Source organism: Pleuronectes platessa, chromosome 5, assembly GCF_947347685.1.
Source record: "Pleuronectes platessa chromosome 5, fPlePla1.1, whole genome shotgun sequence".
Lineage (NCBI taxonomy): Eukaryota > Metazoa > Chordata > Actinopteri > Pleuronectiformes > Pleuronectidae > Pleuronectes > Pleuronectes platessa.
In genome coordinates this window covers 10,983,313-11,051,371 of record NC_070630.1, presented here as the reverse complement: position 1 = coordinate 11,051,371, position 68,059 = coordinate 10,983,313, and the positions used below count along the sequence as shown (strand labels likewise).

At 42.7% G+C, this 68,059-nt stretch overlaps 4 protein-coding genes across 6 annotated transcripts; all 4 read left to right on the top strand.

Annotated features, from left to right (window-relative positions):
* The first annotated feature begins 5,250 nt into the window (after positions 1–5,250).
* capn12 (calpain 12) lies at positions 5,251–17,145 on the top strand. The gene is made up of 22 exons (XM_053422951.1): positions 5,251–5,558; positions 6,496–6,565; positions 7,483–7,601; positions 10,329–10,462; positions 10,616–10,787; positions 10,873–10,956; positions 11,889–11,974; positions 12,059–12,136; positions 12,229–12,419; positions 12,515–12,762; positions 12,853–12,864; positions 13,776–13,855; positions 14,193–14,315; positions 14,561–14,597; positions 14,692–14,763; positions 14,872–14,917; positions 15,171–15,232; positions 15,529–15,597; positions 15,906–15,984; positions 16,117–16,233; positions 16,343–16,395; positions 16,496–17,145. The coding sequence occupies exons 1-22, from the start codon at positions 5,355–5,357 to the stop codon at positions 16,520–16,522; spliced, it is 2,163 nt and encodes a 720-aa protein (XP_053278926.1). The 5' UTR covers positions 5,251–5,354; the 3' UTR covers positions 16,523–17,145.
* Positions 17,146–28,536: 11,391 nt separating this feature from the next.
* On the top strand, positions 28,537–35,267 carry fosb (FBJ murine osteosarcoma viral oncogene homolog B). Of its 2 annotated transcripts, XM_053423492.1 has the most exons (6): positions 28,537–28,835; positions 29,160–29,311; positions 30,683–31,066; positions 31,474–31,581; positions 31,943–32,299; positions 32,454–35,267. In XM_053423492.1, the coding sequence occupies exons 1-6, from the start codon at positions 28,775–28,777 to the stop codon at positions 32,517–32,519; spliced, it is 1,128 nt and encodes a 375-aa protein (XP_053279467.1). In that variant the 5' UTR covers positions 28,537–28,774; the 3' UTR covers positions 32,520–35,267. The 2 variants fall into 2 exon arrangements, with proteins under 2 accessions (XP_053279467.1, XP_053279466.1); XM_053423491.1 differs by having other exon boundaries at positions 31,943–35,267.
* Positions 35,268–37,584: 2,317 nt separating this feature from the next.
* On the top strand, positions 37,585–45,622 carry c5h19orf47 (chromosome 5 C19orf47 homolog). Of its 2 annotated transcripts, none has more exons than XM_053423532.1 (8): positions 37,585–37,613; positions 39,035–39,122; positions 39,645–39,759; positions 40,064–40,145; positions 40,788–40,892; positions 41,007–41,081; positions 43,614–43,687; positions 43,770–45,622. In XM_053423532.1, the coding sequence occupies exons 1-8, from the start codon at positions 37,595–37,597 to the stop codon at positions 44,304–44,306; spliced, it is 1,095 nt and encodes a 364-aa protein (XP_053279507.1). In that variant the 5' UTR covers positions 37,585–37,594; the 3' UTR covers positions 44,307–45,622. The 2 variants fall into 2 exon arrangements, with proteins under 2 accessions (XP_053279507.1, XP_053279506.1); XM_053423531.1 differs by having other exon boundaries at positions 41,007–41,156.
* Positions 45,623–47,686: 2,064 nt separating this feature from the next.
* On the top strand, positions 47,687–66,389 carry ttc9b (tetratricopeptide repeat domain 9B). Its single transcript, XM_053423489.1, has 3 exons — positions 47,687–48,137; positions 65,607–65,789; positions 66,295–66,389. The coding sequence occupies exons 1-3, from the start codon at positions 47,687–47,689 to the stop codon at positions 66,387–66,389; spliced, it is 729 nt and encodes a 242-aa protein (XP_053279464.1).
* The last annotated feature ends 1,670 nt before the right edge of the window (positions 66,390–68,059 follow it).

The following is a 68,059-nucleotide window of genomic DNA, read 5'->3' as shown; positions in this document are numbered from 1 at the left end:
GAATAGTTGAGGTGGAGGATTAAATCATCAGTGGGGCCGACTGAGACAGGGATAACAAGAAAAGGAAAGATGCATTCGGGAGCAATCAGACAAACCGCAGGGCTCCCTCTCTGCTCTTTATCCTTGCACGGTTCCCACAATCCCCACCTTCTCTCCCTCGTCCCTCCTCCCGCAACGACCGCAGAGTGAAACCTGAACTGTGGAATTACACCCATCGCACCTCACTCCCACCTCCTCCTCCTCCTCCTCCCTCCACTCGCCCTCCCAACCTCGGACAGTGAGAGTGTGGGAGGACGGGGCGAGAGGCTACACCATCCAAGGCATCCACCCGTCAATCAAGTGGCCCCTCTTTTTGCCATTCAACACCTTTAGATAATGCGATGACAGAGAGACAAGGATGGTTCATTCTTTTATGGGGTGTTATGTTATGTCACTGTTCACTGAGGACACGCTCTGAGTGAGGAGAGTCAGTTGAGTTTGGTCCCAGAATGAGGTAGTGCTGGTGAGAATGGAGGCAGGTTGATGTATAAACAAAGCAGGAGGAAGTTCACTGATTTCTCTTTTTTCACAGCAGGAGACAGAGTGTTCCATCAAACAGGCAGAAATTGTTGCCGGATAATGATGCTGAAAATACATTTCAAAACGAACCTAAATAAGGATCCTCCCCGGAATCAAGGTCCTGGGCTCAGTTTCATCCCAGAGATCAGCTGAGGTCGTCCATTGAAAGATTGCAAAGACGAGGTGTGGCTGACACAGAAAACCACCCATTCTGTATATACCCAAAGAATACAACCTTTCTTTTGTGCAGCAGTTTTACAACACCTCTTCTGTTACTGTTTACAGTATGGCTGTCACATTACTGTCGCAAATCGACAACGTCTTCATGATTTTAGCCAAATGTAGAACTGGTTTGTGAAATTGAACTTCCGCACCTGAAAACACGGGATAAAGAACATATCTAAAGAAAACTCAGTTAGGGGAAAATGGCAAAAGATGCATCCAACTGATCTCTTCAGCTTAAATGTTGTCAAATAGACACACGGGAAAGTGTTTCAATCCGATATCAACTGTATTAATGTATTTATATGATATATAGAGCTTCACTGTCTAAAAGGCTGCATTGCTGTTATCTAATCTCTAATACATGTCTTCACACTGACACTGTACTGTTCACGTACAGAGCTTCAAGCTGAAAATATGATGGAGGACATGAGGCTATCAAACACCTGCCTAAACACAAACTGTTCCTCAAACGTCTGTTTCTCTCTTTGTCTTTCATAAACACACACACACATACACACACAACACACACACACACACACACACACACACACACACACACACGCACGCACACACGCACGCACGCACACACGAAAACATCACTGTTCCTGCACCTGGTGACCCTCCTTGAGAACCCGACACAAACACACCCACAGTTATTCAGTTGCTCAGCTAATTACGTGCACACACACACACACCAACACACACACACACACACACACACACACACACACGGTGCTGAAGTCAGAGGGGCTGCCTGCATAGTATGCATAGTAAGGTCAGAAGGTGGAGTTCGGTCCTGTGACAGGTGAAAATGCTTTCATGTGTTGGCTCCTTGCAGGCCTGAGGGAAGGTGACCTGTGGTCTCCAACTGCCTCAGCCGGAGCCTCCACAATGGCCATATATCCACTGTCGACCTGGTTCTATAACTCTTAATCTCTCCACTTCATCTGTCTCTTGATTTGTTTATCTGCTACAGTGCAATCATTAATTTGTCCTAGAACATTTACCTATAGAGGGAATGTTGTCTCAGTGGACTTTAACGTACATACTTGCTTGACTGGCTTGACAAGGGCAGAAGTGTCATCAGCTTAAATGTGCTTCAAGAGGAAAGGCTAACAGGGCATCCGTCAGTACATACTACTGTTTACTATATGATTTGAGTAGTACTGTTGCAATTACAAGTATAAGCAGCATTTTAATGTTGTAAAGAAGTTGGTTGGCGAGGACCCGATCCTGCTTACTTTATATACTGTTGAGTGATTTTATCTATCGTGACTTCCCATATTTTAAGACCTGATAAATTACTTTGAGTGAAAAATCCTAATCTGCTAAGCAACAGGAGTGAAAAGTACAATACTTGCCTCTGATATGTATTGAATAACATAAGCATAAAGTATCAAACAATCAAAAAAATGCACATGTCAAGTATACGTGGGAATGGTTCTAACCAAGGACCCGAGCAATGTAATTGGGGACTGGTTAATTTGACTGTCTCCAGCCTTTCACTTTGCTGATGTGTGTGAGCGATGCAACAGAAAATGGGCCGGGACAAAGCCGGTTAACCAGCAGGGAGAGTGAGAGGGGCCGGGGGTGTGGGGGGGGGGGGGGGGGGGGGGGGGGTTGCTGCTGCCAGGGTCGTGGGATCAGAGCAGGTCATGGAGGTGTGGGAGTGTCTGCTCGGCCCTCTGACCTTTGTCACTGAGGCTTCCTATAATCCCATCCTCAAAGACCATACGGACATAATGGAGAGCCCATGAATGGAGTTAAATGGTGACCATTAGGTGGATCTGTGTCGCTATTCTTCTTGTTTGTTTAGTCCCGGTCAGTCTCACGTTTTCAGTGTAATCAGGCGTGTGATGGAGGGACGCCTGAAGAGGCCTGGAGTGAGCACGGCAGGACAACAGTTTATAGGCGATGGATATCCACCTAAACTTAATGAAGGACACAACACAAGAAGGCCGTGAAGCATGGGGGGGTGGGGGGTGGCTGGGGGGGTGGGGGGTGGCTGGGGGGGGGTGTCTGACGGTAATTGGCTGTCCACTTCAGACTATCAGAGTCCAGGCCAGAGTTCACAAGTGGTTTACACAGGAGGAGGCCTGAGCACCGCTTCTGAAAACTGTTGAGACCGCTCAGCATCGGTAAAACCACACGTCCTTATGGAAATGAAACATCCACTTCGAGAAATGTTTAATTAAATTTCCAGCAAAAATATTCTGTCAATTGGGTGAGAATATTTTGTTGTGATGAAACTTTAGTACTTAGTGTTGTAAAATAAAAACTTGAAGTATGATTTCTCTTGTCTCAAGAAAATAAATAGATTCTTCCTCCATTTTCTTATTTAAGTGATGGAAAACTTGGAGGAGGCCTCTAAGGGCTAATAAGCTAATATCCATTATAAGTCTTAGTTTTAGAAATTATTTATACATATTTCAGCAATGCCTTATAGAATTATAAAAAATGAAATAAGGACATAAGAATACTTAAGTGGGTTGCCAGGTGTTAACATTTCTGTGGCTGGTTGAGTATAGACAAACAAAACACCTTCAACTCTGCAGCTATAAATGTTAATGAGTAATTATTAAAGGCTGTTTCAGCTTAATTAATACCAACACATTAATTCCCGAAAACTGTTAACAAGATATTGTTATTGTCTATTCTACAACAACAACAAAAAAGCATTTTTGTTGAAAGGTTGTAAAACAGAAAAAACTAAACTGCCTATTTAATCTGTAATCAATTCTCCAGATGTAAACATTAACACATCAATCATGTATTAAATCTTTGTTGTAGGTCAGTGCTGCGGTTCGATGAACTAAAGTGGTACAAAAAAAGTCAGTGCATCCTGCTGGAGGAAGTGAAGTGCTAACCAGATGGGGTTTTCATCTTAAAACCAAAATCTCCTTTTATTGATGTTGTATAACTGGTTTATATAACATTAGTAAATGATTGATTAACATTAATTGTAGAAGGTGCCTTATTCAAAAGTGGTACTAAAACAAGAAGAGTAATTAATAAAGCATATTGCCTGATTTGAGAAAATGAGTCCTCCTCGGAACTTAAGACAAGGAGCAGGACCAGCGCCAATGTGCTCTATAAACACCAGATAAACATGAAACTGGAATGTCAGTGCTGACAGAAAGGCTAAGGTTACTCAGATAACCACTCTTTACAACTGTGATGAGCAGCTGGAACATGCTGGACCTTGAGGTGAGACCACTACTGAAGGATCTGGATTTCTACCGAGGCTGCAGATAATCCGGTCAGAATTTGGCGTCCACAGCATGAATCCATGGATCCAACATGCAGCGGTCCAGACTGGTGATGTTGATGGTGTCAAGCTGTGGTTGTGGCTGTAAGTTGTGATCAAGGTTGATTCATGAACACGACACTGAGTTCTGTTCACTTCAGAGGCCTCCAGTCCCCAGACCCGACTGCAACACAACACCAGATGTGGAAGAACAGGAGATTGGCAGCATAAACGTGCAGATGGCCAAAGTGCAGAAATGATCCAATGCAACATGCACGTCCTGCATCAATTCTGAAATATTTGAGCCAGTTTGAAAGCAGAAGGAAGCCCTGCTCATTATTAAGATGATGTTCCTAATAAAGTCTTCTTTCAATAACTGAGAAATGAGCACATGAATGATTTTTCAGGTCCTCTTTTCTCTCTGTCTGTTTCGAGAGAATCTCATAGTAGGGTAAATCAAAACTGAAGCTGTCATAGTTGAATACATTTCTCATTTCACATTTTCTATAACGAACGAAACTAATAAAAACAGACTATATGTACTTTACTGTAGAAAACTTTGATATTTGCTTTTGTAACATTTCATTTTATAGTCATTTTAAGCCCCTCCAACAGCTGACAAAGTGGGAACCATAATGAAGCCTTTGGACAAATTTAATAAAGAATTTTATTATGCAGATGTTAGAGTGGCATTTATTTCACTTTAAGTTAATGCCACCACAATTTACAGTAAATACCGCTGCATGGAAAATGTGTGGTGATTAGTGGGGCAGTGCATTTAGCTGGAGAAGACTGCCACCTAGCGCCCGGTCCAGGGAACATCTGGTGTAGTTTCAGTGCGAAATATTAAATAAATGTTTTTTGTATTGCTCGATACTCTGCTACGGTAAGTTTCTTCATTTAATGAAATGGTTATTTTTGAGTGATTTTCTGTGACATATAAACACAGATTTCCCACAAGTTAAAACAGGCTACATATTTGTCTTTTGATTGAACTCGCTGCACAGTTGTCCAGTTAAATAACCATTATTATGTTGTTTTTCTTTTCTACCAGCGGCTTCTCTCTGTTTCTCTCCCGCGGCCTGATGATGGATGTTTGCTGGATCACAGAGGCCGCTGGCACCGTGTCATTACCCCGACTCTGGCTCTCCTCGGCCCCCGGCGATCTGCATACCTTTCCGGTCTGGGCATGGCCGGGGAGGCGCTGCGACTCACGGGCGCAGCATGGATGTGGTGGGTGTGTGCGCCTTTCTACTGTATTTAAGGCCCGGACCGCTCCGCAAAGCCAAGTCTGCGTCTGTGTTTGACCGAACCTCCACCCAGCATGGCGACTGATAAATTACCTGCACCTCTGGGCTCCATCGAGAACCCGATCAAGTTTAAGGATCAGGACTTCAGGCGCCTCCTGGAGGAGTGTCTGAAGTCCGGGGAGCTGTTCTCTGATCCGGTCTTCACTGCCGAGCAGGAGTCCATCGGTTTACCCGAAGACCCGGATCCAGTGAAGGCGATCAAGTGGCAGAGACCCAAGGTTTGTCCTCTTAGCGCACTGGCATGTTGTCAACTATACTGCCAGATGTCTTACAGATCTGACCTGTTATACCTGTTATCAATAGTGTGGGTCTTTATTCAGACCGTTGCCATAATAATTCTACAAGCAAACAAATATTTGAATGTCCCCAACACAAAGTCTTATTCAAAGCAAGGTGTCTGCAGGTAAAAGTTTTAACCACTTCCAAGATTTCGAAAATAGAGATTCCTTCACATTGAAGAATGCAGCTGTCATTATTTTCTTGGCAGTGCTGTAGAGATTTCCTCCAGGTGTGGCTCAGGTCTGGTTTAGAGAAATATCCCTCCTGACCAAAGAGCTGACATGATTGTGAGAAAAAGTCACATATCTCACACACCAGGGCAATAAATCTATTTTTCTAATTCATTATATGCACATAATAAAAGTTATGATACTAAAAATTGGCATACCAATGATGAATCATATGGTCTCTGGGGAAAAAAGAGTTAACCAGCTTAAAAAAAGAAAAAAAGGGTCATATCAATTGTGTTAATATAACCATTTCATTTTAATTCGAACCAATTAATTTATTTGTGTTACCAATCATTGTATTTTCTTAAGTTGGTGGAACAATTTTCTTTTTTTCAGTGTCAAACAGTCCGTGGTTACATATTCAAATGTCTCGTTTGTCTGATCAATTCAATTTACACCTGCGTAGCAGAAAATCAACAACGTTTTGCATTTGTGAAGCTGGAATCAGTGGATTTGTCACATTTTTGCTCAAAACAACTCTTATTATTGCAGAATAACCAGTTGTTTCAGTTCTGAGGCACAACATGCAGATACCATGCATTATTCCATAGAAAACCACGGCACTAAGAGACACCCACCCTGACCCTGGCCCAGTTTGTGTTGTTGCAGCATCTTGTGTTCACGTCGTCTCTCTCCCTTTCTGTAGGAAATCAGTGGGAGCGCTGTGTTTGTGGAGGGCACGACTGGGACCACAGATATCTGCCAGGGCCAACTGGGTGAGGACATCATCAGACAAAACTTCCATCCACAGTACAAACATCTGCTTCTCCTGCGCCCTGCCCATCTCTTCTCCCCCAAAGAAGGAGCATTGTCTTAAACTTGTATTTCACAACACCCTGGACGAGTTAAACCCAGAAACATTCCACACTAACGTAGTTCAGATTGTTCCTAGTATTTTATCCTAATAAATAGCAGAACTTGATGTCTGTAAAACACAGCCCCAGGGACCCGACTTCAAATACACAGCGAGGGAGGAGAGAGTAGTGACACTGTGGATCCCAGAGTTAAAATCGACTGGGGGTCTTTGTATCCCATCCAGCCCTGTATTTAACAGCCAGCAGATAATGTTTGAATCTCTGTTGTGGGTCTGGTTCCTATTTGTGTTTGAACTAAAATACTGTTTTCTGCCCAACATGAAACTCCTTCACTCTCTGCTTAGATTCCTGGATATGTCATTAGTCGCATTTTAACATGATGGTGGTGCTGCTCTATGGTGATGACCAATACAAACACAACAACCCCCTCCTCCTCCTCCTCCTCCTCCTCCTCCTTTTCTTCCTCCTTCTCCTCCTCTTCTCGCTTACATTTTCCTCTTATTCTTGTTTTTCTTGTTCTTTGTCTCTCAAGGGTGAATTTTATGACTCTTCCAAACTGCAGGACGTGTTTTTCATGATTTACGCAGTTATAACCAACAGTTGCAGCAACAAAATGAACACCACGAACAGATGTTCTCTGCCAAAGAGGACCGTGCCTCATTACGTGTGTGTGAACATGCACATGTGTGCGTGTGCTCAACCCACGAGAACATCAATCACTTCACATGAAGACAAACTCTTTGATGCAGACTGAAAGACAGTTTTTTTTTTTTTTTGCGTTTCTTCTGTGCCAGTTAATGTTTTCTTTTGTTTGCCAGGCAACTGTTGGCTGCTGGCGGCGCTGTCCTGCCTCACCATGCACCCCAAGCTCTTTGTGAAGGTGGTGCCACCAAACCAAAGCCTGTCTGAACCGTATGCAGGGATCTTCCACTTTACTGTAAGTCCAGGGCTGTTACAACAGGTTGTTATAAAAGTCAAATATCTCACACACCAGGCCAGTAAATCTATTTTCATAATTCATCATATGCACATAATACAAGTTATGATTCTAATAATTGACATATAAATTATGAATTATATGGTCTGTACACTGAAAAAAAGTGTTAACCAGCTTAAAGAAAGGCTGTTGTAACGGGGGGAAGGACTTATTAATGTTATCAGGCTTTCCTGGGGGAATTAATATCATAAATCTTCAGCAATGAAAGTGTTGTGAGAACCGGCTTATAAAAAGGGTTTTAAAAACAAACAAATAATCAACTCTACCTTTAAATTCCATGACTGGCTGTGTAGAGAAGACTGCAAAAACCACATGGAGGGGAAACCCTAACGTGATGCCATCATGCCACAAACTTTCTGACAAAAGTGTCACAATTTTAGCGGCTTGGTTGGAGACTAGAATTTCCAAATGCTCGTGTATGCACTTAATTTATAATGTCGATAATGAGAGAATCAAGGGAGCTCATGGTTTTAAGGTTTTGTTCGATGCAGGTCCCTATTTGCCCGGGGCCCCCAAAAGCCCTTTGAAATGCTCCAGAGGAAGAGCAGATGATTAGATATATACGACACAGAACATCTGCTCATCAAACCCTTCTCCGCTGAGACTGGCAGCTTTATGGCTGCTGTCCAATAAAACCACGACATGCAAGAACTTCCTCATGTTTAGTTTCGGTCTCATCTCTTATCCAAACTTTGTCTGGACACAATACTCCTTATGAAAGAAAAACACTGCTGACATTGAGGTTTTAGTCATTTCCTGCAGCAGTGTTGTAGGACTGTTTGGCCTCGGTGCAGGTATGCACTCTATTCAAGTGTCAGCTGTCATTGAAGTATTAATATTAATTCATATTTAATCAAGCAACCACAAACAATCAACATAGGACTCTTTAGTTTTCGTTATTTGATATTCATTTGCAGAGATGTTTTTTTTCATGCAGGGCTACAAAACATTTTTTGTGAATAACAGAATTTCCGCCAAGGACAAACAATCCTACATATCTCTTTAAGTCCTATAAAATAAAAAGGGGAAGTAGGACAAAGGAAGAACTCTACTGCTGCTAATAGAATCGGCTGCAGATGTTTATGTGGATGTTTGAAATACGTTGCGGTCACATATGATTGGGCCTTTTTTAGAACTTGATATAATAGATAACTTCTGTTCCTGCCTGAACTACGGTTCAGGAAGGAAGGATTTATTAAATAATCCAATTCATATCTGATTTGGCTTCATTCTTTTAGACTCGTCGGTGAAGTGTCTTCATATTTAGCTGTCGTGCCACGGCTCTGCATGAAGGCAGTCGGATCAAACAGGCATAAAACTCGCCCTGGAGTCATCGCTGTCTGAGACAAACCTCATCTTTATCACCTCATTACAGTTACTGTTATGATCTAGAGAGATTTCATCATCCACCGACTCTGAGCTGCTCAGGCCAATAAAATATCATATTATTGGATTTATCAATCGTGTGAAAAGGAGCCGACTCGTCAGGTGCCTCTCACGGTTTCTCCTCGGTGGTTATTCAGCCTCTGAGGTGTCGGCCTCCAGAGGCTGTTAGAGAGAATGTGACATGAGCTAACAAGCTGATCGGAAGGACTGGAAAACTCATTTTGCTCTGTCAGGGTGATGGGAGATCAGTCCAGACATGCAGGTACTGACTCCTCCTGGGGGACACACACACACACACACACACACACACACACACACACACACACACACACACACACACAGCTATGACAGGCCAGTGCAGGCCTGCTCTTGGTCCTTGTTTTTTACACATGGTTACACCCGTAGTTTGACCAGTAAAGAGCTGTGGGAGTGGTTTCATACATTTACCAAACTAAACAGCTGACACCATCCTTTGTTTCCATTCTGTGAACATTTAAATCGTTTTTTAATGTTTTTAGATTATTCTTATTCATGTGCCATGTTACAATATCATACAAATACATACTAGGCAAGTTTGCTGGATCTGTGTATCACTTTTCAACAAGAATGTCACTCAGTAGAGCTCATACCACTGGTAAGGCCCAACAGTTGCCTTCAATCAAGCTGCACCCAAATTCACACGCTCATACAAAGTTGATCCCTTAATAAAGTAGATTAATTTGCATTCAGATAATCCTGTGGCGTTCGAAACAACTCACATCGCTGCACCTCCGCTGCTGAGACACATTTGTATGACTCGGCTCAGAACAGAGGAACAGAGCCTCAAGGTGAAGCTCTGGCATTACACAATCTGCCTTTTCTCTGAGCGACAATCCCCCTGACACTATTGTCACATGTTGTGTTGTCTTGAATCTCATATTCACTTTGTGTTTGACCAGGTAGGTAGGTGGATGGATGGATGGATGGATGAATGGATGGATGGATGGATGGATGGATGGCTGGATGGATGGTTGGATGGATGGCTGGATGGATGGATGGATAGATAGATAGATAGATAGATAGATAGATAGGTAGATAGATAGATAGATAGATAGATAGATAGATAGATAGATAGATAGATAGATAGATAGATAGAAGTAGTGGATTAAAATATAAGTGGATTCATTCCCCTCTGTCTCTGTCTCTCTCTCTCTCTCTGTCTCTCTCTCTCTCTCTCTCTCTCTCTCTCTCTCTCTCTCTCTCTCTCTCTCTCTCTCTCTCTCTCTCTCTCTCTCTCTGTAGTTCTGGCAGTATGGTGAGTGGGTGGAGGTGGTGGTGGATGACAGGCTGCCAGTTCGTGAAGGCCGTCTGCTCTTCAGCTACTCTCACACCCGAAACGAGTTCTGGAGTGCCCTGGTGGAGAAGGCCTACGCCAAGTCAGTTGCCACTACTAACATATGTTCCTGGGCTGTAAAGTCTGAGACCACCCACTGTGTTTCTCTGTCTGTGCGTGTGTGTGTGTGTGTATGTGTGTTGCTACAGTGACAAACGCACGCACCCGAGATAACGTTCTCACCTCTCCCATGCAGGTTAATGGGATCCTATGGGAGCCTGAAGGGGGGCAACATCTCTGAGGGGATGGAGGATTTCACAGGAGGGATCGCGTACACGGTGGACATCTCGTCTCGCACCCCCCGTGTCCTCTGGAGGTCTCTGACAGCGGCCCTGTCCAGAGGCAGCCTGCTCAGCTGTTTCATTCAGGTACAAACACATCACAAAGTGTTCCCACTGAGCGGGCGGACCGTCTTTAGATGATCTGCTGGAGCTTCTGTCTCTGTCTTCACAGGCCTACAGCTACCAGGACATAGGTAAGGTGACAGACGACGGGCTGATAAAGGGACACGCCTACGCCATCACTGACTCCGACAAGGTCAGTATCACTCAACTCTGATTCACCGGATAAAGACTGCCGGTACAAACCTGCCATTGGGCCCCACAAAGATGCTCATTTATTGATGCACTACACTTTGTCCAAATTTAAAAAAAACACACAACAGAAAACTAAGCAGCATGACGTACAGAACAAATTTGTGCCTTATTCTGTCAATGGTTTTTATCCACTAGCTTAATATCTGATACCAAACCAGAACGAGATCACATCAGTCCAATAATTATCTTTACCCCTCCAATAACAAACACGTTTTATTTAACCTTTAAATTGGGAAACGAGGTCAACAGCACAGTAGTGAGAAACTAATCATAACCAACAGTGGGACTAGATATCTGTGTGTTCAGTGTTTACAGTGAGACAGACACAGGTATTCAACTAACCCTTCCATATTTAATCTAATTTAATTGAATCACGTTTTGTGTCATTTAATCTCATTCAATATGATCTAATATAAATTTACAGAAATGTGTTTTAACTTCACTTTATGTTGGCTCATCTCACCCCTGTCTAATGTAATTTAATTAAATAATATTTTATATCATCTAATGTGATTCAATTTAATTCCATTGCATCTTCACATTCTCACCTAATTCCATTCAATAAAATCTGACTGACAAGAACATCCTTTTTCCTTTCAGTATTTTATCTCATATCTTTGAAATTCATGAGAATAAAAAACCTACATACTGAAGAAGTTATGCAGTTTAAACTAATGTCACCTCAATGTCATCTTATTTAGTCCATTTAAATGTAATGGAGATGTAATCTGTTCTAATCTAATCTAGTTTTCTCTCGTCTCATCTCATCTTGTTTAGTCTCGTTTTGTCTCATTACCTCTCGTCTAATCTTGTCTCACTCACTCAGACTCTTACTCACACGTTACTTTACTTGACTGCCTCTTGGCCTTTCAGGTGAAAAATGCCTTGGATGAAGTTTTGTTGCTGAGGCTGAGGAACCCCTGGGGATTTGTGGAGTATCGTGGACCCTGGAGCGACAAGTGAGGAAGCTTCCTGTTTGCTCACTCACACACTCACAGATAACAGAGGCTCCACCGATGCTGAGTTTCTCTCTGTGACCTCAGGGCTAAAGAGTGGGACGCTGTGGACAAAGCAGAGAAGCAGCGTATCGATCTGAAAAAGAGAGAAGACGGAGAGTTCTGGTAAGTGGCAGAAAGTAAAACACACCGGTTACCAGCACCATACAAACTCTCACTAACAGGAACCCTCCCTATGACTGTCCCCCTGTCATCAGGATCAGTGCTGAGGACTTCTGCCGCCTCTTCAACATCGTGGAGCTCTGCAGCTTGAATCCTGACTCTCTTGACATGGCCAACGCACCTGCCTCTCCATCTACGCCTGCATCCCAGGCTTCCTGGAACATCAGCGAACATGAAGGATTCTGGGTACCGGGGAGCTCTGCTGGCGGCAGCCGCAGATACCCCCGTATGTTTAAAGCTTCAAATATGAACAACTGTGCATTCAAGCTGTACCTGGATCATCCCTGTGATCAAACCCCTGCTGTGTTATTTCCCTCTCAGAGACATTTTGGAAGAATCCTCAGTTCCAGTTGATTCTCAGAGAGCAGGACCAGCCCGAGGAGGAAGAAGAGGAAGAGGACGAGGAGGATGAAGATGACGAGGTGGAGGTGACCCCGGAGGAGAAGAAAAGGGCGGAGAAGCAGAAGCAGAAAGCCAAACAGTGCACGGTGCTGGTGGAGCTGCTGCAGAAGAATCGCAGGCAGAGGGATAAAGTCAACTTCCTCTACGTAGCTTTCCACATCTACAAAGTCAGATACTATCCATTCATTCAGCACGATGGAGCCCAGCCATTTTATTTTATTGATAAACTCATATGTTTCTCTGTATTTCTCTTGCAGGTTCCTGATGAGGTTAGTAAACATGTTCAAAGCATCCAAAATACAGATTTTGAGTCTGAGACATATTCCCACCACACATTGTGACTGCAGCCAGCCGCACCACAAAGCTTCCTGTTGCAGATTGTTGTTGTATCCCAAAAATACACAATGCCTTTATATTCTTAAAAACGTTATAGAGGAGAAACATCATATGAGACTTTATGATACAAACCCTGATTAGCAGTTTAATTATTTTGTGTTAATAAAGTAATATTGAAATACAGACTGGTTATGGTACACTGGAAGAAAACATCGAACAAATAGATTAAAAATATTTGTTGTTGTAAGTAATGGTTGTCTACAAGACACACATCAGAAACAAAACCAAACTAATGTCTGGTAAATATTGTGTTAACATTTTTACTTTATATTTAATTACACTGTAACTCTTACTCGTTAATGTATAAAGAAAGAGAGAACAGACACGGTATATATCACAGCCCACGTACATTATCATTACTGTGTTATTTCAATCTCATGTTGCAGTTTCACTCATTAAAAAACATTATTACTTTGTGTAGGAGAAGATACACTATATATAAAAGAGAGGCAGTTAATTACAGCCATACTAGAAGGACTAATTATGACTGTGTGTATCATAATAAATAAATGGTTCTATAGTTTTGAAGATTTGTTCGTACCTGACACATTCATCAAACAACAAAAAAATATTTGTGTTGATTTCCCAGTGGGTGTAAGGTGTATGTGCTGTGACATGATGTGTGACTGTTTCCTCTCTTCTTACAAAATAAATACATTGCTGATCAAAGTCCTTTCTTCCGCTGCACCTACATTTAAGTACCAGTTGAAACCAGTGAGTATTTAATTTGCATCTGATTCATACAATCAACTTGTGTTACTGAGATTTCCATATTCCCGGACAGCTCCAGGGTGTGTGTCTGGGCCGTGACTTCTTCTTGAAAAATCGCCCTGTGGGACGATCTGGGAAATATCAGGCTCAGAGGTAGAGACAACTGATTATTAGTTTATATTTCGAACTTTGTCATATTTTTCTAATTTATTTTTATGTAAAACCTGCTGTTACATCGTGTAGTGAGAGAATTTAAATACAATCAAATAAAACTCTATTATCTAAAGCCCCTTCAAAATATGACAAAAATGCAAACAGGTATCACAACAGAGACAGATCATAACCATTCTGAACAGTAGACTTTATTGCACATGGTTCTGATGGTGGCAGCTGTTAAACACTGAATCGGATATTGTCCATATATCCACACATATTGGGCCGAATGTTCTCAGTTGATATTTCAATATATCTCATTAACCTTGTCCCACAGGGGTGTGTGGAGGAAGCTGCATCTGGACCCGGGAAACTACATCATCGTGGGATCCACCTATCGACCCAACAAGCCCGGAGATTTCTTTGTCCGCATTTTCTCCAAGACTGGAAACACTCTGGGGTGAGATGCTGGAAATTTATTGAGATCCTAAAACAATCGAACTTGTGGCAAGTTATGATATGCATGAACTCAAGCATGGGACTTAGGTGTAGTATTTCCAATTTATGGGATTTGTAATACACTTAATCCTAATGTATCAATATCAAACATTATTTATAGCTTTTTATTTATTTGTCATTCAAACTGTTGAAAGGTAAAATTTAGAAGATCATCGCTAACGATCTGATGTGGTGTTTTTACTGCAGGACTCAGGACTTCACCTGCTCCTCTGGCTTCCTCCCGGTGAGTTCAGCTTTGGTCTGTACATAAAAACACCTGAAAATCATAGACGACCAAAACACATGTAGTTTGTTTACGCTTTGTTTGTGCTGATCAGGTTATGGCGACTCCAGTCACTCCTCAGGATCACAGCAGAGTTAAGAAGACTTTTGATGAGGAGGCCGGACCTGTAAGAAATCCTCATCCTCAGCTTCATCTGCTTATCAAATAAAAGTTGGAGTTTGACGCGTTTGCTTAAACAATCAAGTGTGATTTTTTTTTCTGTCTTTCCCCGCAGGATGACAGACTGAACGCAAAGATGTTCATGAAAATGTTGAACTCAGGTGAGAATAACTTTTTTTTTGCTGCGATACTTGTAGTGGCCACTAGATGGGATCAAAGTAGTGATATGTTAGTGTGGAAGTGGTCCAGCTTCTCAGAGGTCAGCAGTCTAGACAGAGGCTCACAGCTGCAGTCTGGAGTGAGCGGAGTTTGGTTAAGTAATGAAAGTGACTACACTTGTCCTCACCTTCAACTTTCCTCAGATGAATCTAATTTAGCCCAATGTTCTCTCTCTCCTCATCAATCTCCTTGCAGCTCTCGACAGAGATTACCATCTGCCCCTGGAGACGTGCAGACAGCTCATCTTTGGAGAGGACGTATCCTTCTGTCTCACACTCCAGATTCCCTGTACTTCCTTACAACCCAGGCTCAACTTTGACTGTTCAACATATATATATATATATATATATTGAGCTTGGAGTTTTAACGAGTTTTTGATGCGTTAAAGTTACAGCTCTTGCTGGTAAAAATGTGATTGACCTTGACCAGCAAGATTCACATCTTTGACCCAGTTCAGTCCCAGGGTTGAGTCATCATGTCGCCAAACTGTTTACTGTTAAAATTCTTCTGTCTGTCCTCTGTCCTGTTGAGACATCCCTAACTCTGAGTGCAGACTAAAGGAAGCTCCCGTCTCAGCCGGGAACAAGCAGAGACCCTGCTGTCCAGTGTGCACAAACTGCAGGTACAGCACAGTGTGTGTTTATGTGTGTGTGTTTGTGCGTGCGTGCGTGCATGGGCACATGTCTGTCTTTAGTTATAAGGGCCAATTTTGGATCAATACCATCACTGTGAGGACATCGTGACATTATGAGGACATTTTGTCTGGTCCTCGCTAATTGGGGTTAGAATTAGGTGTAGGGTTAGTTAGGCATGTAGTTGTGATGGTTAAGGTTAGGGTAAGGGGCTAGGGAATGCATGATGTCAATGAGTCTCCCTGGGTGTGTGTGTGTGTGTCATTATTACTTCTTCTAATCCCGCTCTCTCCTTCAGTCCATCTTTTTCCAGTTTGATGTGGACTCTTCTGGGACAATGAGCCCCTTTGAGCTCACCTCAGCTCTGGAAGCTGTCGGTATGGACACATGCGCACACACTCACACATACATACACACACACACACACACACACACACACACACACACACACACACACACACACACTCACACACACACTTCACACCTTTGTTCACGTCTGTTTTTTCCAGGAATGCAGTGTGATGGAAAGGTAATTCAGCTGCTGTCGGAGCGCTTTGCGTCCGGAGAGCTTCACATGCCCTTCCACAGTTTTGTGTCATGTTTCACCAGACTACGCAAGCTCTTTGGTAACACACACACACACACAAATCTTTTTATATCTCTTATGATACAATTATGATTACTGAGTCTTTGTGAAGACACTGGATGAAGTCATTTCCTTCCTCTTCCCCTCAGCTCTGTATGATTCACAGACCAGTGAGGAGGTGAAAAACAAAGGGATCAATGCTGTGAGTATCTGGTGACATATGATCTATAATGTTCACAGTGACTTTGATCTGAACCAGTTTTTGACTTCACGCTCCCTGTCCATCTGCCGTCCCTCTATAGTGGCTCATGCAGTTTGTGATGCTGTGAAGATGCTTCATGAAGACGTCTCCCCACAGTCACTGAAGGCTGTTGTTTACAAAACAGAAACAAATTACACAAGACTGCAAAACTGTTCTTTGATATGTTCCTTAGTACAATTATGGCTAGGATAGTTTATGCTTTGCTGCCTTTTGATCTAGCTTCATCTTTCAACTATTCTCATACATCTGGCTATAGTCTTGATTTAAAATGTAGAGTTCTTTCTGGAGGCCATTAGGAGCCTGGCTCAGGGGCCCATGGGCCAGAGCCTCTGTTGAAGAGTAGACTGTATATAAAGATGGACGACATGACGGCTACACCACTTGACAGTCCAGCAACCCACTGTCTCATAACCCATCTATGCAGAGTATGTAGCCCCATCATTTAAATGTATGTATTCTATTGTAATACTATTATATAAGTACTCATTACATATACTATCATATTGTAATAAACTGTCAAAATAGTAAGTCAAATAATAGTATCACATTATTACATATAAGTTTACAGCTGTCTTAACTCTCTTTGCCGTCTTTCAATAGCATTGATGATCAAATAAAAGAAAGTGCTTTGACATTGCTTTGAACACCTGAATATAATCCACACTATTAAACCAACTCCTAAAGCAATCATCATATTCTCAAGTTTCTCTTTTTTGGTAAAAGAAAGTGTTTAATGCTTCAGCTGAGAATAGAAAATGTGTTTCTAAAACTTCTAATAAAATGACACATATCTGCAATTATACAACTGAAGAAAAATTACTTCTGGCCCAACAGTTTACTCATCGGTACACGCATGATCAGACCCTGGGTAATAACTGAGCGAACGCCTGCACTCATTGACAGACACACACACACTCAGTGAGTAGCTGCTGCCTGCCCCACTGAGGGTGTGAGGGTGATGTCTCAGCAGCGTTACACGCACCATCTCTATTCTTATCACATTGACGCCATGTACAGCGTCAACACACAATCGCCCCCTCCTCCACTACGTTCCCTCACTCCCTCCATCCATCCCTCATTCTTTCTACCCCCTCCTGTTCTCTCTATAAACTGAGTCTCACAATCCTCAACCTCATTCTCCCTGTGACACACCGGTTGACACACACACACACACACACACACATACACAAATGTCCTTTCTACATGTTTCTATTAATACGACTTTGCTCACAAACTACTTCCTGTTCATCGTTAGGTGAGTACACACAGGTTGCCCTCGGCAACTGTTCATCTACATTGTGATGGAGAGAGGAGAGCGAGACCGGAAGGACCACAGAGAGTGATTCTCATGGCTCCTCTTAGTGTGGGGCCCTGTTGAATACCAGTGCACAGGGAGGTTTCATTCTTTTCACCAGTATCCCAAAAACCAACCAGTATTCTAAAGATACCTCTTTCAACTATACCAAAGATTCCCAGGTGCAAACCTCTAAAAGGTAAATATTTGTATATTTAAGTAGCAGCATTACTCTAGATACAAGAACCTCATCTCTCCTGAGGGCCCCTCCTCTCCCCTGCCTGTGAGAGCCTTGAGGGCCCCTTACTGTGTTGTTTTGTTTTATTAAACACATTTACCACCTAGTTCTTACCTGAAGGTCTCAAACTATAGTGAAACTTTGGTTAAGTCCCTCAGTTGTTAAGTGCTTATTATTGGTAAGCATTACAGCTTTGCAATGATAGAGAAGTGGGGAAGGGGTTAGCTGACATGCAGTAAATGGTTCACCAGCCTGGAGTTGAACCAGCAACATGCTGCTTGAGAGCATATATAAATGAAAATGCAACAAAGAGAATAATAAGCTCAGTATTAAAAGCCCTATCTAAAGCAAGATTTACTGTAACTGTGTCCTCTTCCTCAAACTGACTCTTTATTTCCTCTTTTCTCTCTCTCTGTTATTCTTTTCTTTAACAGCAGCTGTGCTCATCCTTCCACCTGCTCCCCTCCCTCCCCTCCCCTCCCTCCCCTCCCCTCCCTCCCGCCCCTCGAGTCGTCCTGCGGGATGCGAGGATGCTCTGACAGGCTTGGCGTCTGTTCTTGGAGATGCTGGTATTTTTGTGCCACAGTGGCGGGGGCTGGTCCAGGAATAGTGCCGAGTTGTAGTGTGCACTGTGGAGGTGGGACCTGGGGAGGGCTGCAATGATTTGAAGAGCGCCGAGATTTTGAGCCATTGTATAGACAGGAGGGAGACATGGGAGGATTGCGTACGTTGGCTCCCTGGCAGTAAATTTAGCCCCCTCACGAATTCATTTCATGAGCAGCACTATCTCTGTCGTCAGAGCTGGGATATTTAAAGAGTGTGTGCTGGCAAGGGATGCAGGGTGTATTTATCGAGCGTGTTTATTTACAAGTCGTGAGGAAGGATGGCTGATCATTTGAGATGCCATGGGCGGCGTCTGCATCCACAGCCAAGCACCTCTTCCCTCTGCTCTCTGCCCCTAATAATGTTGCTGCTATTTTCTTTTCTTGGTGGCAGATTGTTACAGAAATAATGCAGGGATGCAACGCCTCACTGAAACTTCAACTTTCACTTCTGGTCCAACTTTATGGCATGAATATACTTGAGGTGATTAAACAGCAACTAAAGACATTTCAGGTTTCTGTTTATCCGCTTTGTGAAAAACGATAGACTGTTTTGTTCAGGATGGAACAGTATGTGGGGGGATGCTTTTCTTCATAACCCTATTAAGAATCATTCCCTGAATTTGCTTTACAAAGCTTTATATTTAGTTTCAAATCAGAACCTCACTGTTTTGATTGTCTCTCTCCCGGCTGGACATTGTGGAGCATTCATTTACAACAGGGACAAATATGTCCCTCAGTTGGTAGAGACCAAAAACTAAAATAGACCACTCATAGATATTAGTTCTTTTTTTGGCAATGTTAAAGAAGGTGAAGCCATGTTGTGGCTGCCAAACGTTTAAATCTTTTCTTTTCTCTCACTATCAGCGGCCATTTCTGTGATTCGCTGCCACCCTCCTCCTTCCCAGTCACCTCCGGTCTCCATATTCAGAGTACACTCATTTCATTCAGATCCTCAAGATTCTCCAGATCCCACCAACCACAACCAGTGTGTAGACCCTTCCTATAATACAAACGGCCCCAAACTATTAAAACCTTGATGGCATCACAAGGGGTCTAAGCGTTTTGTTCTGCATGGCAATACATTTGGTACATTTTTCAATTGAAGTCACCCCTAATTGAGGGAAATGTACATTACACTTGTAGTAAACTGTCTGGGAGAATTTGAAGTTGAAGTTTTACAAGTGAGAAATATCTCAGCAGTAGTGGGAACAGTTTTTAAATCATTAATTCCTGTCAGAATTATAATATTAGACTTGATACATAACTGCAATTAAAAAAAAAGGGATTTAAAGCCTTGATTTTGAGGCGGTGGATAGACACCGAAGGAGGGACAGAAATCAGTGTGAGAGAGAAGGGGAGAGACATGTGGGAGTCGAACCAGGGACCAGCTGCTGAAAGTGTATGCGCCCGTTATTTCTCTCTGGCGTGTATGAATGACATGTAGCACGCGCGGTAGAGGAGGACGGAGGCAGCGGGGGTTAATCAATCTGTCGGAGGGAAGGTGATTTCAAAGATTGCCAACAACTGATTCAGATGATGAGAAGCGGATGCACACAAGTGTCAGAGAGAGGGAGGATGCAGAGAGAGGAAATGAGGTGAGTGGCACAGAAGCTAAAAGAAAAGGGTGAGGAGTGAAGGAGCAGCGAGTGGGCACAGATGACCAGAGAGGTGACGGGGAGTCTTGGGCACATGCAAGATTGTGTCCTCCTGATATGTCTAACAAACACACACCAACACGCAAAAACACACACAGTCCTCTCTTCTAACCCCCATATTTTTTCCTCTCTCTCTTTTCATTGGATCTCACCCTCTCCCCGTCCCTCGTCCTCACCCACTCACTCCCTTTGTTCCTATCCCTCTTACCGGTCCCTGAAAAACTAGAGCATTCCTTATGTAAGGAGGAGAGAAGAAGTGTGTGTGTGTGTGGGGGGGGGGGGGGGGGGGGGGGGGGGTGGCATGAGCAGAGGAAAAGGTTGAAACAAAGCCTTCTGGGTAGAGAAGAGCAAAGAGAGAGAGTGAGTAGGGGGAATAATGAAATTGGCACCCGCACTTCTTATCTACTTCATCATCATCCAGGTGGAAGGAGCATTTTTAAATCTACTTAGATGACGGTTGAAACACAGCACAACCCAGCCTTGAAGTGCAGTTCATTTCAGGATGTGTGTATTAGTATCATATTTCATACCGCTTGTGCTCCAGAGAGTAAGAATACAAGTGAAACAGCCACTGTGGTGTTTAAATATTGACGTTTCAGCTCTGATGGTTCGTTCAGGTTTTTACAGGTTGAACAATGTGGCCTGAAGCTCTTTTACTCGTGAGACTATGCAAAGACATAAAGTGGAAAGTCACTTTGATCTTTAGGTTACTGTTTCGGGAGTTAAGCCTTGGAAAAAAAAACTGTCCCATGTACACAGACTCTAGTGTTTGAACATTTCTCCAGTAGACTGCACATTTCTGGTTTTCTCTCATTACTTGAGTATTTTCATGCTAAGAAACGTTATACTTCGGTTTCACCAAATTTCCAGCTGAAATATTGCATTTTTTACTTGGCTACATTAGAGAGACAAATTTACTTTACTGATTCAAATATTCGTATATCATGCATGATTGTTGATTATACGAAAATAGTTTAGACAAGTTAGCTTTTTTCTTTCAGTATTGAAACATTTGCTTAAGGCAACGTTGAAATACTCACAATTCCACTTGTGTTAGGTGAATAATGTAGGAGCTGGTGTTATATGTAACAGTACCACTATTTCTCAATGCGTCATCGAATGAAGCTGTCCGAAGTATGTGTGTGTGTGTTTGTATGCATGTGTGTGTGTGTGTGTGTGAATGGGTGTATGAGACATACATTGTTAAGAGCTTTGAGAGGCCCACGGAGAAGAAAAGTGCTACAGTATATAAAAAGCAGTCCATTTACCGTGTGACATTTCACATAGTACAATTCAGAAAAGCTCAAGTGCGGGTGATAAAAATGAACAATGGATATATTCCATTTGGCTGCGTCAGTTTCTGTGATGATAATTGAATGTACTGTTGTAGCAGTAATAGGTTTAGACCTATAAAGTGTTCTAATGCAGTCTAATAGGACCACTCTGTAACACCCCCCCCCCCCCCATGAAGGTTATGATTGATGGATTTGATTCATTGCCTTCTTTCATTGATCTAAATGTGATAAAATAATAGAAACACCATAAGAGTCAATGAAAAACTCATATGTCAAAGCCTCAACACTGTGTCTTACTAAATATACAGAGTTACTTTCAACCTCTGATCTCATCCTCTTTCTCTCTGCCTCCCGCTCATGTCCTCTTTCTGGCACTTCCCCTCCCTGACTGGCAGCGAGCCTATTGAAAGTAGACTAGGATTGACGCGCTGCTTGTGTCTGAGTCACAGAGAGCTATGCAACACTAAAGCCCACTGATTGCATTTAACTTTAGGCATCCGACTCCCATGCAGTGCAAGATACAGCGGGGCCATCTACTCGGCTTTTTGCAGCACAGTGCTGACGTTCATGGTTGCACTTACGGCAGGGAAGAGAGTGCCAATTGTTCTGACGCTGTGGATAATTGGAAAGATGATTTAGTGATGACCTCACAAATGCTAAAATGAGAATATCCTACTTTTGGTTGCACACATGTGGGTTTAGGATGAGACGGAACAAACAGAATAATGCCTAAACTAGAATTACCATCCTGCGGTTGGATGCCTCTGCCAACCAGTGCAGTTTCAGTCTACATAATTTTTTCCCAGTCATATGAGGTAACTCTTACCATTTACCTAAGTTTGAAGAAATTCCCTACAGGCAAACTTGAGATGTTATGTTCAAGATGACGGAAACATTCTTTTGATTTCCACCATGACCTTGGCCTGTGACCACCTAAATCTAAAATCCGGGAGTCCAAGTAAACGCTTGTGCCAAGTTTGGGGAAATTCTCTCAAGTTTTTTTTTTAAGTATTTTCACAGGAATGGGATGACCAGATGGACAAACCCAGAACATGAGGCCTCTGGCCACAAGCTGTTGCCGGCGTGGAGGGTAGAAGCATAAGAAGCCGGATTCCACTCTGCAAGAGACAATGTGAGAAGGCTTTGTCTCAGATGAGCCAACAATTGAGGCTTTGACGCATGCACATCTGAATGCTTTCTACACAGATCACAGTAAATGATTGCTGTGCGTGTGTGCCTGGTAGGTTTCTGTAAACACACAAGCTCGTTATTTGACAAGAGAGCCAGAAGGATTACGCCACATAAATACGGGTACATTAACATCAACAGGGCACAAGCAGAGGTGCAGTGAAGCTGTGTGCTGAGGCAGGGAACGAGAAAAACTGGAAAGTCACAAGTGTAAACAGTGTAACCGGCTCCTTACAGTCAATGTGACTAAAAGGGTCATGGAGTTTGTTTGACTATCCTACTGAGGGATCCTGTGGAGTCTGGGGAAGATCTGTCCACCTGGAAGAAGAATCCGATGTTGAGAGTGAAATCTCAATTTATTTATGAATTTATCCAAGTTAGAAACCAAATGTTTGATTACAAGTTCTGGTGAGTGACTAAAAGAATAAGCTAACATTTAAAGCATTTGTTGAACCTTCCACTGTCTTATTTGTTTCTTTAAAAAAAAAAATCTCAATAACTGCTTCGCCTGAGTTATTACAATTTCAGGCATTATTCACTGTTCACATGTTATATGGATTTTTAAATGTGTTAAAGGTAAGTGTACCAAGTTAAAGCCTAAGAAATCATCTTCACATCCTGACAGCCATCAATAAATAAAGATGAAATTGGAGAAGAAATCAGTGGCCCACCAGGACTTTTATTAAACATGACCTATCATTTCATTGGGTACGAATTAAATGATTGGTGGGTGTACCTGTCTGTCATTGACCAAGCTGCCTGTGCGTGACCAAAGACGCTAATCAAAATTTAGTGAGCGAGTCACAGTAAAGTCGGCCTCTAGCAGTTGTCAGGCAGTGTGTGTCCATGTGTTTTGGTAGCATAGCTTTGACGAGAGGGCCGATGGGAGGGATGTATCGGTTGCCTTTTTCAAAGTGTAGCTTTTCCAGGATTACCAACCCTACCTTTATTTTTATTTATTTTTCTACATACATGTCTATCAAGTACCAGGAACCTGCTACTCTGTTTGTCTGCATTGTCCCTATCAAATAAAGAAATACAGAAAATAAATAAAGAAAACATGAACTGCAGACAGCGAGCTTCTTTTATTTCCCTCAGAAACAACCCTCAGTTTTACTTTCTGATGTCTTTTACGGCTCTCGCAACTGTTAGTAACTTGTAGCTTGATTGATGGCTGTCTGGTTTTATGAGTATGCTGATTGTGTGTTTGTCTCACTATGAATCTTGGTACTTCATGATTAAATAAACTTGATAATGAGTTGCTGAGGTTGTCTGGGCTCATCCTTTAGGACAAGATGATGCTGTGTATATTCACAACATAAGGTGGCAGCTAATATGTGGGTATCTGGTCTGGCTGTCTCTCAGGCACCTGAGGGTTCAGGTTTGCATAACTTGCTTAGTGAACTGCTCTGTGGTTAAATGTGAGCAAAAAGGCACCAGAAGATGAACAGTTGAATCCTGATTTGACTCACAAGGACAACCCAACAATCTTGCGTTAAACATAATGTCAAATTTAACTGAAAACCAAACTAATTCAACCTACTAAAGTAAGAAACACGAATCAGATACTCAGGTCGCGTGTCTAAATCAGACGAGGAGCACTACAGGGAATCAGGGGCAGTTGAAGGATGATCCTCTTTTATTTTATTTTATTTCTTAGCTCCTCTCCTGGTCTGTGGTTCAGCTACAAAACACAGAGTCGACAGAAAGACAGAAAGCTGAAGAAAGTGCTCTCTGACCTGAATAAAGAAAACTGAAAGCTTGTTTAACAACTCTGCATTCCTGTATTTTTCAACTACATGAACTGAGGCAAAAACAGGGCAGGCACATAATAATGTGAAAAAAGGACATTATTACTCTGGTTGACACAGTTCCTACAAACTGAACATTCTCAAGCTGAAGGGCTACTGTAAAAAAAAAAGAAGCAGGGGATGTCCTAAGTTCAAAAGTTTATGGCTCAATCTTGTCTGAACCATTAATAAAAGTAGAACTCCTGTTTTAATTTCAACTGAACTACGTCAGTTAATACTCGGTACACAAGCCATGTTTACATAGGATTACAGGAAGGCCTTCAACTTTGCAAAGAAAGACTTAGGGGATTTGGAAAAGAATAGATGTGTTATTATTAAATGTTTACAGGGGGAGACCTACCCCCCCCCCCCCCTCCCACATTATAGAACATGTAGCAATAAAACCTCAGGGATTTCTAGCCGGCGGCTGGCCTGAAAGTCGAGTCAAGCATAGCGTTGTTATAAACAAACCTTAGACTCAGTTTCAGTTTTGGCTGTCGGAATAAGAGCAGCTCAGACAGAAAACTGCAGACAAAGGCCAAAGGAAAACTGTTGAGTGGCTGAGGGAAAAACTATGGTATGAGGGTAACAGACATTTTGGTTGGCTGGGGAGAGCAGAGCGATCAGATTTCTCTCAGCGAGGTGGGGAAAGCCTGGGAGTTATGCAATGTTGTTGGGCTGGGGAGCCAGAAGGGGTGTAAACAAAACGACTGTGAGGTGGGACCGACTGAACCGTTGCTTGGTAACAAATATTTTGGGCAGGCGAAGCAGGCAAACACAGCCCGCCTTCCAAAAGGAAACAGGGGCTGGCCTCATGAGCACAGAGCAAGTTAGTGGCTTCCCGAAAGTATGCTAAGAGACAGGGGGAAGCAAAACAAAGCACATCAGCGGCCTGAGACGACACTGCATCTGTTTTTTTTTACCGGGCTGGAGTCTAAACCACCACAAGTTGTAAACAAACAAACTTTCGAGGAATGTTACAGTTTAGAGACAGGAATGCAGTCTGATGTAAAGTTTCATACTGCTGTTTATCCACTTTCTAAATGTAGCCGTGGCTATATGAGAGATTTAGACACAGATTTATTATTTTCAACAAGCTTTAACAAGCAGAAGTATGCACAACTTTAAATTCAGACCTATTTTACAACTTTCAAATTAAAATGATAGGTTGAGTCTCAGAAAATGTAACAGCATCAACTTTGATTATTGAATAGTCATGTTAGTAATTTTTTGTCAACAATCACCAACATTTTCTGATTCCAGCATTAAAATTAAGGATTTTCTGCCTTTTCTTTTGAACACCAAATACTTGTGGTTGTTGCATTAGACATGTTCTAAAAGTTACTTAGAACTGTGGGAATTGTGTGCCAGCTACTTTTCACTATTTGCTATTATTGTGTGATATATTTACATAAAATAATAAGCATATTAAGTGATAATATAAATAGCTGATAGTTACGACATAACTACACTTCATAAAATGTGTTGTTTCTATTTGATACTCTTTAAGTTCATTATTGTTTTATTGTTTTATGTATTTGACTGTCAAGGATTCCCTGAAAAATATGTTATCCTTACGAAGTAAAGAACATTTAATTAAAATAAATCCAATGCAAGACAACCTGCAGAATTAAAAACTGATCACCTTTTCTATAAAGTATCAGCTGCTGTTGCCACTTGTCCGTGGAGAGAAGGGCTCATTTAATCGTGTTGTCTGACGATGAATCTGTTTATTACACAATAAAAAAAAGGCTTTCCATTGTTCCATTAGATTCCTACACGTTTACAACGCGACGACAAACACCCAAACGCACTCCTGTGTGTGCCGTGCGCCGCAGTTTACAGGCGCCGACCAGGAAGTAACACAACGAAAGTCAACAACGTCAAATGAACTTTCCCCTTAATCTGCCTGACGTTACAACCCGCGAGACAATGTCCGCTGACGGTCTGACCTGCGCTAGATGACACAACAATCGTCGCTGTCACACAATCGGAGTTCGTCCTGTTCTCCGCACAGAAGGAATCCGGAAGTCACGTGGTGTCTCACACTCAGAGCCGGTTACCACAGAAACCGGTTGCTAGGCGGCATAACAAAAAAGAACCAAATTGATACGTGCTTACGTCAGAGGCGACGGCGTATCCATGGCGACGAAACGCTACACACACACACGCATCAGACCCGCGGTTGGAGCACGTGGTCCCGGCCGACATAGCTTGTATACTGTTAAAAAGTGAAACATAAATTATGTTGTCAACGACTTTCATTACCTTTATAGCTTAAAAGGTCATTATTAGTTTATAGTTACTTATACTATTTGCACTATTTCTAACAGAAAATAAGTTTTTGCACATTTGTTTTTATTTAGAAACATTTCATTTCATACGAACCACTACAGTGAAAGGTGGAATACAATGTACATACTGTTTATGGATATATTTTTTTAATTCTATTGCCTTTTTATATTCGTTTATTCTCTTGTCTACCTCATTCTGACTTACAGCTGAATGTCCCTGGTGTGTGGATCAATAAAGTTGTATCTTATCTACTCTTATCCTATCTTATCTTATTGTCTCTTCTCTTCTCTTCTCTTCTCTTCTCTTCTCTTCTCTTCTCTTCTCTTCTCTTATCATATCATATCATATCATATCATATCTTATCTTATCTTATCTTATCTTATCTTATCTTATCATATCTTAGTTATCTTCGGGTTAACTTGCCCACACACCGTCAAGTCATGCTGTTATCGACTGAGTTGTCCGCCTTTCACCTCAACAATCCCCCTCATCGTGGGCAACTTGCCTCGGCCGGAGCTGTTAGTCATCCCGGTGGTTCAGCGCGGCACCGCGCCGGTAACGGGAGCCCGGTTGGGACACCGCGTCCTCCGTGGATCCTCGACTGTGACGTCGCCGCAGCGCTGACTAATAGTTATCTGCAGCCCTTTCTCTTGTCGCCCGGGCCATGTCACACGTGTGGCTGTCAAGTCTTTACACAGCAGCATGCCCGCCCCGTGACACATTGCTTGACATCACAACCCCCCAAAAAAGAAGAAAGCGTAGGCTCCGTTATATCGCTTTTCTCCCCAAAAAGTGAACCTCCCACCTGCCACATTCCCACGGGTGTCCGCCTGTAGGCATGTATAATAGTGAATCACTTTCTGCTCGGTGATGTTTGCGGTGACAGGCGCTGATTGCCGTCACTGCTGCCCACTGTGTCCATGTCACAGTCACACTTCTGTTCACCAATCTACGTTTTTATTTATTTATAATGTTTCTGCTGAATTAGGGTTGTTGTTGTTGTTTTTTGCTGAGTGCTGCCTACACGCACATCCATATGTATGCAGCCAATCTGCTGTAGATCTACACTCGCCACTGAGCCTGACGTCAGGTTCAGTTCACACATGGATGAGAAGGATTCTTTCCTCCTAGTAGAGGATTCCCCAGGGCGTGTCCTGAGAAGCTTCTCGGAAGGATTTCCCTCGCATGCCTGAAGGGATTCCTAAACAGGCCATTGAGTCCACAGATGTATAGACCCGTCGGTGTTGTATTTCTTCTGACGTTTTCCACACGATATAGGCTGGATGGTGTTTACACATGAGAGCCCAGAGGATATTATCTTTTCTGTTTATTTAAGCTAAAACACAGAAAACGAAACAACGCAACAACACTCCCCAAATATTTGCTTACATAGAACTGGGGATATTATAGGAATATCACAATGTAATGACGTGTCCATCACCCCCAACAATATTCCAAACAATAAGTAGACACTTTCCATATTTATCAGTCTGTAGTTTCTTGAAATTTCCTCTCAGAAATAGTCAGACAGTGAGAAACATCTCGTGCCTGTGATAGTATAAAAAAAAACACGTCTATTATTATCCGTCAGCGAGTTGAGCTGCTGCTCCGCTTCACTGGGAGAGGGAATCCCTCAACGTCACCAAGGATACCAAACACAACAGCAACGTACAAATATGGACATGTACGTCATCAGCGGAACTCCGAGGCGGGGCGAAGACTCTAGAAATGCCTTGTTTGTACTCAGGAGGATGGTTCATTCATAAGACAAGGTCTGCTACCGTGCGCCGTAATACTACTTCTCGTCCTCCGGACTTTATGGATTTGTAATCGGATGTCTGAGGAGCGGATCAAGGGGAGCGCAGCGAGGAGTTTAGAGCCGAACGAGCGGACTTCTTATCGGACTCGACCGGGACACTTTCCCCACGAAACGCGGGGAAAACTGGATTAAGCTTCTTCATGCAACTTTTTTGGAGAGAAACCAAGAGCACCTCAGCGGGAAATAACAAGACCAGTACCGGTGAGTCTGTGATGACTTTATGTTGATAAGCAAAGAAAAGTACCGCTCCGTTGGAGTAGGTCAGAAACATGTGTCCACCGCTGCCCGGCAGTCTGGTGATATGACGTAAAGACATCTCACAATATACATGTAACACCGGTGCGCTTTTACGCATGAAACGTGTATTATGGCAGATCTCCATGATCCACATTTCTATGCAGACGCTGTTGGAAGCATTGTCCAACTTTTACAATACTTAGTTAACAGCGCGGCCGATGATATCAGCCACTTGCACCTTGAGCAACATATCTGTGTCTGACGTGGAGGTCTCTTCTGTGACTGCAGGTCCCGCGTTCTCTCCGAGTCCCTGCGGGGCGATGTACCAAGGGTTCCCCGGCGACCCCGACAGCGGATCCCCAGGAAGCTCGTCCCCATCTATAGAGTGCCTTTCCTCCGTGGACTCCTTCGGCAGCCCGCCGACCACCAGTGCTCCGCAGGTATGTAACGGGACTTTAAATGAAACATAACGCATGGAACCTATACCAGAAAACATCCTGTTTAAGCATAAAGTAGGCCAATACCATAAAATAGGCTAAATTGGGCACGTGTTTTCTCTAACATATTTCCAGTTAACCTAAAAAAAATATCTGCATTCCATTGTCATATATGCTGTGTGTGTTATTTTTAAAAAGTGAAGTTTGTTTTACTATTATTAGGCACGGTTTTATAGGTGGTCGTTCATTTCAGGATTTTTTAAATGTCATATAGAGATCTGAGATTTGCAGGATGAAAAAATACAAAACGCTGACATCGAACAATATATGACTCAGACCCGCATAGGACTCGATCTTTATTCCTGGTGGAGGCTGGTGTTGTTAGGAAGCCATTCAACTTGTATAACCGGGTTGCTGTAGTCAGATATAAAGTTCCATGGGTCCAGCGCTGGCTCGGTGTGTGTTCTCCTGAGTGTGCTGCCCCCGGTAGCCCCCGGTAGCCCCCGGTAGCCCCGGTAGTCCCGTTGACAACGTGCTCGGTCCGCAGAACGGATGACAGCGCTCTGGAACCCTCATACGTAAGCGCCGGAGCCCCGCCCCCTCCTTCCACGCGCTCCACTCTCCTCGCGCAGACCTCGCCGTGACGTACGTGCTCGTTCTATTTTGGACTGCTACGTTGCGTTGCCAAGGGGAACACCGGGGGTGTGACGGCGGAGGAGGAAGGAGGAGGGGAAAGTCTCCGTCCGAGAGAACCGATTGGTCGAGGCGTCCCCTCGCAGAGCTGCCTGTCATGTTCTCTCCACTCTTTTGTATGAATATTAATGACAGTGTTCTCCTCAGGTCTAAAATTAAACCAAAAAGATTAAAAAAAAGCAGATTTGGCCAATAATTAATCCTAGAGTGACGTATCAAAAACTTACACAATTATAAAACTACAGCCACTCCCCCCTCCTCATTGCCCCTTTCCTCTTATCACATAGTTCATACACTTGTCTGAAACCACAATTTGTATTATTTTAGTTATATAAAGTTGCATTACACTTACATTAAGTTAAAGACAACAACTTATTTTAAGTCCCCATATTTAGCTATATCTATAAATATATATGCATATATAAGTTAATATTTCACAACGACTGTCACTAGTTATAAATACTATTACCTTTTTAAATATATATATAATTTGTTCAGGCTATGTGCCACATATATTTCCTAAAAAATGTAAATCGCCCCTTTCCCAAAGTAAATCAGATCTTGACAGTAATAAAATGTCAACAAGGCCTCCATTTATTCCTGCATCTGTTTCATTAAGCAGTAGTTTTAAGTTTTATGTGCTGTATTGAACTTACAGATTTTCTATATTGTTTTCATCAGGAGTGTGTGTCAGCAGGAGCTGGCTTGAGCATTGCGGGCAGCGGGCCAGGAACCAGTGTCGGAGTGGAGATGCCCGGCTCATTTGTGCCAACCGTCACCGCCATCACCACCAGTCAGGACCTGCAGTGGATGGTGCAGCCAACCCTCGTCTCTTCCCAGGCCTCTGGACAAAGTGGGTCCACTGGCACCACAACCATGACCCAGCCAGTGTCACTTGTTGACCCATATGATATGCCAGGCCCCAGTTACTCCTTGAGGTCTGGATTCACTCCCCCGAGTTCAGAAACTCCGGGCCCAGCCCCGGGCCCTATGCGCCAGTCTCGAGCCCGCACCCGCCGTGCTCGTGAGGAGTCTGTGAGTGACGATGGAGATGTTGGTGTGTTTGTAAGTGTGTGTGTTGCATGTTTGTTTGTTGACCCTCACATGTGACACATGCAGCATATAGGTTTAGCCTTTACATGAGTACATAAGAAATATGAGCTGACTAATATTGACTGTACTGTTGAGCAGTGGTGTGCACAAAACTTGTAGGGGCATGGATAATTCACAAAAAGGCACCTCCTACATAATTCTATGCAATGTACGAAATTTGTTACTTATTGGCTGATAAAATGTATTGCTAATATGCAAGGGGAAAAGTTAAAATTTTGTTTTTATAAGGCCACAGCTGTCATGGTCCCACTGATCCCATCAAGAGTCTTATCCATTGCTGCTTGGACAATTTAAAAATATTTACGCGAACAAAGGTAAAACTTTAAATCTAATCAAATGTATTTTTCTCGTCATCCTAGCTAACACCTGAGGAGGAGGAGAAGAGGCGTGTTCGTCGAGAGAGAAACAAGATGGCCGCTGCCAAGTGCAGAAACCGCCGACGAGAGCTCACAGACAGACTGCAGTCGGTGAGCTTGTTTTAGCTGCCACCCTTAGTAATGATCATAATTACATAATTGACGTTACCTCATATAGCATTGTGTGCTAATATGTATGTATAAGAGAGTGAATTGAGCTAATGCGGTGTTAAGCTAAAGTCGGACTATTGTACCTACAATATTTATAGTCTTATTAATAAGCTCTTATATGAGCCACCCTACAGAATTGCAGGCTGAGGAAGTTATTTCTACAAACATTAAAGTAGAAGTTTGATGGAGCTAACAATGCTATCTTCCCTCTTTGTCCTGCAATTCCTCTTCCCACCTCTACCCATTTCACCCATCTGTGTCTTGCCCCCTTGTTTCTATCATTCTCTGTACCTGCCCACAGGAGACGGACATTCTGGAGGAGGAGAAGGCTGAGCTGGAGGCCGAGATTTCTGAGTTGCAGAAGGAGAAGGAGCGCCTAGAGTTTGTCCTGGTGGCCCACCAGCCCACCTGTAAGATCCAATACCAGGTCCAGCATCCACAGGGCCCAGCGCAACTCCCTCCGGTCCAGGCCCAGCTCCCTCCCCAGGACTTGCAACCTTCTGTCTCCATTGTGGGCTTGGATATGAAGGAAGACTCTTTCTTTCTGCCTCCTGCCTACACACCCCATCCGGCCTCCACACAGTCCCAGCCGCCGGTGCAGCAGCAGCATCTTCAGCAGCAACTTCAGCAGCAACTTCAGCAAGGGATAATGCAGGAGGTAGAGTTTTCTAGTTCTTTCTATGGCTCGAGTGAGCCAGTACCTGGTGGGCCGTGCCTTATGGCCAGCGACGGTGGTGGTGGTAACCCTGACGATGCCGCCATTGGCCGCTACAACACCTCATACACATCTTCATTTGTGTTCACCTACCCAGAGGGAGCCTGCGGGGTCAGTGCCAACCAGAGGAACAGCAGTAGCGAGCAGTCATCTGATTCCCTGAACTCGCCTTCGCTGCTGGCGCTCTGACTGACCGACAGACACATGCGCACACATATCAACACGCAGATACATTGTACTCCCTGGAAGTAGAGGCTGAGGCCAGTAGATGCACAGTGCCAATCAGTCTCACAGATTAAGAAAAAAGAAGCAGACATTTGTATCTGAAGGGGTTAAAGTTTACCCAATCTGAAATACATTCCAAAAAAGAGCCATTCAAACCCTTAACATTGAGCTTGAACATTGAATAAATTCTGGTTTTGTATTATCAGAATTCCTGCAACTGGACGAGAGAAGTGAATAAAAACCATGTCCAAGTTGCCACTTTTACGTGCTCTGAATTAACATTATAACACACGACAAATACTCTGAATCTTCACCATAATTTCACTTTACAGTGCAACACGCACCAGAGCCCCCACCTCGTTCCCTCTGTCGGTCGCCCCCTTTCCAGTGCTCTTGCTCTCATCCTTTTCCATAACTTTCCCCCTTCTGCTCTTGCTGAATGTATTTGTGCAAATCTGAGAGACGGAACAAGGACACCTGGTTCCGGGTCTTTTCTGTGGGAGACTGCTGAACGCTGGCTTACCTCTAACCCTTCATCTGCTCGACATCCCTCCGCTTCTTCACATGCAGCTTGGACTTGGCACGTTGGGGATCTGAATATCACAGGCTCTGCTAAATCTTGTGTTTTCTTCCTTTGATTTAAAAAAAAAAAAAAGTACTTCTGTCATCTGCCTACCTGCCATGCGAACCATCTCTACCCATTTCTGTTTTTTCCTATTCTTTCTCTGTGTTTCTCCCTCTCCCTGAAGTCTTCATCCCCCGAGAGCCCGAAGACCCCTTCCAACCCCTGGGACCTTGAGTGAATGACGGCCTAACTAACACGCCCCTTAGCACCCTCTCATACAAGGATTTGGACACGTACACAGACAGAAGAACCTTTATCTTCTATCTCTGATCTTCACAGCGCAGCAGCAGCTAATTTTCTAGCACACGCACACAGACAACAAAATTGGAGAACCCAAAATGCGAGATGGATGCCGCTGTCCTCTGCTGAGCCATTTTTACAAGATGAAGATAATACTCATCTGATGTTCTGAGGCAGATTAAAAGTAGGTGGAGAGAGATTTTAACAGGAGTGGAGGACGGAAGTCCAAGCAACCTGGACAGACTCAAATGGAGAGGTGACGGATAACTATCGATTTTCGGAACCAAATGTTGAAAACAAAGAATGAGCCAAATTCTTTAAAAAAAAGAAGCTAAAATAGGAAAGAAAACATAGCATGCTCTTGCCAACCGTGTGGGACGGTGCCCTCAGTAAAACACACCTCCATACCGCAGGGCTTCATCACCCTGGGCATACATGTGCACATGCACACCATCCAAGTCTCTGAACTGAAGATACAGACGTTTTGTTGCATCGCACCAGCTCAGAGTTTTGCTGAGAATTTTGGAGTGATTCAGACAACCTCTAAGCATTGGGCTCGGTGGTCTCTGTACCCCCCCGGTTCTCTCAGTGGAGACGAGCTGGGGGTGCGTTTATTGTGAGTGCGACCACTCGGAGGCACCTGGCCCGTTTATTTCTTTCTTTATTGAGGTTGATGTGGTGAGAGAGCACAAAGCAAGACCCGGGAACAAACAAGGATTTAAAAAAAAAAAAACATGGGCCGATCGTTGTGGAGTGAGGGTCCTTTCTTTGCCTGTGAATTTGTAAAATTTGTTTTTCCTGTATGTTCAAGTGAGAACTGTTATATATTTGAATGTTAATGTATGTTTGTGTGTTTAATTGTTTTCCAATGACCTCTGCTTTCTCTCGTACTGTTGCCTTTCCATGTTTTTTTTTATTTTTTATATTTTTGGGACCAAGAGGTTTCCTTGTTACTGTTACTATTATTATTACATTATAACTATTGTTTCATTATTTTATTATATTTTCATTTGGCAACTTCAGAGGCATGTTGTGCACTACAAAAAAAAATTATAAGTCTATATGCATATACATATATACAGGTAACATGTATATATAAGTGTATGTACCATGATTGTAAAGTATGAATGTCTGCAGAGCTAAATGGGATATTTTTGTCATCAAAGAAGAGAAAGAAAAAATATTGCGGAGGTTTAGTTTTAAAAAGAATATTTTTCTAAAGGAACAGACAAAACTATATTAGATTTAAAGAGCTGCCCTGCCCTTTAACATAAAGCACGATGTCACTGCCTCTATCAGTGTGTATTTATGTTTTATAAACAATATAAAGCACTATCCAGTAAGATTAAATGTACCTTTATGATTCTGATGTTAGAAGGTTGTGGTAACATCTGTTGTTTGTTTGATTTTCTCTGTGAGGTCTGTCCTAAACCTACTGACACCTTGATGCCACTTGACCCTTAGCAGATACAAAACGAGGGGAAAAAATCTGTGTGACTGTCAATACACATTAAACGTGTTCAGACTACAGCGTGGTGACTAACCTGTTTCATTTACAGACAAAGTATTTCATACCCAGTATGCATTTCTGTCCAGTATAAACATATCACTCATTAACACTGTTGTTTCCTATCTGAAAAGTGTGTTTTGAAGGATAACTGCAGGTTTAGCCTTGATATGAACATTATCATGTTAAAGTTTTTCCATCATTGTACTCAAGCAAATGTGTTGCCTAATCAAGTATAAAAAAAACCGAATTGTGATTGTATTTGCTGGATAAGAAATCTTATTTTTAATAAATAAACAGTTTATTTAAGGCAATTATCAGATCAATCGTATGAATTTTGGCTCTTGGTGCAGAAAACGGGCAGACCTCATTATTTAAAATGTTGAATAACGACTGTGTGTCTATACAGATGTAGAAGATGCCTTTTGATTTGTCTCAAAATGCAAATGTGATGAGAATATGTCCTGGTTTGAGGATAACCATTAGACATATTTAAGAGTTCTCATGTATATAGGTTTTTATGGTGCTAAATATAGTATACTCTTATGACAAGGCAGTTTCAAGTTGTACGATCGAAGGTCACACATTGTTGTTGCAGAGGCTTTAATGCTGCTCGTCTCATTGGGAGGTATTATTCTGAAAGGAAGCCAGTGGCACAGTGGACTCCTTGCAGCTGAAGCTCTGAGAGCACAGAAATTATTGTTATAGTTTCATATTAATTGACTGCTACGTCTTTAAGTGTGATAAGACAGATCTCGGAGGCCACTTTTGCTGTACCTGCTCTCCACACTTACAGTTACTCCCCCTGATCACCAGACAACATGTGAGACTCTTTAATTTAATTCCTTTGCCTTAGATTTAATTGAAGTGGTCTGAAATTGTTTTTTTTAATTTTATTTTTACAATGTTTCAATTACATCTGAATTGGCTTAGTAATTAGACAAGATGACAAAAAGGTTTAAGACATAGAAACTGCCTGAACTTACCTGTACTGTACAATTTCTACGTGTCAACTGAACCAGAGCTTTCTTATTTTTCTATGATGAGGTGAATGTTGCTTTATATTTCAAATTTTCCACAAGTCCCATATATGGTCTAATTTCATTCTCTCCTGGGTATGACATGCAATACTTATTGTCCTCTTGGATAAACATAATGTAGCAACTCATGCAGTGCTCAAACTGACTGCTACTATGTGTCAAGTGTGATGATGTATTGCTTTAATTAACAGTTTATGTCACAATATTAATACTGATTGCAATATTTAATTTTGAGACAATATCCATTAAGACATTGTATTACAATTTAATACGTTATTGATGACCAGCAAGGTTTTCTCCAATTCAAAAAGTCATTGTTTTGGTATTATGAACCACAACTTTAATCAGTGTTTAATATTTTTTTTGCAAACATTTACATTATCTTTATTTCTCTGGGATCAGAGGTTGCAATTGTGTCATATTTGGAAACATCTGATGTGATATATTTTGAGATTAGAGGACATGACAAGTATGAGGAAACTTGTCTTTGATTGCAGATGTCATTTACAATTATGATGAAGGTGCTCTGATATACAAACCCCCTATTTTTCCAGTGCATAAGATTTCACTCTAAAGTACTGTTCACCTATTTCTATAATTTCATTTTCAGTTGTTTACACTCCTGACAAGACCAAAGTCTACATGATATCTTTACCATGTCACTCTTGTCAATCCCTGCCCTCTGATCTATCCATATTCCAGCTTCTGGGCATTTTTGAAGTCCTGTAAAAGTTCACATAAATTTTTTTTTCTCACAGTTTCTAGAATGGAAATGCTGGGTGAGCTCTGTCCTTTAATGATGGTTTGACCAAATGCTATTTCTTTCCAATTTGTGAACAAATTACATAAATAAATGTATTACAAGGTAAATGTCTCGCTTTTGAAATGCTTGACCTTCACTGAGCTCTTTGACCAATGCATTGTTTTTTGCACGTGTATATAAAAAATATAGTTACCACATTACTGGAGCTTTGCATGGGCCAGAGGCGCGATAATGTGTTTGTATGAACATTTGTTGTTGTTATAATCTGCTGATTATTTTCTCGAGATGTGGTTACGTCCATACAATGTTAGAAAATATTCATAGTGCTTCTCACAGAAATCCAGGTGATGTCTCACATATCTTGTTTTGTCAAAGTAACAATTCGATTTACAAATGTACAAAACAGAAAGAAAAAAAAATGTGTCATCAAATTGATGACGTTGTTTTGTTAATTTAGCAGTTGAGCTCTCTCTGCCCTCATACTTCTGGCTGGAATAAAAGCTCCCCAGGGTTGGTGGCTAATAGTGATAAATATATACAACACTAATATAAATATAAATGTATTTATATACAAATATAAATACTGACAAACTTAATACAACCAAGTAGTAATTAATAAACCCCTCACGTTTTAGGGATGAAGGTCAGTACTGGGTAGTGTTACTGGTTTGAGTTCCAGTAAGACCAGTGGGAATGAAGTGGCAATGAAGTGATTCACCCACCTCCACTCAGGTTGGTCTGTGTCGCTCTCTAGCGTCGCCACATAAAACCACCACTGCTGCTGATGGCTCTGGCGGAAGTTGCGTCACCGAGGGAGCGGATACAGTTCGTCTGCAACATGGCGTCCGTGACAACAGGTGAGAGCATAAAGGTCCCAGATATCCGAGCTTTCCTCGAGACAACCATGTCCCCAGGTCGATGTTTCACACTCGCATGTTGTCTTGGAGTGAATTTGGGAAACTGCCACGAGTCTTTTCGGAGGATTCAGCTTTGCAGTGGGCGCCGACAGCGTCTTTTCATTCATGGCTGATGCTAATGCTAAGACGATGCTAATGCTAACACAAGCGGGGCTAACACATCGCCTCCTTTAACTTTTATCAGTTTAGTTTAGTTTAAAGAGAGACGTGTTAAATCTATTGTTGCCTAGTTTAACGTTCAACTTGGTTTAAACCGCTAACATGATGTTGTGCTAACAATGAGCTAACTGGCACTGCCTTTATCACATCGAAACCGGCTTATATTCACAGTCATGACTCTGGTGTTAGCATTTTAAATATGGAGCTACAACTATTTTCTCAGTTTTCGAAACCCTCACATTGTAGTTTGTGGAAACAGGAAATAAAATGAATGAATGAATGTCTGTCGCTCGCCTGGAGGAAGAATCACTGCCGTTTACAAAACCTTTTAATAGAAATCCCTCCGCTATCGTTTGAATAGCTGAAGCCATTAATAGCTCACTATATTAGATGAGTGATTAGTTGTCAGACAAACCACACACATCCTTTTTGATCATCAAGCTATTGATCGGGTTGTTTCCCAAGCTACAATACCCCCAGTTGACTATTTTCTGCCCCAGAGATAATGAATTTCTGCTCTTATCTGTTTAAAATCGTAGACATAGTGACACTAAATATCAGAGACAAGACATCGCATCACTAAACGGTGCTTTAGTCACTGTGTGAATTGTCTCGGTGTAACTGGGCTCATGAGTCTTTGTTTTGGCAGCTGTTCACTGTGCTCTCTGTCTGAAGTCTCATCATTTGTGATATAAATAACCTGCAGCTGGCTGTGGTCAGCATGTGTTAGAGCTCAACAAGCTGCCGTCTCCTCAGGTTTACATCTCCCTCTGGTCTCTCTACCACTGGACAGCAGTCTACAGTGTCACTGAGATCCACAGTTGACACTTTCACCTTTTTTTTTATAGTGTCAACAGCTAACTGTTACCATGGTCACAATTGATCAGAAATATTCGGACAATTTTGTTCAATTACGTAAAAAAATGAAAAGAGGATGTTTCATATTTGTTTCAGCCTCTTGAATGTGTATATTCTGCTTTTCGTTGTTTCCATCATTGTGAACACTCTTAAGTTTTGGACACAAACTAAACAAGCATGCTGAAGATACATTTATGGAGTTGGGGATTACTGACACAATAGACTAAGCATGATTAATATGATAAATAAAATGTATGTTGTTACAGGATTTGACCTTGTCTTTGAGTTCTGGCTTCAGATCCTTCTAGTACTATTGTTAAAATCACCTCTTTTTCTCTTTTTAGCCACCTCGGAGTGGATTCAGTTTTTTAAGGATGCAGGGATCCCAGCCGGTCTGGCTGTTACCTATGCAGTCTCCTTTGTGGACAACAGGTAACCTAAACCCTCTGTTTCACAGGCCTGATGGAGAACACTGAGGCTGTCTGCAGATTGTTTTCAAGCTTACAAATCTTAAACATCCTGTCTTGTCTGCTGTATATAATGTTGGTGGAGAAATATTGGCAATGGTTTTCTGCTAAAAATGTCTCCCAAACGTAACACACCTCAAAAATATAAGTGGGATTGTCGCATTAGTAAAACAATTTGCTCCCGGAGGCTGTTCAGCCCTTTTCTGTAGAGCTTTAGTCTAATCATTAGATCTGAAGTTAACCCATTGTCTCATCACATCATTAACAAATAGGTTTTATATTAGTTAGAAATTAGTTTGTAATAAATTGTCTGTACCTTACATTGTACCTAGACCTAATGTTTATTTTACATAAAATGGTATTAAAGAATCTTAAACATTTAACTTGAACCTTACACAAACCTTTCCACACCCAAACCCGCTACTGTGTACATAACCACTTTATCATCTCCATCACGTTTGCTTTCCAATTGTTTGTGTCACTGCAGAATCCAGAAGAACATGCTTATGGACCTCAATAAAGATATTATGATGGACCTCGGTATAACGGTCATTGGTGATATCATTGCCATTCTTAAACATGCCAAGCAGGTGTACCGGCAGGTGAGATCACACATAATGTTGTCATGCACTTGAATTTGGAAAATGTGCAAGTTATAAACATAAGTTGCTCAAAAACTGTCCCCAGCTGTAAACACAGATGTCCTGTTAAATGGTGATGTTCATACAGTTTATTACTGATCTGATACTGTAGCAGAGTGTTTAAACATTCTTCAAAGTTATCTTTCAAGAAATATATAAATGCAAAATGAGGAATTTTATAACGACGGGATGGATCAATTTCATTGTCTACTTGTAAATGACATTTGCACGTTTAACATAAGTCTCTTGTCCTCTCGGTCTTCAGGACATGTGCAAGATGGCCACAGAAGCCATCTCCTCAGGACAGTCAAATGTTAAAGCTGAGCTCAGAAGAACAGCCAATAGTCGTAAGTAACATAAAGTAATGTAAAGTAATGTTACCTTTCTTGTAGTATTCGGTGGTTTGTGATTAATATCTGCTCTAACTTTAATTTATTCACCCTCAGCTTTTCCACATGCTCATATAAATAATCTATAATAAAAGTGGATTTATGTTAGCGGCCTGTCTTAGTCTCACGCTTAAATATAGAGCAAGATCAGAATAGTCCGAGGCAAAATACTTTAGTATTTCTGCTACAAAGCTTTACACAGCAGTATGACCCAAAAATCCGCCCAGCCAGAAGGAAATTGAATCATCAGTTGTATCATGGTGTCGTATGTCTGCAGTAATTAAGCAGGTGAAGGTTAATCACTTCTGCCACCTGCCATGACTCAGAACAGGAGTATGTGGGGGATATTGAGCATAGAAATTAGTTTCCATGGTACAATTTCCTGTGAAATAGATTTTCAATATTTTTTCCCCAACTTGAGTTGACATTATCAATTTGTGTGTTTATGCATTTGACTCCCTATAAAGAGACAAACTACTGTTTTTCATATGCTTAAGTTAATGTTCCTGTTCACTGATGTCAGCCATTTGAACTTAACAAACACACGTAATGTCAGTTAGTCACAAAGCGTCCTCTAAAGAATTTCCGACCTTTTCTCAGCTGCCACTCGTATGATTGCTAACGCTTTGAGCAGCGACTCCCCGCCAGCCACCCCGGCCCGACGACCTGACAACCGCCTCTCTGTGACGGTGTCCAACAAAGCAGGTAGACATCGACCCTCAAACCCCGTCATACCTATATCTCCTGTCCCTCTGGTGCCACAAGTCCTTTTTGTTTACCTCTGTTCAATCCCTGTGTACTTTCCACTATGTTTGTCAGTTATAAGTCAGCCTGCCGACGAGGGGAACAGTTTAGCAGCAGTGAAGCGCCGGCGAGTGACAGCTGAGATGGAAGGCAAGTACATCATCAACATGCCCAAAGGCACCACGCCTCGTACACGCCGCATCCTGGCCCAGCACGGCAAGAAAGGTAGGCCAGACCCAGTGGCCTTGCCGACAGCTCGCTCAAATGGGGCTGATTCTCACTGCAGCTAATCAATACTAAACGTTTTCATGGAGCTCTGTCATACTCAACCTGAATAAGGTGATTCTTGGTTGACAAACTGAACTTGTTTAACCTTCATTGATCTCTCTCATAAATTAATCCCTTGTCCTACTAACACCACCAACTCCACCAATTCATTCTCTTTGTCTAAAGCCATTTGCAGACATGGCCTACGGGTAAAACCTGGAAAATTGGCTACGGAGTTTACCCAGAGTTTGTCTTTCACACAAGCACAACACAGCAGGAGGTTCTCTGCACAAACGTATATTCACAACAACATAAAATCCTCCATATTATTAAGCAGAAGGCAGAGGCAGGAAGTGACGTATTAACTCCTTTGCGGAGATCACGTGATTTTGCTTACAGCAACCCGACATTGTCGTCAGCTTTTATCCCCACAAATTCAACCGGCACATCGTTTTTGCGACTTTCGTGTGTTAAGGCCAATGTATGCTTCTCCGTTTTGACGGACACGGACAGATAGGACCGCCCTCTCCAACGTGGAACGCCCTCTCCGTGCCTCTCCGCGGCTCCTCGCAGAGCTTTTCGTGCAGCTCTCATTTTTTCTAACTACACGTCGAAATGGCGGACAGCCCACGGATAGCACTTGGCTGTGATTGGTCCGCTAACGCCAGCATTTCGGAATGGAAACTTCCTGTTCCATTCCCTACATCACAATAAACCAAAATCACAACTACGACTCTATGATTAATGTGACAAGTGTGTTAAGCCAGCGGCGTTGTCCGGCTGATGGTGGCTGGTTAGAGCACTTACGGCATGTGTGTACGGTCACATACGGTTATAACGAACTTTGATAACGGGGGTAGCGGGCTAGCCACCATGCTAACTGCGGTGGGAACAGCGCAAAAACCCGCTGACTTTAATCCCAGGGCTCATGACACTGTTTCTCAAACACCGTCAGGTTAGAAGCAAACACTTGGTAGTAGTTAGTATCGGGTGTCCCTGCTGATTGTGTGTGGAAGCTGGGGGGAGCTAGCTGCCTCCGTGTAGCTTCAAGCTGTTGCAGCTGTTGAATTAGCAACGCAGTTTGGAAACAAGACCGGGGAACCGCTGCGCTAAGACACGATAACAAAAGCATTTTGACCCGCTGGGTGTCACTTTATTCAGCAAAAACTGTCGCGTCATCAACATCCTTTTTCTGTTAACTGCCATCGTTCACTGTGTGTGAGGAGCCGGGAGGACTTAAATAAACCAGCGTGGACTTCTTCTATATACCTCATGAGGTAGGCTTCTCTAAGCTCGACTTCCGTGGCGCCATCTACTGTTCTGGCGGTGAATTGTTTTCACAACAAAAAGGCTCGTAGAACTATAAATCAAAAAGGGTCCGTCCGATCCGTCCGTCCATCAGTCCGCAGCGGACTCGGAGAAGCATACTGAGTTCTTTAGAAGCATCATCAACCCCCCACTCGCCCCCAATCCAGCGGGGGATCCCCTGCTGTGTTTACACATTGATTTCTCCTGAATTTCTACAGACCTTTTACTTGGAGGCCAGGCGGGTGAAGTTCGTAGAGCGTCTCACTTGGACAATTGCGTTCACACGTGCACCTCCAGAGAAAATACGAAGAAGCTGCAGAGTCAACTGCATGCCTGAAAGCAGCTAAACTGTGCTTGTGTTTCCATTGTCTCACATCATGTTGATTTTACCCTAAACTCTCCAGTTATTTCTTTTTTCCCATGGCATGAATTCCCCTAACACTTAAAGCTGTTCATGTTTATGACAGGGTTGGCTTCTGTCACTCAGTATTTAAAAAACATTTTCTTTTTATCATTGGAAACCAACAGCAGCAGAAACTTGGACCTCTGGTTATAATAATTTATATATTTATAAAATAAAAGCCAATGTTTGCATTGACAAGATTCCGTGTCAGCGACAGGTGTTAGGAGAAATCTAATAATATTTGCATAAATATAATGCAGATCTTTCATATGATACCTACTTGTTTTTCATGACTACCATTTTGTCAGGTCAGAATTTTGAAAACTTGCTAAAAGCTGTGACATAGGATTGTGGAAATATATCAGTATTGTGAAACTTGTGACTAAAGCATCTAACCGTCATCTTCAATACATTTACATTCAGTTTTAATAACATCTTTTTTTAAACATGTTAAATGTTGAAGTAAAAGATTTTTCACACTGCAGCACTCAGAAGTTTGGTCATCAAATACTGCTGCTGAGGCACAGAAGTAGCATTGATATGTTTTACTTGTATATTCTGGTATAATCAAGATTATTGGGATTACATTTTTCTAGCTAGTTATTTGTCCTTCTCTAATGATTTCAAAACACAAACCAAACCATTGCTGTCATATTCGATTTTCTATAATAACTCTCGTTGCCTTTTGCTTTTTTCGTTAAAAGGTTTGAAACGCACGTCTGTATTTGCGAGACTTGGGGATGAATCCAAAGCAGAAGCACCAACAAGCAATAACAAGGTGAGACCTGTCAGTGATCCTCATTATTTCATTGTGTGTTTTAAAGATGAGGTCTGTGCTCTTAATGCTCGTGTTTTTGCAGCCCACTGGTGTGTTCAGTCGTCTGGACCAAGCGGCCAAAGTAGAAGTCCTGCCGAGGGCAGGGAAGATGTATGTAGACGAGCAGGATGACAGTGATGGAGAGGGCTCTGTACTTCAGTACGCTGGCGTCCTCAAGGGACCCCCTCCCTCCAAGAAGAGGCAGCCAACCGCGAAACCTGCCCCGACCACCCTGCGGCGTCTGGGAGGAAAATTCAAACCATCTCCCACTGACCCTCCAACTCCCTCCTCTTCTTCCCCTAACGGCCTACCTCCTGCCAAAATCAGTGTGCTTAAGAGACTGGGCAAGCTCCCTGCCACAACCAAGCCCACGCCGGCCGACACACAGGACAACAGAGTGACCAGCACCAAGCCCAGAACCCTGGAGAGGCTGACCATAGCGAGCCCCAAAGTCAGCAGCAGCACTGGGACCACAGCAGGAGGAGCAGTGGGAGGAGGAGGAGGAGCTGAGTCCTTGGGGGCCCGCATGGACATTCAGGCTGTAAGTGTTTTTAGGAGACTGGGCAATAAGAATACTTAAGAAAACATATACAGACTCTTTCTACCTTTCCTTTATAGAATTTGTATCCCCACGTTTTTGCATTTATCCTGGGATCATGCAGGACTGCAGATTTCTATTAACTTGAGTGTTTTTTTTTTCAAAGTGCGTGGATAAGTTAAATGACGTTAAGGTTTCTCTTCGATAAAAAAAATATAGTTTGTTTTATTTACATTTGAGTCATGCTGCCATTGGAAAATCACCTTTGTCCACTGTCCACGCTTTTAATTTAAGAACTCAATGTTTGTGTTACATTGCTCTTGTATGTATATCTTACTATATTTGTGAGCTAAAGGCATGAGCATGAGTCAGCCAAGCTGCCATAATGGTGTTTTTTTTTTTACCCTGTAACTCCATATGTAAGGATGCTGCTGCCTCACTTCCCTGTTCTGAGATTTGATCTTAAATGAAAACTATTGAGTAGCTGAAAAAAAAATTGCTTGTCCCTCATGATGAATTCTGTGATCATTGAGTTTAGCCTTGTATTCACCTGAACGTGAAATGTTTTTAGAAAAACAATATTAAGTTAAAAAACACAGGATAGCAACCATAAATAATATCAGCCATGGGGTGATGATGAAATTCATCTTTTCTTGCTACCTTCACCTCAGAACTGCCTCCTGCATAATGTTTTAAAAGTAGAAAATATGTAGATGAAATGCCGCAGAGCTTAGGCCCTTGACTTGTGAGCAGAAAAGAAAATCCAAATGGCTACACAGAGCGACCTCTTCGAACACAGCACACCTCGTTCTCTTCTTCCTCTTCGATTTGTGGAGTAGAAGTTCTCACCTTGGAGCTGAAGATACCCAAGTCAACTTTTCTACCCCTGTAAGGAACTCTTTCTAATACCTCCAACCTGATAGCTGGATCACTAGAATATTGTTTATTTTTTAAATGCAATGTATGAACTTGTTAGATCATGTTGATTTCACACAGGACAGACCCTGTTCTGCGGCTTATTTTTCTATGTACATGTTCTTGTGTCCATGTAAAGAAACTCGGAGATGCCATCAGGCCTGATGTCGAAGACGGGGCCATTGCACTGCAGTTCCAGTTGGTAGTTCACCCCACCCGCTATGCCTCATTAACACGTGTGTACTGTTTGGTCCTTCAGATTCGCACCAGAACTTTGTGACACTTGTTAATATTTTAAAATCACTTTTAAGAATTTGTATTGTTTTAAGGAACAATGTAAAACACCATGAGTTACTCGTTTTTAAATGACATTGAAGGGGAAAAAAGTTCTACTTGGGAAAAATGTGCTTGGAAAATAAAGGAGGAAAATGGTCCAAACCTGATGGGTGTTCTCTTCATGATCTCAGTGAGTATGGTCTTATCAGTACAAAAGGGTTAACGTCTTTACATTAAGAGACACGGAAGGTATAACACCAAGCAGGACATGGTGTGTCACTCCAGGACTTAAAGGGAAGGTGAGCTAGGGCTTTCATGTCATTTATGATCAAAACGTAACTCAAGTCAGCTCTAATGTGTTGTCACAAGCCTGGATATGTGAGAAGAGGATGGGTGGAGATGTGTATTTAGCTGTTTGGCTGCTCTCCAACAACTATGAACTAGTTCAGAATTTAAATTGTGAACTATGAACGTGAACTATTAATGTTTACTTGTATGAACTGAACTTTGAACTAGTTCATGAGAGTAGTGAACTTGCACAACAGTGTTTGTTACTATGTGCAAGTGTAGGGCTGAAACAATCAGTTCAGTGATTGGTCAATTGACTGCTGTCAACAACATCACAGTTCTTACTTCTCAGGTGAGAGGAATGAGATGATCTGTCGTTTTCAAAGGCAAAGAGATTCTTAATAATTTAGATTTTTCTCCCAGTAACTTAGAGTTTTTGCTCTATATTTGGGAGAGAAACCAACATTGAGCTCCTGTTATTTCAGGAGAATTGTGACTGTCATTTATCACTATTTTCATTCATTTACAACCCCGTGTTAAACATTATATTAAAGGGATAGTTCACCCAAACATTTAAATGCACTCATTACCTACTCACCACTAGTTTCACGAGTTTCAGGGGTAAACAGTGTTGTAGGAGAATCCAATACAATTTTAACTGTTCACTAATTCTTCAGATGAAAAGAAACAACAGAGAAAAAACATGAAATGCCTCCATACTGCACCTGTGGAGACCAAAATGTCTGTAAACCCCAAATTCGATTAAAAATTATATCATTTATACCATGTTTTGTCCCGGAAGTGGTTCTGGAGGAGAATAACAGACATTTGGGTTAAAACCATGGTGTAAATGACCTCGTTTCAAATCGAGTTTGGGGTTAAAGACACTTTGATGACACCAAAGGAGCAGTATGGAGGCATTCCATGTTTTTTTTTACATTTGAAGAATCAGTCACCATTTACTTTAATTGTATTTGATTTGGCTGCAATGCTGTTTACCCCTGAAACTCCAGAAGGTTTACTTCACCCACCCCTCAATTGTCATCCTAGTGAGTTAAACTGGGTGTAATTGACACTCTGTCCTCTTGAGGACGCTCTCTCCTCCTGCTCTTGTCCCTGCAGCCTCCTGCTGTCTGTGTCCATCATCAGCCGACGACCTCCTCAGCTCAACTCATCTGATCGGATGTTTATAATGTGAACATCAGCTGAACTCAGAGCTCAGTCAAAGTCTGACTCTTTTTTACTGTTGCGAAGAGGACTCAATTACAAACAGTGGGAGTGACGTCATCTTGAGGTTATTCAGTTTAACTACAGAATTTTTTATTTTTTTTAAATGTAGTGAATATAAATGGAATATATCACTGAGGAGGAATCTGTTTCATGGGCTAATAAATGTATAAATATTTGTATTTATGTGACCAAAAGTATAACTTTATAATCCACCAGTTTGTTTACTTTTAATGGATTATGGATTGACGTGTTTTTTTTCCAATCCTTTATTCCTGCGTGTGTTTTTATTGTCGTGTTTTCGCGATGTAAAATGTGGACTGCAGCAACGCCTCACGACTTCTCTTTTTTCCCCCACAATGCTTTGCAGTCGGGGGGAGGGGGGTTGTGTGTGTGGTGCTGATGCTGCGCGTGCCTCGGAGGCTGCCGCTGCCATAGAAATCCACCGAGCATCCCTGCGCGAGACGACCAGCGCGAGCACTGTCAGTGTTTTCCTTCTTCCTCCTTCACGGTTAAAAACCTGATGATGAGGAGACTCGGGATGTTCCTGTCAGACCTTCAGACCTTGTTTACCTGTTTATAACCACAAAGATCCCTCACTTTTATTTCATCATCCTTCGGAGAGCACACGCTTCGGACCGGATCTGTGATTCCGAGGCTCGTCGTTTCCCCGGTACCTGCCCCGCCGTGCTCGCCGCTCCGTCCCTCCATACTTTATGCACAGCACGCTGCTCCCGTCGTCCCCGAAGAAACACACCTTCGTGCCCGAGCACCATGGTCCGCTCCAGGCGCTTTCACTGAGAGACATGGAGGCGAAGCAGCACCAGATCAAGAGCCTGAAGAGCTACCCGGAGACCGGCGGCCGGAGCCTGGCAGCAGCCGCCGCCGCCGCGGGGGGAGCCGGCTCGGCTGAGATGGAGATGGAGGCGAAGATCCAGAAAGCCATCGACTTCAAGGCGGAGGGTCACCGCTGCTACAAGGAGAAGAAATTCCGGGAGGCGATAGGCAAGTACCACCGGGCGCTGCTGCAGCTGAAGGGGGTGCACGTCGCCGACGGGACGACGGGCTCCGAGGTCAACCTGCTGAGCCAAGCCACCTCCAAGATGACCGAGGAGCAGCGGAGATCCGTGGAGATCACCGAGATCGAGTGCTACGACAGCCTGACAGGTGAGCCGCATACCCGGTGTTTACCCCCCCACCATAAAAAACCCCACCTCTGGAGCCCTGGTGCTGCTGACACGGTCGTTCGTTCCGGTTCACCGGGTTCACGGCCCGTTCCTGCAGGTGCCGGAGCTCGGAGGCAGGTGGAACAACCCTGGTGTTGATCTGAGAGAGACGCAGAGTTGGACCACAGTGTTTCTTTGTGCTGCAGGTTTCCTGTGGGGAGATGTTGCCTCGTCTGACCACATTAGAGCAGTATGTGCCCTGTAGTGAGGCCATTTGCGTGACATTAGAAAAATGTCACATTAAATTCACACATCTTATGTTTTCCATGCCTCTTCCAGTCTCTCCCACAGCCTCTCAACTGGTTTCCTTCACGCACACCGCTGCCTTTTCCAGTCATTTAAGTGAACGCTTTGCCCACCGCTGTGCAAGTTTGAGACAAAGAAAATACACAATAAATAAAATGAATACCCACAGGGACCAAAGTGTAAGGCAATGTGACATCTATATATTTCCATCATGTCTGAGCCAAGCCTTTTGTGCTGTAGCATCAGCAGCCAAAAAAGGGTGATGTAAGGTTGTGTCTGATGGCCCCCCCTCTGCAGACACTCTGTGTTAGAAAAGATTTACTTTACTCTTCTAGCACTGTTGAACATCTCTTGTCAGTGCCCAAGTCAATCTTTAATTGTGATTGGATTCTGAATAGAACGGTGGCCCTGAAGTGCAAATCACAACAATGAATCACAAACCCCGTTCTTGATTTGACCTACTAAAGATTCTCATTTGACCAACTACAAAAATCTTTGAAAAAGCTATAAAACCTCCCGCTGTAGTGTTTGCCTGAAGCCTCCTGTAAAGGGTTGAACGACTAATCGATTAATCAACTGATAGTTTGATTTGAACCACCAAAATCTAACATCAGGTGTCGTATTAGTGTTGGAAAATCCTTCAGTTTTTCAGTAAACTGCAGCGCTGCAGCTAACAAACAAAGTATTTATTATTATCAGTAGGTTGGACAATTATTTTCTCAATCGATTTAGTGCTCAGTGTCATTAAGTGGAACAAATCTTTATTTCCCGAAGCCCAAGTTATCAACATCCTGTTCTATCTATCAGAAACAAAAATATGTTGTGTTCACTGTTGCAGAAAATTGGGCGAAACAGCAAATAAGCAAATTTTCTTATTGGAAAAACATCTTCCGAGGTCAAGAATTAACATTTATGTTTATGATATCATGACACAGGGTGAAGGTAATAAGAACTGTTGTTTATCTTAGAAATGCTTCACCACGTTTCTCTTTATTGCTTGTAGAGTACAATGTCAGAGCTGGAGAAAAGTAATCACATTATTTACGTACTGTTCATCATAATGGGGGCTCAAGCTTAATTTTCACTCAACATCACAAGTATTTCAGGGTAATCCGAGAGAAATGTGTAATTACGTTTGTCATGTTGATGATTTAAACCACAAGGGAGTGTATTTACTGTAGTAATAAATACAGATGTTATTGTTGTAGTTATTATAAAACTGATCTACTAAGCTGTAAAATTTGAATCATGGCCATAGTGTGAGCTCAGATCGTGATGTACGATTGCATCCAGAGGGAGATGATGATGATGATGATGACGATGATGATGATGATGATGATGATGATGACAAGGAAGAAGAATGGCGAACGCAGGCACTACAGTAGTTATATGCCACACCAGTACCGATGTGAACGAGATGTTTGGGTCAGGATTGGGCACGGCGGGGGCAGTAGTGATGTTGTGTCTCGGGCTGATGTGCCCGGCGCTGCCCGGTCAGCCTGCCACGATGCATCGGAGGCCGCCTCGTTCTGTGCAGCAGTTCTGGGCCCGTCTGAAGCCTGCAGGGAGGCCACTGTCGCGTGAAGGAAGGATGGGGGAGGGAAGGCGAACAAATGGGGGGGGAAGGGGGACTGAAATAAGGGAGAGAAAGGAAGGGAATTAGGGAAGGAAGAGGAAGGAGGGAGCAGATATAGTAAAAAAAAAAGAAAAAGAAAAAGGCCAGAGCAGAGAAATAAGTCAGAGTGGTATTGGAGGAAAAACCAGCATGGAGGAGAAGAGAGGAGAGCAGCCGTGGGGGAGGAGGGGGAGGATGGGGAGGAGGGGACCGCTAGCACGCGACAGGGGGCCATATTTACCATGGCAACCATGACTGGGCCATTTCCCTGCTGTTGTATTATTACGGCTCATACCCGCCGCTCGCTGCTGCTGCTTCCAGCAAGAGCGTGTGCACATACACACTCACACACATGTACACACACAAAGAAACCTCACCTAAACCTGACCTTACACTGACTGGGCTCACACGGACGACAGTGTTACGTGAGCCTTTTCTCCTCTGGGACCATTATAGGCTATAGATGAATGTCGATTTGGTTCTCTGAGTATTTACGGTGTAAGTGGGAGTGACTCTGCAAACACTGGCAGGGTAAACATTCTAAACAGTATTTGAACAGGTAGCATTGGAGCTCTATGGCAAGAAGGAATTATATATCAGGCTGTGATCACACAGGTAACACTCATTAGAGTAAGAGAATACATTAGATTGTGGGTTTGAGTCTTTTCATTATGTCAGTAAGAAAAATATGGAAAGCCTTTTCTAACTGTGAGAACTCAACTTTTTAAATCGTCTTCAGGTTGTTGGTCAGGTCACCGTGTTGTGACCAAACTAATTCAAAGATATTTTAGTTTACAGCGTTTGAGCCCAAATTAATAATACAACTAAAACTTTACTGAATCTCAAATATATATAAATACAATAAACTAAAAAAAAATAAACAAAATCAGTATCAGATTGATTATGATCTTATATTGTCTGATGGACAAGAATCTAAACATGTAAATTCTAAAATCCTTTTCACAGCATTGAATTTCTTTTGAGAATTCTAGCAATTAGTTCAACCAAAGCACAATAACAACATTTAACTCACTGTGACAGATAAACTCTTGTGTTTTACCTTAATACTTGATTAGATACACTAAATGTAACCTGTTATTTAACTAGGAAGTCTAATTAAGATCAAGGTCTCTTCAACAAAATACAGATAAAAGTATCATAATATTATGTATTTACAGTAAATGATGCTGTGATAATCTCCCATTCCATCTCCCCATATCTTTATTAGTTTTTCTGAATCCACTTCCCTCCCAATAGACATGTTATATCATATTCAAAGGCCGTTAATATTTAAAGAAGTATTAAAGAGACTGTTTAGACATGTAAGATGATCATGTTAATAAATGATCACACAGTGTTCAGTCACTGTCGGGCTGGTGTGTTGTGATCCAGCTGCAGGTCTTTGTTGTGCGACTCCACCTGGTTACCCAGAGTTTGCAGAGTGCTTATGAGTGAGGAGCTGCCGTTTGATTGGTCGATTGCCTGTGGCTCTGACGTATGTGGGGAGAGCAACACGCAGCATCACACAAAAACACACGTGAGATTAGGTGTGTTGGAATGGGAGTTGCCCTCAGTGCTGTTCTTTAAGTACCCCTTGCTGATTGTGCATTGTGGTGTGCGCACTTGTGTGTTTTCTTTTCATCTTGACTGCGTTGTGATGATGAAGATTTTTCTTTTGTTTGCTTTGTAGTGGGCGACGTCATACGTAAGGTTACAAGTACTATGCCTAAATACAACTTTGAGGTATTGGCAAATTATAACTGTCGTTGTTCAGTATTTTCTGAGATTATATTAACAAAATTGATAAACAATCACTTAAGAAAGTCGTCTTATTCAGGAATTGTTTGTTGCAGTCCCGTATTTAACTATAGCCACCAACAACCTCAATAGTAAAACAAACTTACACTTGATAATGATCCATTCATGTTTTGTACCATTTGTCTTCATTATGTGCGAATTAAGTACATTTAACTGAGAGTATCTTTATATTAGTATTGATTATGCACGACTTCCTCCAAAATGTGGATGAGCCTTTTCAATGTAAGCTGAGAACCAATATGAAAGAAGGATGAGAGCAGAACAGAGAGAAGGATGGAAACAGAGAAAATATAAGTTTTTAATATAAAGTAGGGAAGTTGATGTGAGAAATAGAGAAATAAGTACTGGGACAAACATTACCATCACCTGATTGTGTCAAACAGAGAGATGATGAATGTCCTATTTTTTAGCCTTGTTATAGAGACACTCCGAGTCTGTGTCCCTGCAAGGCTGTATCTAAATGGGTTACACCACCACCACCACCGACTGCGTCTGTTGCAGCTCACTGTGTTGCAACATGTTGGCCAGAGGCAGACTCCCTGCCTGTCCGCCTCACCCATCCACCCACCATCACCAGCACACACACACAGAAATAACAGATGATACTGTGGTTTGCTTTGCTCTTTTTCTTGGTATCGATCGCGAGGCAGCACTCTGGACTCCAGCAACAGCACTTTCCTAAACCTGCACATTCAGACAGATCCACACTAAGCAGTTTAGAATCTGTACAGTGTGCAGGGAATAAGAAAAGCCAGCGGGATGTTGTGATTCTGCTCATTTTGATCTCTGCCGGAAATCTCACTTTGTTCCTCCTGACTCGCTCAGTGAATGAGTCATAAGTCGTGGCCTTGGGACAGACACAGCAGGAGGGGATGAGTGCTACTGTTCGTTTTGTGACATCGTCCACCTTTCTATTCAGCTGCTGCTGCTCCACTCGCCTTAAGGATGATGATGATCCAGCAATTTCCTCCTACTCATGGCTGTGACAAAACATTTTAAAGGCTCAGTTCGTAGAATTCAGTGAGATCTGTTGGTGAAGTTGCATGTTGCAGCTCAGTACTCCTCACCTCACCCTCCCTTTCCAAACACGAAAGAGAACCTGTGGTTGCCTTCAGTCGTCATAAAAACTCAAAGGGTGTTACGTTTGTCCAGTTTGGGCTACTGTACATAAAAACATGGCGGCCTCCATAGAGAGGACCCGCTCCAGATGTAATACAGCGTATTTAAGTATAAAGGGCTCATTCTAGGGTAAAGACAACTATGATTCGTACAATTTAGATGAAACACGAGTGAAAACATTAGTTTTTAGCTTCTTTTTGTTTTACAATGTTCACCAGTTAGTCGCTAACTGTCTGTGCCACGAAAGCAGTCTGAGAAACATCAAAAACACTGACCTGAAAAACACTAAAATGCACTTTAGAGCTGATCAGACCTGTAGAGTCAGGCGGGGGTTACCCTAACCCTAACCCTGCCTGTAACCCTAACCCTGACCCTGATTCCTAACCCTAACCCTGCCTGTAACCCTAACTCTGTCTTCACTTACCTTGTATCCTGCCAGGAGGTGAAAGGATCCTGCCATTCCACCTTGGAGATACTTGTAAATGGTAAATGGTCTGCATGTATATAGCGCTTGTCTTGATGACCACTCAAAGCACTTTACAGTACAGACATTCAGACACACATTCATACTCTGTATCTATAGGCAGCACTTTTTCTCAGAGAACGGCACAGTGGGCAGGGTCAAGAACAAATCCAGACCTAATCCTAACCCTTACCTATCCCTACACCATCCAGACCTAACCTTTACCTAGCCCCAACCCAATCAATAAGCAAATGAACCCATTCATTTGGAATCTATTGCCAGCGAAGATAAGACAAGTAAATACTTATTGTTCTTTTACTGGTCAGCTGAAGACATGACATATTGATAATTCTGTGCTATGTCCCATATGTTTTGCTGTTACTTATAGTAACATACATTGTACCTGTCTCAATATTAGTCTGTAAAAATTGCTTGTATTTCCATTTTTACTGTCAAGGGACAACAGATGACAAATAGCCCGTTGAGCTAACTGGCTCATTTATTTGTCATTTTCTGTTGATTAATGAGCGTTGTCGCTGTCAAATAATAAAATAAATGAAAGTGAAATCTGTTACCTTACCCCTGGGTTCTCCACGTATCAAATGATCAAATAAGTCTGTGCCTGCTCCGACTGAACACCAGCGGGTGTTTCAACCCAACCCTCACCCTGGTAGCATTCATGATGGATAACAAGATGTAATTGTTTCCTAACCTGTTTAGTGACTTTTATTTTGCCCTGAACGCAGCAACAATATCGTTATTATCCATCTCTGTCCAATGTTATTGCAAAATCAAATCATTCTGAGTTGCCTCATAGTGTAAGTCCTCATCTGAATGTGTTTATGTCCTGACACGTGTCCTGCATTGAGTCACAGCGACATCTGACTGAGGCCATCAATGAATTTATGAACCGTGACATACAATTACAGCCTCTAAATGGACATTTAATGAGCCTGTGGTCGACATCAACATCTGCTATCGATGGCCCTTCTTTTGTCGTAGAACCACCATGACTGACGCTCCACCTCCTCGAACATTTACCACATCACAACCTTGAAGCCCGGTCGTGCTTCAGATAGAAGCTGCTGAGCCGGCATCGGAAAAACATCGTCGGCATGTAACACCACAGGCTGAGCGATTTCACCAGTCCACATTCACCCAATCCTGGTGAACAGTCACTCACAATAGCACAACAGAAAAAAACTCCCTTTCATCTCCTGCCAGCTCCTTCCCCAGGGGAGGTGGTGGAGCAGTGCATGAGAGGAGATAAGGGAAGAAGGGGAGCGTGGGGAGGAAAGGAGATGGGCAGAAGGATGTGAGATAGAGGGGTTACGACGGGGAGACGGCCGGGTTTAATAAGCAGCTGGGAAAGGAAGTTGGTTTGTGGGGAAGAAACGCACTGAGCAGTGTCGGAGGAAGAGATGCCATGTGAGGGTGAGACGGAGGATGGGGGGAGGTTTGGTTTCTGTCCTCCCCCTCTGTGCATGCATGGCTGCCGTTGGTGGGGTGGAGACGTTGTGTGCCAGAGCTGCAGATGGCGTGGCGTTGCTGTTGGGGGTACGACTGGCACTCCCTCTACTGTACCACTCACACTGTACTGACCTCACAATACCAGCCCTCTGAATTACCTCACCGCCGAGAGAGAGGGGGAGAGCTCTGGAGGATGGGGGAAGGGGTGAGTCGGTAGAGAAGATGCATAGGCTGAAATGGGGGGAGGGAATAAAACCGAGGGAGCGAGAGAGACCGGACAGAACTCTTAAATATGAGGGGATTATATGACAGAGGAGGGAGGGTACGGCTGTAAAGGGGAGTGACAAGGAGGGAACGAGAGGAGGGAACTGCTTGTCGCTATGACCTCTAAGTGTTTAAAGGGGGGGGGGGGGGGGGCTCTCAGAGCTATATTTTTTGGTTTTTCTTCTATTGTGGAGGAGACAATGTTGAGGAATCAATTCGGGACCACATGGATTTATATCCCAGCCCTGACAGGCCCAGATAACTCCCGTCATAACAGTAAATGAGATTCAGTCATCTGTCAGGAAGAAAGGGAGGAGAGGCGACAGACAGGGAGACAGAGAGAGGACGAGAGGGAGACAGTCCAAGAAAATCAAAAGCCCTATTTTGTTTTACTATAACACATAATAGCATTTGTATTAAAGCGCTATATTGTTCCCAAATGTGCTCCATTACTTGTTTCAATCCATAAAAAGAGGCCAGTAGAGCAGAACAATAAGAAAACATAGAGCTAACACAAGAGTCAACAGAGACCGTAACACTGTAAATAAACAACATTAGAGCTTTAAGCTAAATGCTGATGTCAGGTTGCTATACCATCATAGTGACAACCCTAACATGTTTAAGCAGGTTCAGTATTTGATGTGTTCACTGAATTAGTTTCCACTGTTAACAAGCTAACAAACTACAATGTTCACCAAAATATTGTTCTGTTTATTTGTAAAATATTACAGATTTTAGCTTTTTCATAACAGGAATAGTGATTGTGCTTGTGAGATAAAAAGAAGAAGAAAGTGCCAAAGAAAATAAAAATGACAAGACTATCAAACACATCATGTTAATTGGTATCGAGGTCAGATTCTTTAATAACTATCATCCTCTATAATTGCTACAAAGGATAACAGGATAAACGAGGCAACAAGGTAGAATAACATCTCATCATAAAGTTCGGGATCGAGGAGTTCTGACAAAGTTGTTCTAAGCCTTTCAGGATGTATAGATTTTCGGAACTACAAAAAAATCTATTAAACTGCTAAGATACCGAACCAGGTTAATAAACGTTGATATGCTGACTGCAAAATAATGAAGAACTGAAAGTGTCCGTCAAGGCTTCTTTTAGTCTGCAGTTGAAAGTCGAGAGAATTCTGTGACAGATGCCCTTTCCTGAGAGAGAGAGAGAGAGAGAGAGAGCGAGAGCGAGAGCGAGGGGAAGTCTGATGGAGAAATGCAGAATATTCGTCTTCCATAAGCCAGATCAGTAATGCGAATTTGCTGAAGCTATTTGGGCATATCTAACACCCCCGCGCTCCAGCGGACAGAGCCCACTAAACCAATTGGCTATTTATATTTATCCGTACAGCTCCGTGCTGATAAAATGCCATGTTGGTCACTGCCCCTCACTCCACTCGCTCGGCCTGAATCGGAATGTCTCATTACATGTCCTGCCGGGGGTTGAAGGTGAAAACTCGTCCTTGTCCTTGAGGGAAAGGTAAAGGTTAGGATGAGGGTGAACATCAGCCGAGAAGATTTATTAGATTTGATCTTCGCTGGTGCTGTTTCACATTTTGAAAAGAAACTAAGCAAGGTTTGAAATTTTAATTTGAAATGTAAAGTGATAATTGAAATGCTGAATTCTATTTTAACAATGGATTAAATGAATACTTGTATATAAAAAAAGTGTCACTTGTTGTGATGAACCAACAGAAAATGATCAGTGCAGTTCCCCTCTGCTTTTGTTGAATTTGTTGAATTTTCATATTTTTTTTATCTCCACAGCTCTTCCAAAATTAAAATTACAACTGCGTGGATAGCAACACAATTTATGTTTTGGTTTTACAGCCCACAAATTATTGTTCACACCTACCACGGTGGTGGAGGGAGAATATTGATGCATCTAGCAGAATAAATGTTTATGACTTGGAAATGTATCAAGTCAGCAGAAACACAACTTTTAAAAACTTGTGCTTCTTCGTATAAGCTAACAACTTTCTAATGATTTGTGTGCTCACGGTTTGTTTGCACAAGCAAGTTATTCAAAAGCTGTTGAGAGGAGGTATTTTTAGTTATTGTACAGGTCAATATTGATATGCATTTATTGCTTAGTTGTTTCGATCACGCTCAGGTTCACGTTCTCTGCTACTGGATGCTCTCCATACTGTGTGTGTCGTTCAGCCTTCAGAAGTTTTATAAACAGCACTGGCTGCCAACACATGGCTGTGGCCGTTTCAGAGACGATGAAATCTCATTCTTTAGCCATTCATTTGCTTCAGGTTAGTGGGAAGCTCTTCAAGCTCGCAGATTAAGGCTGACTCCATGAAATTCTGAGCCAAACCATTTGGCAGCACTTACTGTAGACCCGTCCAAACACCCCCCATCTTTCTTATTGCTGCTATAACGCACAGAGCATAGTCATCAAATCCATTTACATACAGTAGATTATCCACAGACAGAAGTGGATCAATATGAGCAAACACAACCTTAATTCTACTTGACAATATTTGACTTTAGTGTGTGTGTGTTCAGGCTTTAGAAGCAATTGTCTCTGACAGCAGCAGAGGACAGCAGCCAATGATCTGCTGAGCTGAAGGCCCGAGTCTGCCTAGTGTCCAAAACTGACATCCCCAATCACATAATGGCCTAGCTAAGGGCCACAACATAATGATATCCCGATAGAAGTCTCTCTTAAGATTTATTAAACTTCACTTATCTACTATTTGAATGTCTGTTTTTACTCAGGAGAATTAGATAAAAGTACTGGTTCCTCAATTGTCCCAGAGGCGCTTAAGGATATTACATAAATACACCAGTTGTAATAATATAATCATAACTTTGTGAACTGCTCTTCATTTCCTTTTGAGTCCTGAAGAAAACCCCATAAGGCCCAACTACAGGATTACTGTATATCACTGAAGAGAGGAAATTGCTCAGCCCAAGTTCTTGAAACTGTGAAGTGCAAGGCAGAGCAATAAATGATTTCATCTCCGGCAAAGTCGTTGAGAAGATAGCTTCCTCACTTGTATAAATATTTAAGTAGATGAGCATTAATCCTGAATCAGCGACTATTTCAGGAGAGCAGAGCAGAGGAGGAGAGTGGAAATTGAGAGAGAGAGGAAGGTGTAAGATGGGCCCAGTCAGGACCTCTGTGATGCATGAGTCTGGCTTTGAGGACAAGGGCGTGTGGTAAAAGGTGGAAACACTCAGCAGGCTGTATGACTGAAGACCGTACAGTAAATAATAAACTGTAAGAGGACTTGATTCTGGTGCTTTAAATTTTGTATGCTTCATCACTCACACTGCCAAGACAGGCAGGGGCAATACCAGCGATTGAACCATCAAACTTCTAGTACACCCTGCTCTACTTCCTGAGCCACATCTGGACACTGGGTAATCCCAGAGATTGTAAATATATGTAATCCAATGTAGATGTAGATGTAAATATGGGTAATCCATACAGACCAGCAGTTTCCAGGCATGACCAGTGGTGTCAGTGAAATGAGGAACTCAACAAGTTGGGGGGGGGTTACAAGGATGACAAGACAAAAGCTGTGAGGTTAATTCAAGAACTCATAAGGAGGAATAGAATCACTAGTTTCATTTAGAGAAATATGCTAATTCACCTTCTGCCTCAGAGGATAGGTAATACTTTAATTTAAGTGAAGCTACAGTCAGCAGCCAACATGCTAACGGGGAAATCATTAGTCCTGCTCTGTCTGATGGAAATGAAAAATGGCTCCCAGCAATTCTAAAGTTTATCATTAACAAACATCCCCTGGGATAAAAGAAAATGCAATATTTCTTTCTTATACTTTCTTTGGGTTTCTGTCAATGGAAACAACAACATGTGGTATTTTAATTATTTAGGACGAAATGTGTGAGGGGGATTTTAGATATAGAAAGTTAGCGAGCTGGCAGTTTGTGTTTTTAATCCTTGTGCTAATGGTGCATTCATGTATTTTTAGCTCAATCCCATATAGCAAAATAGTTTTGATCCAGGTTTAGCCCATAACCCACATCCGGTACACATACCACGAGGAATGATGACACTTGAACTGTCCGCTCCTCTTTGCCAGATCTGGGCCACAAGTAAGCCACAGCAATACCACATAACAACCAAAGGTTCCAAAGGTGGCCCAACTTTGATTTGTGCTATTGGCCACATAGTCACCATTTACTACCTGGGCCACTTTAGGTTCACATACAGTTTATACCTTGCCAAAAAAGGCTTGCATAAAAAGGTCAGAAGTGCTGCATCATTGCCTGAAGTGGTCCACATCCCTATGCTATCTGGGAATAACAAGAAAACCTTCTGTTAATCCTGCTTGGAAGTGTTTATTATTCCATAATCATTAATAGATGTTAGCCATATAGTAAATCATTTCATTAGCCCGACTAAGCAACATCTGCTGTGCAACATACATTGAAATGTTCCTTTAAAAACAATTAAATCTAAGTTGAATTTGTTAAATCTCGAGAAATTGAGTTGGATTTTCAGTTGGGTCATAAGCCAAGCTAACTGGCCAAGGCTTCTAAGGCAAGTGGGGCCTTGGCCATCGAAAACTTGGCAAGAAAATGAAAAAGCACCCTGCCCCAAAATGTTGAATCATAGCTTGAAATCAAGCTAAGCAATGGCGGTAAATCACTCACCTTTCCTCCAAAATCCACACAAATGTTCACACCTCACATCTCCGATCTGTCTTCATTCCCACTCATTGACTCTTTTATAAAGCTGGTCCCGGTGCTTTGCTTTTCCCTCTATCCCCAGAGGAGATGCACAAAGTCAAACATGAGCAATGAGAGTGAGTAATCATGAGGGTTTTCTAACACCATGCGGAGCAGCATTCGTCTTCTGCTGCTGTGACACAATGAAACAGCTCATCTGCGCAATTTAGCTGAGGTGAAACAAAATGAGCCTCTTATCACCACTGTGTCATAATAAATCACACTCGTCATTGTTAGTATTTCCTGTAAGGAAGAAATGCATAATTTCCTACATCACATATTTGATGATGTGAGATAACAAACTCAAACTCATCATCTCCTTCCTCCTGAAACAGATGAAACATGATCAAATCTTTATGACTAACCTTATTGATGCCAGAAGAGGAAATTTAAACCTAAATGCGGTTTCATCATAATAGCCTCTATGAAATTAAGACAAGACAAATGGTGCCAGGGCCAGAAGGTAAAAGTTGAGTTGCAGTTGAAACAAAGGGGCTGGTGGATGGGGAGTGAATGCTGTGTCATGTCAGCCCCTGTGATTACGGCAAACTGCAAAAGCAAATTAAAAGGCATTCGCAAAAATCGCTCTGGGTGGCGCTATTCTTAGTGGGAGCATAAAGGCACGAGAGCCGCGAGGTCAGCATGTCTGGATCAGATTTTAGTCAGAGATGTAAGAGTGAGGCGATTTCACCATGGCTCATTTTGTGTCTGTAAATAAGTCTGTTGCAGGAGAATGCCATTTGTAAAGTAGGGACAGTCGATCCGGGGAAAGGTGAGAGGAGGCCAATGGCCATGTGCTCCGAGGATGGGACAAAGTCTGGGAAGAAATGGAGGACGAGTGTCAAAGATGGATGCTGTTGAAGGGACGTGTGAGGAGTGTGCGTCTCTGCGTGTGAGCTTGAGTGAGAGCGATGGGTCTCTCCATCTGCCATTATCCTCCCGCAGAACTAATTACAGGGTGATGGACAGCAGACTAATCACCAGCGGCACGAGTGGCTTTGAATTAGCCGGATCGTGGCATCTCACCTGGTGTGAGGACAGGGGATGGCAATTGGTCCACAGGGAAAGAAATGGACTAGAGGGTGAAAAAAAATGTAGCATGGAAGAATAGAAAAAGAGGAAAGAGTATCTTCACACTTCCACCGCTCGCTCCGTCTGCTTCTTCCCCTTCCTGTTAACTTCTCTTGTTGTCGTCACCTCAGAAATTCAGTTTCCCTCGGTTGTTTCTGGATTTTATTTAGTCAGTGTTGTCTCTGTCCTCACTCGCCCCCCTCTCTCTCTTTCTTGCCTTTTATTCCTCACAGTCGCTGTGTCTGCTAAATGAAAGCGAGTCTCTGTGCAGGCTCTGTTCTTTCATACACGATGCTTCAGGCAAAGCAGTGGGGGTCCTGAGCATGTGTTAACCACTCCCACTCCCCGCACCTCTGATTCTACATTCAAGTCGAATGAGACGCACACACATGAACACACACTTGTCCACATTCACACCCGCTCACACTTGACAGCTGCCTTTGCACCTGTTGGGCTTTTTTAGAAATTCCTATTCATTCTCAGATACATTTTCTCTGCTCTGATTTTTCCGGTTTCCTGGTTTTTGTTTACATCTGCCCCTTCTTGAAAAGTACCAGTGTTTCCATGGAAAATGAAATGAGAAAAGAAAAAACTGACATTGACACTAACTGGGTGCGCACACAAAGCCAATGTCGCAGCATCAAAAAGGCCTCGGCGTATTCTTCTGTGCCCGTCCTCTAATGAAGGCCCCCCGATCAGACACATCTATCACCACTTTGTTGCCTTTGTGCTGTTTCACATCTCATCAGTCCTGCTCTCTCATCTCACATGTTCACGGACAAGCTGCATTTTTAATCAAAACAAAAATCTGTTTCAAAGTGGAAATACATTTCATGGAGAGATTCAGGGTTGGATCAGAGGCCCAGCAACCGGCAGGGTTTCAGGAAATTGATCATGGACACACAAAATGGATGTGACGCACTGTGTCCTTGATTATCAGTATTTGTCAGAAAGTCATTTAAATAGGATTGAAACATCCATTATAATTAACCTGAGTCCAAGTTTCTTCTAAAACAGCAGATCCTCACATTATGGAGCCAATTCATGTTTAGCATTTTTGCTTGAAGAATGATTGAACATATTAATCAATTTCCAAGATTAGTTTTCTGAGGATTAGCCGATTAACTTTAACCAATTGTGTACAGTCAATGACAGCACTGACATTGGACTATTCTGCAAAACCTAGGATTGCATTTATTGAGAAATGCTTATCTATTAGTTCTGTCTCAATACGTGGAAACTATTGTTTTGTAACATTTAGAAAAATAGTTAAAACAAATGAACTTTGATGAGATCACAGTTGATTTACAGTTTAAAAAAACAGAACATTATTGACTGATCTGTCCCCATCACAATCTGGTGTACTACATTACCCATCCACCACATCCTCAGTTGTACAGTCTGTCTCTTTACGCAGAGGACACATTATTGCTTCCTGTGCTGTTACTGAACATTGACACTGGCTGGAGCTCTACAGTTCCGAATCAACCAGTGACAACATGATGCCTGGTGATACAAGTCTGGTCTAGTCAAAGTTATTTGTTATAGAAATCTAAGAGCGTTTACATGTTTGAGTCCTAGGCTGTGTCATATTCCAACATCCAGTTATGTTCACACAAATATCGCAAAATATAAAGGTGTCAAGTATGAAAATAGGGTAAACTACGACCATTAGCTTATAACAGCCTCATAAGTTATAAATAACAAAGACAAAAACAGGAAGCCATTTAGTGAACTTTCTACAGCCTTGTTTCCCACTGTATATGGTTTACAGGACATTGTGAGAAATCTACTGATCGGTGAAGAAGTAAAACTATCCTGTAATTTACAAGACAAAAAGCAAAGATTTTAGGAAAGTCTTTAAAAAACTAAATAACTTTACCGCAGAGATCTATTTCAGTGAATAGGACCCCGCGGCTCCAGCGTTGTTTTACTGTGCCTCTGTCTGTCTGTAGCCTGCTCTGATGATCCTGCCATTATCACACCCTTAATGCATCTCACCACACTCTACATTCCCTCTGGCGTGCCATCCATCTGCCTAATGGTCCGGCCGGGTGCGGCCGGGTGCGGCCGGCCAGTCATCACTCGTGCACGCTGCTTTTGTGTGTGTGTTTTGTGTATCTTTTAAACATTGTCCAACGTTCAAATAAAGTTTCAAGTCGTCCATTAGGGATTCTGTGTTTGCGTGTGGTGCATCTGTGCCTGGTTGAGTCGTCAAACCCTGTTTACCCCCACTTGTGTGTTTGCCGTCCCCTGTGTAACTGTGTTGTGCCTCTGTCTGTGTCATTGGTGACTGTGTATGATGTGTATCATGTGTATCACATGTGTGAGTCTCAGTGAACTGCGGCAGCCATTAGTCCATTATGGACTGTAACTGAATCCTCTGAAAGCTCGGCTCGCGTCCACTGCTGGAGGGCAATAATGGATGTGTGTGTGTGTGCGTGTGCGTGTGTGCATGTGCATGTGTGTGTGCGCGTGTGTGCGTGTGGAGGGATGAGAGAAGCCGTGTTGTTGCTCCCTGCATGTAAAAACAAATAGAGGAGTGGAGTCTGTGGAGAGGTGTGTAGGAGAGGTAGAGGGCATCCGAGGTGATTCCCAGCGTTCGGGGCTGAGCAGACTTACAATCACTGAAAACGGGAAATTACTTCGACCTCCCTGCTCTGCGCTGAGTCACCAGCTACACAGAAAACAGTCACAGGCCTTTTTTTGTTCTTACTATTACTATATTCTAGATATTAATAGTTTATACAGTTTATCTTGTATAGAAGAGTTCCAAAAATGTAATTTTGCAATAAAAAAGAATTTGTTAGAATTTATCGGTGACATAACCATCAACATAATCCACATTTTCCTCACCAAATTAACGAAGAAGTTAATTTGGGCCATAGATTATATACTATTATATGGTCGTCAAATTTATATGGAGGACTTTACCCAAATAGTTGTAAATAAAGTAGCGCAGGTAAAGTCGGCCTTAACCGTAACAGAATGGAATCATCGTTTAAATCCTTGCAGTTTCATCATAATGTTTCTAATTTCCAGAACCCTACTGCATTTATAATCGCATGCAAAGTTCATGTCTTGAGGCAGTGACTCACCACACAGACACACACAGACACACACACACAGACACACACACACGCACACACACACACACACACACACACACACACACACACACATACACACACATACACACACATACACACACAAAAACCTGAAGTACACCAAACACACACCGTTGCAACTTTGACCACTAAATACCAATATACACTGATTGTTATTGAATTGGTCCGTCCCCTGATGTCCATGATGAATTATTCAGCGCTTTGCACTTGTGTAGTTGACAGGCAAGGTCTGAGAGAGAGAGAGAGAGAGAGAGAGAGAGAGAGAGAGAGAGCTCCATTAGTCCTGCTCATCTGATGAAATTCTTGATCCTGAACCACTTCTCACTGCATTTGTTTTTGTCGAAGCGGTCCATCTTCCTCAGCCTCGCACACACACACACACACACACACCCCTACTAACTATTTCTTACACACTCTCTCCTTCACCCCTCATCCTCCCATACACACTAATTCTCATTCTGTCTCTCTCTCTCCCCTCGCAATCTCTCGATCTTGACTCACTCTGCCTCCAAGCAAACGGTCCCTGACTCATGTTGTTCACAACGCTGTCTGAGTGTCAAGGGCAGCCTCGGAGGAGAGAGAGAGAGAGAGAGAGAGGGCGCGAGGACTGTGGGAAGGAGGGAGTGGGATCAGAGAGAAAAAGGTCGGGGTGGGATGGGGTCGGCGTGCTGGAGGAGATACGACAGCAGAAGGGAAATGGTTTTTGATTTCTCATTAGATAGATTAAGAAACTGGCAGGGAGTAAAGGGGTGATGGGGGAGGGGGGGATTCGGTGAAGTAAGGTGGAGACAAAACCTTGAGTGGCTGTGATTGTCAGAGGATCAGTGTTTGAATTTATCAGATATCTGAGACATTAGCAGACTTTTAAAAGCTGTGTCTGTGTGTGCGTGTGTGTGAGTTTGAGTTTGAGTGTGTGTGAGTGTTTGTGTCTGTCTCTGTCTCTCCCTCTCCTACCCTTCTTTTCCTCCATTGTCCTCAGCTGCCCTCAGTTCTTACCACACATCTGCTAAGTCAGGAGAGTTATTCCCTCCGTCACTCTTGAGCTCATTTTCTCCCCATTCTCATATTTTACCAGCAGAGTTCACCAGCAGTGCAGAGACATTACTGCTGGCACAAAGTTTTTTTTTTTGTCTTCTCTATGGAACATTAGTGATGCCTATTTATAGTCGGCTCGCTGCCATCCTGAGGAAGTACTGTGGAGGATACATTTCATGGAGGCTCTATTAAAAGACACAGAGTGTGAAGTCAGCAAAAATATCCCCGTCTCTGTTTTTTCACTCACGGGATCTTGTTGTCGTTTAAACTTCGCTTGAAGTTGCATAAGTGCATCATTATCTATCCTGCTTATCCTCTTTTAGTCTCCAATTAACGAAACCCCACTCTGCATGTTGTTTGGACTGCGGGAGGAAGCTGTAACCTCAAAATAAACCATTATGAACATCATTTTATGGAGTTTCCTCCTGCACACTACTGACTTGTTCCCTCTCCTCCTCTCTGCAGCGTGTCTGTTGCAGTCCGAGCTGGTGAACTATGAGAGAGTGAAGGAGTACTGTCTGAAGGTGCTGAGCCACCAGAGAGACCACTTCAAGGCCATGTACCGAGCCGGCATCGCCTTCTACCACCTGGGGGACTACGACTGTGCCCTACGTTACCTGCGTGACGCCAAGAACCGCGAACCATCAGGTGAGGAGATTTAAATCCAGGCACAGAAAAGAGAAAAAAATCGGTTTGTTATTTCCACTACATTACATTTTGTTATGTTTCAATGGTGGTTCAAGATTTAAAACTCTTTATTTGGTCTTTTCTGAAATGTTAATGGAGAAAATGAGTGATGAACGACACTTTTACTTCTGTAAACCTATTTCACATTTCAGCTCTGTCATAACCATAGACTGTATATATATATATATATAAAGATGGATGATACGTCTCTTTGTCTTTGCCTCATCCACTAACACGGAGAAGGTGGAGTATATGACCACTACAACAGCCAGCCACCAGGGGGGAGATCAAGAAATGGTGGCTTCTCTTTTAGGGAGGCGTGATGTTGTCCATCTTTATATACAGTCCATGGTCATAACCACATCATCTTTGTGCCTTTATTTTCTAACATGGAAGAAGGTTTAATAAATGACATGACATCAATTCAAATGAAAATATTTTACATTCTGCCTCACATCCATCGCAGACACCAACGTGCTCCGGTACATCCAGCTGACGGAGATGAAGATGATCAAGAGCGGACAGCGGGATCGAGAGATGGGCAAAGAGACCCAGGGCTAACCCCTCGACCTTTTCACCCTCCTGACCCGCCCACCCCTGACCCTGCGAACACTCCCGGATGGCCCCTCCCTCTCTCCGCCTCCTCCAATCGACCCCTGACAGCAGCACAGCCCACAGACGGAAGGGACCGACCCAATCACCTGCCAGCGATGAACTGAAGCGGGAGACATATCAAGAGCTGTCTGCGGCACATCCCCTTCATCCCCGTCCTCCCTCCCTTTCTCCCTTCTTCTCCCTCAGGTGTTGTGGTTCCTCTTCCCTTAGACGCAGACAGTCAAGCAAACGGAAACAAAAACAACAACAACAACAACAACAAATACAAGAAAAAGGCTGTATTATACTCATATGGAACATCATCTCGCTGGACTGAAAAGGGAGCTTCAACACATACAGATAATGGACATTTGCGTGATTTAGTCAATGTTTTAAAAACATGAAATGCATTTTGTCTCTGCTCTCTTGCTCTTTTTCTCTCGGCCTTCTCTCTCTCTCTCTCTCTCCTTATCTGGAACTCTTGAGGAGAAAATCAGGTCTGGGAAACTCGACCGCACCGGGAGGAGGGCAGGAGTGTGTGTGGAGGAAGTTCGGCACATGAGCGGTGGATAGTGAGGTGTGGGGGGGGGGGGGGGGGGGGGGGGGGACACATATCAAGACCATTGCCCAGTTTGATTGTACATCCCTTGATTGTACAGGGCCCTTATATCCAGACTGTGGGACAGACCAGAAACCTTTCATGGAGTAGAGAAGAAGACTTCCTCTGTGCTTAATCTATCGCTCTTCTGTCTCACTTGTCTCACCTGGATGCCGTGTGTCTCTCTTTCTGGACTGTAGTTTCTATTCAAGGGCTAATTCAAGTGTTTGTAATCCGTCACTAGGGTTTCCTGTTTTATTTGCTTTTTCGGTGTTCATCATACTCAGTAGTACCTGATTGATATGGTGTGCTATTGTGGAAAACTGGTGTGTCTTGACTCTGTTGTCCGAAGCCCCTCCTGGGTCGCGTGTTGTTGTTGATGTTGTTGAGACTCCCTCCCTCCATCCCTCCCTCCCTCCTCCTTCCCCCCCTCTGTTCTCCCGTCAATGATGTCACAATGGAAAATAGCCAATGGGATCGGTGTTCCATCAACCTGCCATTGGCTTAGATGGAGCTCCACTCTTTAAGCGGTTCACGGCGAGAAAACACTTTCTTCTCCACCGAGGTCCCGACCTTTTATCGCTAATGCTGAAGCTTCCCAGACCTCGACAGTACGCCGAGGAGCCTCCGACAGTCCGAACCTCCATCGCGGAGCACTCAGCTTATAGTGCACTTCTACAAGAGAGAGCCACTTGAGATTCTTCCTCTTTCCTGTTTACCGTATGTCGATAAATAAAATGTATGGAAAAAGGCGGACAGACACTGTAACACAACATTAGCATTAGACACTATACCGATGATATGGTTGGTGGATGTCCATGACTAGCAAAATATTTGCCAGCGCTTCTCTTGTAACTTTGTGAAGCTAAATCACTGATAATACAGACATTGCTTTTCTATTAGCTTTACCACAGGCTTAGACCCGCCCGCCCTGCTCTGCAGGAGGCTGGACTGATGATTTCTGAAAGCATGACCTGAATTCCCCTCGTCTGCGATTCCATGAAACCCAGTTTCCTCTTTCCCGTGTGCAAGCCCACCT

Bases quoted from the DNA above. Each gene is read 5' to 3' on its own strand.
- c5h19orf47 (XM_053423531.1), top strand. The intron at 39,123-39,644 runs GTAACCTAAACC...GTGTCACTGCAG, and splicing joins GTCTCCTTTGTGGACAACAG to AATCCAGAAGAACATGCTTA. The intron at 40,146-40,787 runs GTAAGTAACATA...ACCTTTTCTCAG, and splicing joins CAGAAGAACAGCCAATAGTC to CTGCCACTCGTATGATTGCT.
- ttc9b (XM_053423489.1), top strand. From the start codon at position 47,687: ATGCACAGCACGCTGCTCCCGTCGTCCCCGAAGAAACACACCTTCGTG. The intron at 48,138-65,606 runs GTGAGCCGCATA...TCCTCTCTGCAG, and splicing joins GTGCTACGACAGCCTGACAG to CGTGTCTGTTGCAGTCCGAG. The intron at 65,790-66,294 runs GTGAGGAGATTT...CATCCATCGCAG, and splicing joins CAAGAACCGCGAACCATCAG to ACACCAACGTGCTCCGGTAC.
- capn12 (XM_053422951.1), top strand. From the start codon at position 5,355: ATGGCGACTGATAAATTACCTGCACCTCTGGGCTCCATCGAGAACCCG. The intron at 12,137-12,228 runs GTAAGTGGCAGA...CCCTGTCATCAG, and splicing joins AGAGAAGACGGAGAGTTCTG to GATCAGTGCTGAGGACTTCT. The intron at 14,598-14,691 runs GTGAGTTCAGCT...TGTGCTGATCAG, and splicing joins GCTCCTCTGGCTTCCTCCCG to GTTATGGCGACTCCAGTCAC.
- fosb (XM_053423491.1), top strand. From the start codon at position 28,775: ATGCAACTTTTTTGGAGAGAAACCAAGAGCACCTCAGCGGGAAATAAC. The intron at 28,836-29,159 runs GTGAGTCTGTGA...CTGTGACTGCAG, and splicing joins AAATAACAAGACCAGTACCG to GTCCCGCGTTCTCTCCGAGT. The intron at 31,582-31,942 runs GTGAGCTTGTTT...ACCTGCCCACAG, and splicing joins TCACAGACAGACTGCAGTCG to GAGACGGACATTCTGGAGGA.